Source organism: Biomphalaria glabrata, chromosome 6, assembly GCF_947242115.1.
Source record: "Biomphalaria glabrata chromosome 6, xgBioGlab47.1, whole genome shotgun sequence".
Taxonomy (NCBI): Eukaryota; Metazoa; Mollusca; class Gastropoda; family Planorbidae; genus Biomphalaria; species Biomphalaria glabrata.
The window spans coordinates 811,892-874,851 of NC_074716.1; the positions used below are offsets into that span (position 1 = coordinate 811,892).

Genomic DNA, 62,960 nt, shown 5'->3' on the forward strand with positions numbered 1-62,960 from the left:
ACTCTTTCTCTTTGCAGTCATAACATCCATATTCTCATATTTTATAACATTTTCAGTTCCAAATGCAGTTTACAGCCAAGTGATCTAGAAATGTGATCTAAATTATGAGAACTATGACTAAGAGACATCTGAGAAATAAAAAGCACCTATAATCAGAATTGTAGCAAGCTTGTACCATATTTCTCTTTTTAAGGCAAGTGGTTCTTTCCAATGTTACATTTAACTACTTTAATTTAATTCATTTCTTTTCATGTATGTTAAATAAGAACCAGTTTCTTACTACAGACCTATCAAAGCAAGTATATTTTTTTTCTACGTATTTGTATATTTTAATTGCATTTTTCTTTTTTTTTTTTTTTTTTATTGCATGCTAATTGAAAATGTTTTAAATATTTTCCTAACAATTTAAGAATATTTGTTTTCTGTTATCTCTTAGCCTTATGGTAATTAGTTTCAAATGTATACATAACAACTTTAATAAATTTTCTTCACTTTAACATTTAAAGAGCTAGATCCAATTGGGGATTATCTCATTATGAAGCTTAGTCAAAATCCCAGTATCTCCACTAAGACTTTTGAATAGCAATTTTTTATTAGATGCCATTTATTTGTTTAAATGCTCAGCTACTTGATATCTGGTTGAATTCAAATGATAATAATTGCATCTTAATGTGTAATTATACAATTATTTATTTACCTTGTAGTTGTTTTTTTAATCAGTTCAAGACGTTGAGTATTGATTACTAATCAACTACTAGCCTGGAAGATAAAAGCCAAAGCTGTAAACAGACAGGTCAGGTAAATATATGAATGAAGAAATTAAATCTAGAAGTAAACATCATGGGAAGTCTTAATTATAGGGCAAGTATTTTTCCTTCATATCTTATTTAACATAGTCAAACCATGCAATACTTATAGGCTTAACTATTGTTTTCATAGAAACAATGTTATTTTAAATATCATGAGATAGTGTATTTAAGAGATATTGTAGTTCAAGTTTCCATATTTAATCAGCTTAACAAGTGCACATTCTCTGCTGCCAACAGTACCAATTTGTCATCCAAGCAACAAATATTCCTTGGTAATCTGCTATCAGATGACAGTTATCTCTTTGGCATTTTTATGAAGCTTTCAAAGCCAAAGTAAGACTTAATTTTTTCTTTTCTTTAACTGCTAATTCTAAAATAATTTATCATTGCATGTTAAAAATAACTTGTTATACATTTTTCTGTGTTTTTGGTCAAGCTTCAGATTTGCTTAGCATATTCCTGTACTACATATCAACAAATGTTTAATGGTTTGTCTGGTTCATCTCTTAACACTATGAAGATGGCTACACTGTGAGTACAAAGTTTTAATTTCATTCAAATCACATTTTACAAAAAAGATAATGGAAATTAAATTAAATATATTATTTTACTATTATTATATAACAATGTTATTTTAATATCATGAGATAGTGTATTTTAAGAGAGATTCTAATTCAGTATATGATGTTTCCATATTTCAGAATCTTAACAAGAAAACATTCTGTTGCCAACAGTACCAATTTGTCATCCTATCCAAGCAACTACTATTCCTTGGTAATCTGCTATCAGATGATTACAGTTTTCTCTTTGGCATTTGTATGAATTAAAGCTTTCAAAGCCAAAGTAAGACATTTTTTTTCTTCAACAGTTAATTCTGAAACAATTTATTCAAATTTTTTAAACATTATTCTGAACTATTTTCTGTGTTTTGGTCAAGCCTTAGATTTGGTTAGCATAACCCTGAACTGCATATCAACAAATGTCTAATGGTCTGTCTGGTTCATTTCTCAAGACTATGAAGATGGCTACACAGTGAGTACAAAGTTTTATTTTCATTCACCAAACAAATTTTACAAAAGAAGAAAATATTAAAAGCTATAGGTATTTATTTTGTTAGATAACTATCTTTGTTATTTGATGCATTACTTAGCCTTGGACAATGCATCATCATAACTAATATAATATTAAAAGGCATTTATTAATTTACCAAATTTAGGTCAATCAAATAAGATTATGTAATCACAAACTGTTTTCAAGGTATCAGCTATCAGCAGTGCACCCCTATGATACACAAGTCTTCATTGCCAAGTCACTCTGCCAAACAGTGTGTACACCTTTCTTGCATTGGTAGTGACCCACTTTACTGTCATGAGTCTGGATATGTCAGGCCAAGGAGATCAAGTTTGTGTCCAAGGTTACTTAGTTAATTCTCTAAGAACAATAGGTGAGTTGAATTCTAGTGTACCAGTCAAATATCTTAAAGCAAAGTAAAAAAAAAAATAATTTTAAAAGCATATAAAAATCTGTTATAAAAACATAAAATGTTAGTTTTAGAGTACTAGTTTTAGAGTACTCGTTTCAGACCAAGTGATCATGGGTCAGATAGTGTCAAGCTCAACTGTTTCTATGGCCATTGGTTAACCATGGGTTGTTTGGCCAGCAAATTTTCAAACATTGCTCTAGTTTTAGGTTTATAATCTACATGTTTTCTTCTAAAGTTAACAAATTAGGACCAAAATGTGAACTTTTAATAAGGTGGTGTAGTTGTAACCACACAAGAGCTGCTTCACATTTACTGTTTGAATGGTGCATACATTTTTATAATAACTTACCTTCTGATTTGTAAGGTTGATATTTTATTAATATATATATATATATATATTATATAAAGCAGAATGTTTGGCGTATGTATGTATGTATGTTCCAGTATAGAAATAAAAACTTGATAAAACTTGGCAGAAATGTTCCTTGGGTACCAACTTAGACCATAGTGTATGTATTGTGGCCCTAAAACAAACTTAAGACCATCAAAAAAAAAAAGACCAGCTCTATTACAGCTATAGTATTTTATGGATCTAGGCAATGTTTACAATGTTGACATGAGAAAAGATCGAAAGGATTTAGATCTAGATCTAATTTTTAGAACTAAACTTTGCACTTATTTTTTTTTTTTTTGACACATGAAAATACAAAATATAGTTTATTTATTTCATTATTTAATAAAATGAACCTTCAAATTTGTGTTACAAAATCATTTTTACATTAGTTCGTTATAGTCTATGCCTAGGTCTAAAACTCTTATTGAACTCTAAGATGATAAAACTTTTTTTTGCAAAGATAGTTTTATGCTTTAACACATGAACATACTAATTATAGTCCATTCATTTCATATTTTAATCAAAGTAACATTTAAATTTTTTGAATACATTCGTTCGCTGTTCGCTAAAGCTGCGTAGCCTTGTTGAGATAGGCCTATATTCATTCATGAAAAAAGTTCACGCATGCGCAGCACAGAATGAACTCTATAAAAGCCAATTTTTAACTCTAGATTAGTCTAGATCTAGATCTTTGTCTACCTCAAGATCTACTTTATACTTTAACACATGAACATACAAAATTAAGTCTATTCATTTCAAATTTTAATCAAATATATGTAGGCCTACAAGCAAATGTTTTAATTTGAAAAAATGGATTTAAGTAGATTAGCTATTTTGATTTGATGGCTTCATTCATACTATTTTTACATTTACACATTCGCTTTATTTATTACATTATTATTTCGTTTAAATGTTTTAAAAACACTATATCGACAGTAATAAGCAAATAAAGACCCGCAGGTCGCTGGTAAAATATATCTAGTATATATATATATTAATACACTTGGGCAAGGGCTATTACTGTTTCCTTTTTTTTTTTAGATTGACATTTTTCTTTCAATTTGTAAATTTGCTTCAACATTCAAGTTTTTTTTTTTTAAAGACAGACTCTACATGCTACTGATCTGGAGGTTAGTGGCTCAATCATTGTGCACTGATTCTTCACTGATGCCTTGATTCTCCACTGTCAACTTTATTGTCATAAAGTTTATCTAGTGATCTACATATCAAGGTAATAAATATTTTTTTACACTATAACCCAAGAGCTTTTGCTTTAAGATGCATTGTTTTTACAATAGGAGCCTAATTCTGATGTATTTTTTTAGGACCCTAGCAATAGTTTCTTAAACTTTCAGACAATAAGAGCTAGTTTAGAACCAAAACACAAAACTTAAGCCAGATCTGTATAGTCTTTTGTTTTTCTAAAAATATTTTAAATAAAAGTCTAGATAGGGTAGCTTATAAGGCCTACTTTTGAAATTAGATATTTTTTAAATGTGTACTTTACTTTTGATATTTGAAGTATTTTAAAACTAGCTATGTTTTTCTATTTATGTAATTTATTTATTTTGTTTGTATTATTTACTTATTTATTTATTTATTTAATTATTATTTAAAAAAAAAATTAGTTACCTCCTTTTGTTTAATTGGATAGCATTTCAAAACCTAAAAGATGGAGCTGTTGGGTTAAAAACACAAATTAATGAACTCACATTAGACTGCATTACTTCCTAAAAATTTAAAATAAGCAATTTGCTTCATTCTTCGTGGTACATTTATGTATATAGCCAAATGAAAAGTTGAATGTGATTTTCTTATTTAAAAAAATGTTCCCCTTTCAGACCTTGCGATCTATAGGAAGGATGATGTAAAGGTCATGTTTTGTGGCCCACAGTTAACCAGGGTGTCATGTGGCCAGCTCAACAACCAACCGCCTTAACTTTCCCCAACTAATGTCAGGTACCCATTAGAGTTGGGTAGAATCTTGACGTACCCAAAGGTCCCAAAATTTAAAATATCAGGATTCAAACCTGGGACTTCAACTTTATAAGCTAAGTGTGTTACCGCTCAGCCACTATACCTCCTATCAAAGAGAGATACATAAAAAAATTGACATTAAAATACCATGAAGTCTCATAAACCTTTTTTCCATCACACAGTGAGATAGTATGACTATTATTTGAAAACAAAATGACCATCACTAAAAAACACATTCTTTTTAAACATTAGGTCTGAGACAGAAAAAGCTCTTCTTGAATGAAAAGAAATTTTATCAATATTGCATTTAAAGGTTATGCATTTAAATGTGATGTATTTGTTAAACAGTGCATTTTTCTTATCTCACTTATAGACTAAATGGTCAATTAAACACGAGGTCAAGGAAAAAGGATGAACATTTCAAGGCTACAGAAGGAACATTAAACGTCTCTCTCACTGTGAAAAGATTCTACCGATCTACAAATGATCAACATGTTTTATCTTAAGTTCGTCTGCCATTTCTTCAAATGGAGCCATTAAGAATAAGGTAAGAAATATTCTTATACTTCACAGCATTTATTTTTTTGTAAAGTGATGATCCTGCATTAGTTGTATGTTGTTTGTGTATGTTACTTTAAATATCCTGCATTAGTTTTATGTTGTATGTGCATGATAATTTAAATATCCTGCATTAGTTGTATGTTGTATGTGCATGATACTTTAAATATCCTGCATTAGTTGTATATGTATGCATGGTTCCTGTATTTGTTTTGTATATTATGATGTCAGTAATTACTTCATAAACACTTCACACACAACTTGTAAGTTCACCTGTCTAGTTAAAGAAATCTGTATTGTATTTGTTTTAGTAGTGTCTAGTTATGAAAGTAAACTGAATTTTCATTTGTTAAACTTAGTGATATACCATTTTAATTTCAGTTAAAATATGTGGATGTTCCTATTAAATTTTTCAGAAAAACTGCATTGCTCTGAAATAATTCCAACTGTATAAATGTAAATATATTTCAACAAATAATGGAATTGGATTCTTTGTCATTTGGATTAATTCAATAGTAATGTTTTCTAAATATGGAATTCAAACACAAAAATGAAAAGTTGTGAATCACCATCAACTTTCACTTTGCCACTTGGAGATTGGGATGATTCAAGTTACTGGAGATTGTGATGATTAAAGTTACTATTGTAGCAACTATGTGTTAATGTGCATGGTCTTAACACCCCAGTACTTAATTGGACAAAAAAAAAAGGATCTCCAATTCACAGTGATATGTACTATTGCATAAACAAGTTGACTTGACTTCATGTAGATCTTTAACTAAATAAACTGTTTCAATTCTTCAGTGTGTGATAGTGTGAAAAAAAACATTTATGGTTTCTTGTGATTATGTGCAATATAATGACATATTAAGTTGACTTAATACTCTTAAAATGTTTCATTTCTAAGGTGTGGAAAAATGTGCATTATATTTTCATGTTGGGAGTTAATGTGAAAACAAAAATCTACTATTCCATGTGATACAATTGCATGCAAAAAATCATAACCCTAACCCATTCAATGAACAATCAGTATGAACGTTTCCACCAAAGGAAATGTTGCCGCTCATGATGCATCTATTTCTTTGGCTCCAGATATTCAACTGATGCACATTCGCAAAACAAATGTAAAAAAAAAAGATTTAATCCATTACATGTATATAATTGTGCAGGAACATTTGGAATTGTCATTTGTATCACACTCATCTCTCATTCATTGAGACTCTACACTTAATCTGGTGATCTAGATGTATTTGCAATTCACAGTGAAATCATTCTTTGAGTGCTTAAAAAAGAAATTCATACGGATGTATAACTGTTTTAGACGTCTTCATTTATATTCCAATTGAACGTTTGTAACAATAAATATAACAAAAAATGTGTGATAATTAGCAGGTCTTTGACCTCTGCACTTAATGTGGTGATCAAAATGTGTTTGCAATTCCCAGTGAAATCATTCTTTGAGTGCTTAAAAAAGAAATTCATACGGATGTATAACTGTGTTAGACGTCTTCATTTATATTCCGATTGAACGTTTGTAAAAATCAATAATTAAGTCACACTCAAGGAACATATGAACGTGTCCATCAAAGGAAATATCGCCGCTCGTGATGCAGTGCACACTAATCATTTGCACTTGCAGACCAACTAAATAGTTGCGGAGAAAACACATTTAATTGATGACTTTACTATGTTTAGCTTAGGACTTTTCAAAAGCGAAGACTGGACTCTTTAGCCATCTTCGTGTTCATAGGAATGATTAATGGAGGAATTTTAAAAGCGAAGACTGGACTCCTTAGCCATCTTTGTGTTCATAGCAATGATTAATGGAGGATTTTTAAAAGTGAAGACTGGGCTCTTTAGCCATCTTCATGTTTAAAGGATGTAGTTGAGGATTTTTTTTCAAAGAAGATCGGTCTCCATGACCATCTTCGTACTTATAGGAAAGGATATTGTATTCATTTTTGAAAAATTGAGGATTTTTAGCTGATGACTAGATGTAGTAATATTGTCATCAATTGAATTGTTGATCCAAGACGAAATTGTTGGTTATGTCTGTGCATTTGTAGACAACCCAACAGTGCACATCCTTTTTCTTGTTTTGCATTTTTTCACGTGCTACAATGCCTTGGACAAAGCATCATAACTTGGAATGTTAAAAGGCATTCAAAAAAACAACAAAGAAGAATGAGTTTGTAAAATAACCGGTTATTTCGGCTCAGTTGAATAATAGTTGGGACATAATTAGTTGAGTGCAAGCTCTGACGCTGATTCAACTCACTCAACATTAGTTGAGTGCGAAGTTTGTGAGGCTGATTCAGCCCTCAAACCGGATGCTTGTAGACCGCCTTCAATAGCTTGAACACGATGTCATCACAAATATTGTTACAGACAGTTCATCAAAATGAAGTTGTCGGTCGACAAGCTCAAAACAGGAGTCAGTGAAAAAAGCAAGCCTGAAACTTTTTATTGGGCTCCAACTATTCAACTGATGCACATTTGCAAAACAAGAGTTAAAAAAAAGGATGAAAATATAAGCCATCAGATATATGATGATTGTGCAGGAACAGTTGGGATTGTCGTTTGTATCACGCTCATCTCTTATCCATTGAGACACTGTGAAGTGATGTAACCAGTGAGGTTTTGTAACAACTTTATTGAATTGTAATGAGGATATCTACAAACATTTGTGTACAAATGTGTGCTAATTAACAGGTCTTTGACTTCTGCACTAATTCCCAGTGAAATCATTCTTTGAGTGCTTAGAAAAGGAAATTCATACGGATGTATAACTGTGTTAGACGTCTTCATTTATATTCCGATTGAACGTTTGTAAAAATCAATAATTAAGTCACACTCAAGGAACATATGAACGTGTCCATCAAAGGAAATATCGCCGCTCGTGATGCAGCGCACACTAATCAACATTTGCACTTGCAGACCAACTAAATAGTTGCGGAGAAAACACATTTAATTGATGACATTACTATGTTTAGCTTAGGACTTTTCAAAAGCGAAGACTGGACTCTTTAGCCATCTTCGTGTTCATAGGAATGATTAATGGAGGAATTTTAAAAGCGAAGACTGGACTCCTTAGCCATCTTCGTGTTCATAGGAATGATTAACGTAGGAATTTTAAAAGTGAAGACTGGGCTCTTTAGCCATCTTCATGTTAAAAGGATGTAGTTGAGGACTTTTTCAAAGAAGATCGGTCTCGGTGGCCATCTTTGTACTTATAGGAAAGGATATTGTATTATGTTTTAACCATGAGGATTTTTAGCTGAGGACTAGATGTATTAATAGTCATCAATTGAATTGTTGATCCAAGACAAAATAGTTGGTTATGTCTGTGTGCATTTGTAGACAACCCAGCAGTGCACATCCTTTTTCTTGTTTTGCTTTTTTCACGTGCTACAATGCCTTGGACAAAGCATCATCATAACTTGGAATGTTTAAAGGCATTATAAAAATATCATAGAAGAATGAGTTTGTGAAATAACCGGTTATTTCAGTTCAGTTGAATAATAGTTGGGACATAATTAGTTGAGTGCAAGCTTTGAGGCTGATTCAACTCACTCGACATTAGTTGAGTGCGAAGTTTGTGAGGCTGATTCAGCCCTCAAACCGGATGCTTGTAGACCACCTTCAATCCACTGAGACATTGTGAAGCGATGTAACCAGTGATGTTTCGAAACATTTCTATTTAATTGTGATGTGGATATCTACAAACCTTTGTGTACAAATGTGTGATAATTCGCAGATTTTTCATCTCTGCACTTAATGTGGTGATCAAAATGTATTTGCGATTCCCAGTGAAATCATTCTTTGAGTGCTTAAAAAAGAAATTCATAAGGATGTATAACTGTGTTAGACGTCTTCATTTATATTCCGATGGAAGGTTTGTAACAATAATTAAGTCACATTCAAGGAACATAAGAACCTGTCCATCAAAGGAAATATCGCCGCTCGTGATGCAACGCACACTAATCATTTGCACTTGCAATTAAGTAGTTGTGGAGAAACACATTTAATTGATAAATTTACTGTCATTAGCTTAGGACTTTTCCTTTGTGGGTGGTGAGTCCTTAATGTTTGGCTGCACACTTGGTAGGTTTTTCCTATCTGAGCTTGAGTGATTGCCATAAATGAGATAAGTGAAATAAATATGTTTTAGTTTTTTTGTTACTATAAATAACTGACATTTTTCTGGATGTAAAGACATGCTCCAATGTGATTCCCTTTTTTGTAATTCATCTAATTTTCTTTGTAAAATTTCTGTATCTTGAGTTGTTTTTATTGTTTTAGATATTATTCAATTGTCTGGAAACAATCTGACTTTTGTTCATGCAATTTGGTAAATTATTTATGTACATTAAAAATAGTACTAAACCTAAGACTGAACCACATTTCCATCGACATGAATATTGATCATATAATTGACTTTTTTTTTTTTTATAATTATAAAGTTCCATTTCATATTTTTTTTTTATAATTATAAAGTTCCATTTCAGATCTTTTAATTTTTCCAGTAATCCAACCACACAAAAACTTAATCTTCTATCAACCTTCTCATGTTGCAGTGTTAACTTTTTATGTTCCTTTGTCTTCTTCATTGCTTATCTGAATTAGCTCTTGCTACTTTAGAAGTAAAATAACTGTTTTCTCTTACTTTATTTACAAATTCAAATTCATTCTTTAATAACATATAGCCTCCAATTAACTTTTAAAAAAATATTGTTAAAGGACTCTTTGGATTGCATCCAATTATCAATTCAAATGGAGAGTAGCCAGGAGTAGTTCTATCATCAATTCAGTAGTTATCATTGCCTTTGTAAGTGACCTCTAGCGTTCTCACCCTGAAGCCGCATGCAACCATGTGCTCTCTTCTGTGTCTTATAAATAGAGAGACTTCTTTTGGTCTGACAGTTATGCTGGGAAGGGCATGTATTCCATATGGGTGATGAACGTATGCCAAAAGCAGTCTTTTTTGGTGAGGTGAAAGATGAACATGGTAACAGTGAATATTTCCAATAATCAGGGGACAAACATTTTTCATCACCATAGCTGTGATTCTTTCTTTTATCCATGGGCAGTCAATAAATGCTATTGGACATGATATCTTGTTGTTTTGCCAGCATAATTTTCTTACTGTTACCCATCATATTTTCTTAGTTTTACCTGTCATATTTTCTTAGTTTTACCTGTCATATTTCCTTAGTTTTACATGTCATATTATCTTAGTTATACCTGTTATATTTTCTTAGTTATACCTGTCATAGTATCTTGTTTTAACATGTTTATCATTAGTGACTGTGGTATATTTCACTAGTACACCATTAACATATGCTGGAAAAAATTCCAGTTTTACTTCAATATTATATACTGTAGGTTGGAACTTCATTTGTATTAACATTATTGCTTTGTTACCTATTCTGATTTCCAATTCCTTATCTATTTCTTGGTACATTATATTTTTGGAGAATTAGATTCTTGTCTTTAATGTTGATAATAAATTTCTCTTTGGTGATCTAGATTCCAATAATATTGCTTTTAACAGGATGCATTTCTTTCTTTGTTCTCTCTATTAATGAGTTAATAACACTCAAAGTCTTGCCTCTTAGTTTACATATGAATATATTAGAACAAGTATCTTCTTTGTAATTGCAAGTTTTACAGATAGTCTGAAAATAACTTCAGTATTTCATCAGTTTCTTTAAGGTCCCTCATTTTTTGCCTATAAATATTCTCTTTATGCTCACGCTTGGTAGTTTCTGTTTTGTCTCCCTTGTTTTGAATTGCAGCTTTTATTTTTCAGTTGTTTTTTTTTTAAATTTCTGATTCTTTGTCTGGTTTTGCTTCCTTTTAATTTCTTTCAGCATCTAGTTGCATTTCTCTCTTCTCTTTGTGCTCTCGCCAACTCTTTAAAATATCAACTTGATTTTCTTTCCTTTCCATTTATGTCAAAACATCTTTCTTTTCTTCATCTTTAAGACCAAACAATTCAGCAACTTTCTTTACTTCAGTATATCCATCCATGTATCTATTAATACTTATCAAATGTACCAATGCATTCTGTACTTTTTTTATAGATAATAATGATATCTAATATCTTTTATAGTTTACAATCACTGACAATATTATCAAGCCAATACTATTGTGATTAACATAACACACTAAATTGTCAACAATCTAATAATCAATGTCATAATCAATTATTATGTCTTTACAATATATTATTTTGTCATATAGAAAGAGAAAACAAAATTAATAAAATATTATAATGTAAAAAAAAAATGTAACAAAGTTTATACCAAAATGTTACAATTATATAAATGATGATATGATGACTCAGTGCACTGAAAACTTTGATTCAATTGAGGAGGATTCGAGCAACACATTGACCTCACTCTCTTACCCTAAAGCACATCCTGTTCCAAAAGCATGATTTGGTCTATATATAAAAACAAACAAGCACAGCAGGAAAAAGACAGAAAATTTTCAAGAAATACTACATATACTTACAAATATAAATAAAAATGACTTAAAGACCCCAAGAAATTGTGCACAATATTAATACAATGTAAACATTAAAATAAACAATAGTCTAAACACAAAAATCTACAGTGTTAAATCTGCGACCTCTAAAACCTTATGTTCTGATCATATATATATTTTTTTTACACATTGAAAAAAGACAAAATTTAACAAGGACACAATATCAGTGATACCAAATTTTGACAAGAACAATACTGTCAACAGCTTTCTAAATATAGAACATAAAAATTAAAAATGAAAATCAAAATTATCAGTAATATATTTCAATACTGATTATCTTCCTGTAATGTCATTGAATACTAGCACTGATATAGCTCATCACTTTGAAGAGTGCTTCTTAATCTTTTCACTGTCCAACTTCAATAGAATGTATATATAAATATATATACTTTTACTGCACAAAATTACTGACTATTACTTGAGATGTATAATATATATCAGCACAAAATTACTGCCTGTGTCCAAATTTACAATTACTGTCCAACTTCAATACAATATATATACTTGTACTGCACAAAATTACTATTATTTGATGAGATATATAATATACACAAATGTACTGTCTGCCTGTGTCAAAATTTACAATTGCAGTTCAACTTCAATGCAATATATATACTTGTACTGCACATAATTACTGACTATTACTTGATGAGATATTTAATATACATTGGCATAAAAATATTGTCTGGCTGTGTCAAAATTTACAATCACTGTCCAACTTCAATATACTATTTACTAGTTAATTGTTGGTGCACCTGAAGTGTCTGGTCAATTTTTGGGGCACCTTTTTCATTCTTCAACTGTCTAGGAGTGTTTACATACTATTTACTAATGAGATATATAATATACACAAATGTACTGTCTGCCTGGGTTAAATTTTACAATTACAGTTCAACTTCAATGCAATATATATACTTGTACTGCACAAAATTACTAACTATTACTTGATGAGATATATAATATACATTGGCATAAAAATATTGTCTGCCTGTGTCAAAATTTACAATCACTGTCCAACTTCAATATACTATTTACTAATTAATTGTTGGTGCACCTGAAGTGTCTGGTTGATTTTTTGGGGCACTTTTTCATCCTTCAACTGTCTACAAGTGTTTACATACTATTTACTTATGAGATATATAATATACACAAATGTACTGTCTGCCTGTGTCAAAATTTACAATTGCAGTTCAACTTTAATGCAATATATATACTTGTACTGCACATAATTACTGACTATTACTTGATGAGATATATAATATACATTGGCATAAAAATATTGTCTGCCTGTGTCAAAATTTACAATAAGTGTCCAACTTCAATATACTATTTACTAATTAATTGTTGGTGCACCTGAAGTGTCTGGTTTATTTTTTGGGGCACTTTTTCATCCTTCAACTGTCTACAAGTGTTTACATACTATTTACTAATAAGATATATAATATACACAAATGTACTGTCTGCCTGTGTCAAAATTTACAATTGCAGTTCAACTTCAATGCAATATATATACTTGTACTGCACATAATTACTGACTATTACTTGATGAGATATTTAATATACATTGGCATAAAAATATTGTCTGCCTGTGTCAAAATTTACAATCACTGTCCAACTTCAATATACTATTTACTAATTAATTGTTGGTGCACCTGAAGTGTCTGGTTTATTTTTTGGGGCACTTTTTCATCCTTCAACTGTCTAGGAGTGTTTACATACTATTTACTAATGAGATATATAATATACACAAATGTAGTGTCTGCCTGGGTTAAATTTTACAATTACAGTTCAACTTCAATGCAATATATATACTTGTACTGCACAAAATTATTGACTATTACTTGATGAGATATATAATATACATTGGCATAAAAATATTGTCTGCTTGTGTCAAAATTTACAATCACTGTCCAACTTCAATATACTATTTACTAATTAATTGTTGGTGCACCTGAAGTGTCTGGTTGATTTTTTGGGGCACTTTTTCATCCTTCAACTGTCTACAAGTGTTTACATACTATTTACAATCACTGTCCAACTTCAATATACTATTTACTAATTAATTGTTGGTGCACCTGAAGTGTCTGGTTGATTTTTTGGGGCACTTTTTCATCCTTCAACTGTCTACAAGTGTTTACATACTATTTACTTATGAGATATATAATATACACAAATGTACTGTCTGCCTGTGTCAAAATTTACAATTGCAGTTCAACTTTAATGCAATATATATACTTGTACTGCACATAATTACTGACTATTACTTGATGAGATATATAATATACATTGGCATAAAAATATTGTCTGCCTGTGTCAAAATTTACAATAAGTGTCCAACTTCAATATACTATTTACTAATTAATTGTTGGTGCACCTGAAGTGTCTGGTTTATTTTTTGGGGCACTTTTTCATCCTTCAACTGTCTAGGAGTGTTTACATACTATTTACTAATGAGATATATAATATACACAAATGTAGTGTCTGCCTGGGTTAAATTTTAAAATTACAGTTCAACTTCAATGCAATATATATACTTGTACTGCACAAAATTATTGACTATTACTTGATGAGATATATAATATACATTGGCATAAAAATATTGTCTGCTTGTGTCAAAATTTACAATAAGTGTGCAACTTCAATATACTATTTACTAATTAATTGTTGGTGCACCTGAAGTGTCTGGTTGATTTTTTGGGGCACTTTTTCATCCTTCAACTGTCTACAAGTGTTTACATACTATTTACAATCACTGTCCAACTTCAATATACTATTTACTAATTAATTGTTGGTGCAACTGAAGTGTCTGGTCAATTTTCGGGGCACCTTTATCATTTTTCAACTGTCTAGGAGTGTTTACATACTATTTACTAATGAGATATATAATATACACAAATGTAGTGTCTGCCTGGGTTAAATTTTACAATTACAGTTAAACTTCAATGCAATATATATACTTGTACTGCACAAAATTACTGACTATTACTTGATGAGATATATAATATACATTGGCATAAAAATATTGTCTGCCTGTGTCAAAATTTACAATAAGTGTGCAACTTCAATATACTATTTACTAATTAATTGTTGGTGCACCTGAAGTGTCTGGTTTATTTTTTGGGGCACTTTTTCATCCTTCAACTGTCTAGGAGTGTTTACATACTATTTACTAATGAGATATATAATATACACAAATGTACTGTCTGCCTGGGTTAAATTTTACAATTACAGTTCAACTTCAATGCAATATATATACTTGTACTGCACAAAATTACTGACTATTACTTGATGAGATATATAATATACATTGGCATAAAAATATTGTCTGCCTGTGTCAAAATTCACAATCACTGTCCAACTTCAATATACTATTTACTAATTAATTGTTGGTGCACCTGAAGTGTCTGGTTTATTTTTTGGGGCACTTTTTCATCCTTCAACTGTCTAGGAGTGTTTACATACTATTTACTAATGAGATATAATATACACAAATGTACTGTCTGCCTGGGTTAAATTCTACAATTACAGTTCAACTTCAATGCAATATATATACTTGTACTGCACAAAATTACTGACTATTACTTGATGAGATATATAATATACATTGGCATAAAAATATTGTCTGCCTGTGTCAAAATTTACAATCACTGTCCAACTTCAATATACTATTTACTAATTAATTGTTGGTGCACCTGAAGTGTCTGGTTTATTTTTTGGGGCACTTTTTCATCCTTCAACTGTCTACAAGTGTTTACATACTATTTACTAATGAGATATATAATATACACAAATGTACTGTCTGCCTGTGTCAAAATTTACAATTACAGTTCAACTTCAATGCAATATATATACTTGTACTGCACAAAATTACTGACTATTACTTGATGAGATATATAATATACATTGGCATAAAAATATTGTCTGCCTGTGTCAAAATTTACAATCACTGTCCAACTTCAATATACTATTTACTAATTAATTGTTGGTGCAACTGAAGTGTCTGGTCAATTTTTACGACACCTTTTTCATCCTTCAACTGTCTACCAGTGTTTGATTTTTGATAGGGTAAAGCAATTGTGAATATGTAATATTTAAAATAGATTTTTATTAATTTATGTAAATGTTTACTATTTTCACCATCTGAGGTGTGAATGAATCTTGTTTTTAATGACCCAACCGTATAAAACTTAGCTCTTGAGCTATGAAGGGGGAATAACCCTTGATAGATTATGGGCATGATATAGCCTTAATTGTGCTGATGTGCCAAAAAAACAAAATATCAATACCTTCCAACTGTTGGGCACCTATATGGTCATCAATTGTTGGAATACTTCATCCCTCATACCAACTGTTGGGCACCTCAAGTGTGTCCTGTCAGTTATTGGGGCACCACAAGTGTCCTAACGACTGTTTGGGCACCTCAAATATCCTTTTAACTCTAGAGGCACCTTAGGTATTGTATCTATTGTTGAAGCACTTCAAATGTCCTATCATTTGTTGGGGCATCTCATTTATCCTAACAACTGTTTGGCACTTCAATATTCTTATTTTTGGGCACTCCAAGTGTTCTATCAATTGTTTGGGCATTCCAAATGTCCTATCAATTGTTAGGCACCTCATCGATCATACCAACTGTTGTCCACCTCAAGTCTGTCCAATCAGCTGTTGGGGCACCACAAGTTTTTCAACACCTTTTTTGGCACCTCAAATGTCCTTATAACTGTTGGGGCACCTCAATATCCTATCAATTGGTAGGGCACCTCAAGCATACTATCAATTGGTAGAGCACCTCTAGTGTCCTATCAATTTGTAGGGCACCTCTTGTCCTATTGTTTGGTAGGGCACCTTTTTAGGCACCTCAAATGTCCTTATAACTGTTGGGGCACCTCAATATCCTATCAGTTGGTAAGGCACCTCTTCTTTCCTACCAACTGTTAGGTCACCACAAGTCTCCTATTAACTGTTGGGGTACCTAAAGTATCCTATCATGGGGCATCTCATTCATCCTAACAACTCAATGGTCTTATTGTTGGGGCACTCTGTCCTATCAATTGTTGGGCACCTCATCCATCATACCAACTGTTGTTCACCTCATGTGTGTCCTATCAGTTGTTGGGGCACCACAAGTGTCCTAACTACTGCTTGTCTTTTTAACTTATGTGGCACCTCAAGTGTCCTATTAACTGTTGGGGCACATCAAGTATTCATTCAACTCTCTCTCTCTCTCTTTATATTATACTATATTATATTATGTTAGTTTTGATTACCGTTATAAATAAATAAATAAATATATATGATTATGGTTATTATATATTATACATAATCTGCAGTGTTTTTACAAATGTGTAGTCCTGTTTATTACTCCCAGAAACACTTTTTTTTTTCAGTGTCATTAGCAACATATGAATTTATATATTTGAAATGTTTAATCACACTTCTTTTTACTGAAGTTTAATTTTTTGTTAACAGATATCAAGCTACAAAATTAAATTCCAATTTTTTAGGTTCTCGCCTATATCTGCAATTTATATCTATATATTAAGTTTTGTTACCTTGAACTCTTTCAAGTTTTTTTTACACAACTTTATATTTCAGATTCTTTTTGTTCTTCCTTAGGTTCAAATGTATCAGTTGTTTTTGTTGACAGATATCAAGGTACAGAAATAAGAATCTAATTTAGAGTTTTTTAAAGCTTGATTAGTCATAATATTTGCACTATTATTTCCAATATGTGCCAGAGTGTCTGCTAAATGTAACTAGTATGATTAAAAACATGGTCATTGCAAAGTCTAACATATGGAAAAGTAGGATGCTTGGGGCTTGATTCAGTGAAAGAATGTTGGACAAGCAGAAGTGTTATGGAGTGTGTGTGTTTTTATGGTGACTGTGGTAAGAGGTAAGCGATTGGATGTGAATGATGCAAAAGTGGCATTGTCGTCACTTGGTCTTAGGGGAGACGACTCCAGAATGTAAGACTGAAAGGTTGTGTTATTGTAGTGAGTTAGATTGTAAGAAATTTTATTACTTAAGTCTACTACATTTATTTCATGTGATCACAAGTATTATAAATGTTATATTTAGTTTTGTTCACAAGGAAGTTGTTCAAGTTCTTATTAGCTAAGATATATTATGCCTTCAACAGTTTAGTTGCCTACCAGCAGTTTGGTGCTACAAGTCAACAACAGTCAGACTAAATTAAATAAAGCCATGTCTATTTCTACATGATTTTGTTGCTACTAACCTGGTGTTACTAACAACTAACTTGAAAAGGGAGAGGGGAATTATCATCTTATTCATGTACTATTTACATTAGATTTTTACCAAATCCCTTACTATTTTAACTGTGAATAGACCTTGATTTTAATGATTTAACTGTATAGAATTTAGCCCCTGTTATGTAGAGAGAGAGTAGTCCTTAAGGGACTGCAGGCACGACATGGCCTAAATTGTGCAGATGTGCATAAAATCAAAGAAATAAAACATTAACAAAATGTGTATTATAATTGTCACTTTTCCTCTACTTAGAATTTTTTTCTCTCCTAGATTTTCATAATTTTTTGTTGAAGTCATTTCAGTTCTCAATTATTTTGTGCACCAAGTTACAAGAAAAAATTTAAGCAAGAGAGGTCACTACACTAAGACTTTGTCTTCTCATAAGAAAGGATGGCTGCCTGGTCATGTGATATGTGCACTGGACTGTGTATGGTCATCTTGATGCTCATATCTTGCCTGATGACATTTATTCTGCTGAACATTTGGTCAAGGAAGTAGATTCTCTTCAGCTCTCAAGAAACATTCAAAACATGTCAGTTATTCGACAAGAATATCAAGTGCAATGTACATGTAAGTAATGTTGAAACATCTGATCTCATTTATGCATTCTTGAGGACAATCTGCAGCCACTAAACCAGTTACATCAGATCTGGATAAAGTGGTCGCTTCCTCTTCATTAAGGCTAGAACAGAAAGATTTTATAACTCTTTTACTCCATTTTCTGTCAGTGTGTTTCATGGTCATTAGTCACATGACAAAGAGGTTTAGTTTATTAACCAGTGGTTGTGTATGTCTGTCTTTGTATGTTTTGTGTGTGAATGTTGTTCCTGTTTGTATCTATATTGTCGTTGCTATAGTGGTAATCCTCCGGGTAATCATAATCAAACTTAATTTTCATTTGTTTGGATCTTATCTGGTGGGAATTTTAAACTTAGTAATTTGCTCTTAGCTTACTTTTTGATTTTTAAGTACATTCTAAAAGAAATACAATAGATAAGGATAGAAAAAGAAAAGCAAACAATAAAGAGATTTGCTGAAACAATATAAAGTGAAATAAAAATATATATAAAAAAAAAAAGAATAAACCTGGAGATTTTGAAGGAAAGACTGCTGTTGCCAACTCAACAAAACCAATGAGTTTGTACTGCAAGCAAAAGAACTTAGTTGTGATTTCATTTTGCTAGAAATGCACAAACTTAATAGCATAATTTTCACTCTAAATATTAAAGCTTTCTGTATTCTGTACACCAGATACACTACATAGCTAGTTATTTATTGTTTTCTGGCATAATTGAAAATCTCCAATAAGTTCCTTAGACTTAAATGTCTTAATTAACCTTAAAATTTTTAAAACTTTATTTGTTTGTTATTCTTTGCTGCTGTATTAGATGTCTTGGGTGTATTTTTTTTTTCTTAAAAGTTTATTAATAAAATACTAAGTTAAAACATAAAGTGAAACCTGCATCATCATAATAGTTTTGTTTAACATGAAAAGAAAAGCAACAAAAGAATTTTTTTTTTCCTTATCAAGGCAAAAGTTTTTCTTATTAATTTTTTTATTTTTATTTAGACCAACATGATGAAAAGGTAGACAACATGAAGATGTAGACCAACATGATGAAGATGTAGACCAATATGAAGAGGTAGACCAGCATGATGAAGATGTAGACCAACATGAAGATGAAATGTAAACCAAAAAATGGGTCAAGAGATGTATGGAATACAATGGTAAGCAATGCTGTGTATATCTCTTTATATTTTCTTTATACTAAACCCCTGAGTAAAGCTTTGCCAAGTTTTGTGTTTCACTGACTATAAAAATGTTTTTATCAAATTTTGTTCTCTTGTATTGACAGTGAACATCTTGAGAAGTAAAACAATTCCTAGAGGCAAAGACACAGACACCGGATCTATTAGAGATTTTCCTTTTCTACCATCATTTAGAGACTTCCTTGTGCTCTAAGGGAACCTGTCATTATCTTTTGATTGCTAATTGGCATTGATGTTTTTACATTCCTACTGCGTCTGAAAGAAATTAACATTTCCCTAATGCTACTTGAAAACCAGACCTTCTCAAGACAATTTTAGTGACCAAGCTGCAATATGGGACTCAGTAGGAAACAATGAAGAATGCTCCTAACCTCAGGTTGAGTAACCATGCTCACCTACTAGAGTGGCGACAAATACTTCTACACCCACAGTTATACATCCTGAACCCTGTAACCCAACCTCACAACATGGTTACATTACCGGAAGTGGTCGCAAGGTCAGAAAACCTAACAGATACAATGGATAGAACAATGAACAGGTACAAGTACTCAAGTGATGTACTTTGTGAGAACTATTTAGGTGGAATCACCATAATTGACTTGTATAAATCTTGTTCTATATTTAGGTATATCTTGACAATCAGTCCAGTCATTTGTTCATTTTTTTTTAAATATTCCTTTTTTTTCCCTCAATCTTCTTGTTGTTTCAGTTACATGTTTTTGTATTTTGAAGGAGGAAGGTGCTTTGGTATATTATCGTTATTATTATTGTACCAGTATTAAGCAAACTTTTATATCTTTAATTATTCATGAATTCTAAAGCAGAACGTCACTTCCACCGGAAAATGTTGTAACAACTATACGTGTCTTCAGTTAACATTCAATACTCTGTACAGTCACAACGCCAAAGCCTTGCTAGATTATGCTTTTAATTCAATTTGTTATCTCCCCTGCTTTAGTGTGCTATCATATAATTTTTTGTGTCACATCCCTGCACAATTTGTTCTATGCTTTTTTACAGTATAAATAGCGACTTGACATTATTTAGCTCTATTATAATATTGTTATATTATTATATTATTATATTATTAAATTTAAAATAAAACTGTTAACATATTCTATGCTGTTATAATATAAATGTTTTGCTGTTACCATGAATACAGTTTTGAGTTTTTGTCTGATTTCTTAGAGGAGAAATTTTTCATAAATAATAATAATAAGGCTTATCTTCAAGTCCGAAGATTAGTGAGAAGTATGCAGTATTCCCCAGCTAGGATATATATATATATATATATATACATATTTTGCTATAAATAAAGAGTATAATAATATTTACTACTTGGTATTGTCAGTCTTCACTAAAGCAATGAGTTTATCCCCTTAGTGTGTTTAAAATTTTCAAATACTAATTCACTTTGTATTATCTGTTGGTGATCATAAGGTATCCACTTTGTCATCTCCATAGTCTCTGGTGTTAACACTCAGTGTCCTGTTGGAGGTTACGGCTAAGATGTTATCTCTCTTTCTGATGGAACACATGTAAAACCAACAAAACAAACATTAGACCTAGACTTTATTAACAGGTAAATTTTTATAATTGTGAACTGGCGCTCCCAAAGCTACTTTTATGTATTTTAAATTTTACTTCTGTAGGCTAGTGCTAAGCTGTATACTTGTATTTCTACCTATTATATGGGTTAGGGTGGAGTACTTAAAATAGAGCCTATGCTGTTTCCTGTACTGTTGACCAGTGGTCTGTATGTCAGTTTTAATTATTCTGTACCTGGGACTGCCTGTAAGTTTCAGAATTTTTCTTTTATTTTTAAAAATTTTACTATGTGTAAATCTGTTTTATATTTGAACAACTGTCAAAATAACTAGCAGTTTTTTTTTCTAAAGTTTGTTTTAAAACTATGGCCAAGCCTCTGCCCAGTGCTGTCATGATGGCCACTTCTAATGTTTATGTACTAGATTGTAACTGCTGCCTTAGTCATTGAAATTAAAGTCTCATTTTTGAATTTCTTCTTTATGTTTCTAGATTTCTTTTAGTTCGCTAGTTTAGTTTAGTTTAGTTGTCTGGTTGCTTAGATGACTCAAACCCCTTGGTCACAGAGGTGCACAGATACAACCCACCCAATAGTTTTACAATCTGGCAACTGTAACTTCTTGTTATCCCAGGCTAGACATGACCTTAGGCCCCGACAGGCTAACATATTCTCTCATTCCAGACAGCATTGTCCCTAACAATACATAATTACCTTGCTTTAGTTGTAGAATGAAAGATGAGCAAACAGTTAAAAGTTTCTATAGAATTCACTTGGAGGTGTGGTGGCTAAGTGGTAAAGTGCTTGGCTGCCAAACATAGGTCTAGGGTTTGAAGACCATTTTTTTTTATAATAGTCCTAATATAAAGAAAAACAATTAGGCACCTTTCAGTCCACCCAGCTCAAATGGGTTCCTGACATTTAATGGAGAAAAGTAAAGGCGGTTGGTCATTGTGGTGGCCACCTGATACCCTCATTGACCATAAGACACAGAAACAGATGATTTTTTGTATCATCTGTCTTACAGATCGCAAAGTCTGAAAAGAGAAATTTATTTTAACTTGACTATTTTCACATTTTGCCCTACATCAAAAAGCTTCTATTTTTTGTCTATCATTCAGTTTGTCTTTGGAATGGTTTATTTTTGATAATGATTGAATATTGAAGTCAATTAGATTAGTTGACTATGACTTTGTAGAGGGTAATCACTGACTAGATGTTAATAGCATTTCCTGTCATATCTTTTTTGGTAATTTCATTGCTGATTAATTTCTTCTTGTTCATTGAAGTAATTACTGTACATTTCAAGGTGTATTGAGACCAGCACAATGACCTATTTTCCCTTTACCATTAACTTTCAAATACATTAATAGTTATCTCTTAATATGAATTCAGTAATTTAGCACAGACCAGTTACAATTTAAAAAAAAAAAATGAATGCCACTTTGATTGCAAGGTATACATATACATCAAAATGAGTCAATCAAATCAATGTATACGATATCACAATAAAACTGAAAGTGCTGCACAAATAAATATTTAGTTAAAAACTAAGGTACATTGGTAGTCCTGATATTACTTTTAGTAGTAGAAATAACTTAATTCATTTAGATCAGGGGTGGGCAAATTACAGACCACGGGCCACATGCGGCCTGCCAAAGTGTTTTTTGCGGCCCGCGGAAACCTACAGAATTCAGGTGAGCCCACAGATTAAACATATAAAAATGCAAATATATTAAAAATAAATAATTTTAAATATCTTATCAATTATGATACATAAATGGCCTAAATTGTGCCGATGTGCCTAAAATCAAATCAATCAATTATGATGAAGAAGCTAAATAAACATTCTCTAAAGTTTTAAGCAAATGAAGATTATGCTTATTGGTAATATTTCGAAACAAGACACACACTCAGGCCAGTATTTATGTAGAACTGTGTTGAAAGTGTTGGGTTGGCTTGGAACAAGATGTCAAGTGTAACAACTGATGGAGCCCATGCTTTGACTGAGAAAAACAGTGAATATCAGACATATTATTGACCTAATCATCTCAGTGATCAAACTTATCAGAGCCACAGACAGTTTCAAGAAGTACCACATGGGCAAGGTATTGAAAAGAATATGGGGTCTCAAGGAAAAATTTTTTTTTCCTTAATGACACTGACAGTGGCTTTTTACTAATGTTTCTAATGAAGAGTTGCAATGGGCTACTTGCACATCCATGAAATTTATGAGCATCTTTTCAAGCTTTTCCATTTCTCCAGTCAAGCAAGTGAAAACAGGTTTTATCATTTTGTAAATGTTAAACATACTATACCACTGACTCAAGTCCGTTTCAGCAGACAACATGAAGTTTATTTTACCATAATAATAATAATAGTACACTGCACTCCTTGTTAGTGCTACAAGTCAAGAAATAATAACAATCCTATCCACATAACAGCGGTATCAAAAGTATCCAATATATGTTAGTTACAAATCACGTCCGCGGGTAACAATAAGAACAATTGCTACTAGTGACACTGGAGCTCCAACTATAGATATCCATTGCAATACGAATAATACTTAATATTCAATAAGCACATGATGAAATCAACTCTCAAATATAATTAATCAACAATCATTAGTCCATCGACTTTCATGCTATATACATATATATACACCAGTCCAGGAAGCAACGTCCAACCTTCCTGGACCGGGAGCAAAACCTTACTGACTTGACTAGACTGAACTCAAAGTCAACTTTATTCATTCTACTTCTTGTTTTCTACATCAGGAATTCCACGTGTCTTTTAAACTCTTAACATGACGTGAACTTTAGATCATGCAATGTCAACTAAGACTGTGACACATTTTCCTTTGCTGAAAGGTGAAACTATTTCTAGTAAAAAGAAAAGAACAAGACTTATGGAATTTGAAAACAAATGTTAAGACGTCAAGAACTTAAACCATTTTTGAATATCCTCACTTCACCATTTAGTACAGAAGCTGATTCAGCTCCCGAGGAAATACTTCCTAGCAAATTATGACCCAAAAGAGAAGCAGTTTGAAGGGTGCATAAGCTGTATTTCCACACTTAAAAAGACTTGATGCTAAACTTTGACATTTTTGGATGCACAAGAATATTTTCTTTTGTTTGAACATATGCAACCAGAAGAACAAGTGGATGCTGACTGGCTGTAATTTAACAGCAGTCACAAAGATAAGAACTAGTAAAGCTAGTTCCAGAGTTCCGGAACATTATGCACAATTAAATACTTCACATTAAGTATAACTGGATTGTTGTGAAGAATGAATGTGATGTAAAAAGACAGTAACAAAATTTTTTTAAATATTAGTTAAATTAGTTTTAAAAATTGCTAAATCTTGTTATAATTCCTCAATTTGAATGTCTAATGCAGTATACAAGTAAATTAATAGACAGCTAGCATATTTTTCTAAGTTGTAAATACAAATTATACATATGTGGCCCCCTATTCCTAAAAAAAAAAGTTAATGCGGCCCTCAACAGAAAAAGGTTGCCCATCCCTAATTTAGATGGTTGATTTTAAAAGGGAGACAATTAAATTAGAAGTTATACTACTTAGACATTAAAAAAAAAAAAAGAAAGATACAAAGGGATAAAGTACCAGTTGTTATTCTTAAAATTTAAAAAAATGTATTTAACACATTAGCATATTCTGTTCCAAAAATATAAACTTGATCAGAATATTTATTGCTAGAGTTGTATACTCTAAACATCTTACAACAGATATATTGACATGCTGATCTATTGGTTCCCATGGGATAAAACACTGTCAGGCAGTCATCTAATGAACAATGTAGTTAACACCCAGGACTATACATAAATACTTCATGTCAACTTAATAACATTGACACTACCAACGAGGTTCAATGTACAATGAATTTACACTGAATTCTATAAATGATTATAAAAACTAAAATGCAAGTAAATAAATGCTTTCACTATGATATACATATTCTACATATATACAAACAAAACAAACTTGATATGAATAAACCAAAATTTTTATCACTTTAAAAAAAATTGTTCAGTGCAGAGAGTACATTAAATATGAGATGTTTTTAATATATAGCTATAAAAACCTTAATTATGTAATACAATAAATATGCCATTGTACAATATTTCATTTACAAAACATAGTTGAAAAAAGTCTAGTAATATAGCAGTGTTCAGTGGTAACATTTTCATAAAGAACTCTTAAAAGAAAACTACAGTTGATAATCTTATCTTATAAAATACAGATGTTACTTCAAAATAGAAGATAATGCATATATTTAAAAGTAAATTAAGTTATTAGTAACAAGTAAAATACAAGCCAGTGGTTTCAAATACAAATATATCCAGTTATCATTTATTAATAGGTCTAATCACCTGTACAGGTACCATTTATTCAAAAAACATTCCACATAAAGATGATGTAATCTCAAAAATGAAATGTTTTCTTTTTAAATTTCTTTAGCATTTAAATTTTTTAATGGAATCCTGTGGTTAATTAACTGTACTTATTTCAATGACAAATATCTTAAAATCCAAAGTAAATGAATAATAGGTACCTGGTAAATTAAAATTAATAAACATTGCAAGTTGTCTTAAAAAACACCCAAATTGACCTTTGATCCCTCTTTCATGAACACTCTCAGCATCAAGAAAACTAAACCATTCATGAACAGTATTGCTTGAGCATAAAAGTGTGTTATTTAGTGACTAGAAAAAGTTGTATACAATTAATCTCAATCTTTTATCACTAAACGGATAGAAATCTTTCTGCTAGACAAGTAAGCAATGGATTTCAGATATCCCTTACAGCTTCTGTGGTTGAATGATTCTCAGAATAAAAGCTGCTTAGAATAATATCAGTTGAGCTTGACCATCACTAAACAGAATTGACAGGTAAGGGGACACACAATTCGTTCACTGAAATTTATAATGCAGAAATTTTCAATAGTAATTATGAAATTTTTAGAAAAGATAGGGCTTAAAATCATGGAGGAGTTCTTTTAGCAATAAAAAACACTCTTATAGCAGAAGAAATTACCTTACCTAACTCAAAAATATAGAATCTACATTTTGTAAAATTAATACCACCTCAACATCCCTAATAATAGGCAGCATTTACAGACCACCAAATTCTAGTTTAGAATACATGCAGGAACTATGTAATCAGATTACTACACTTAAAGAGACAGATAAAAATGCAGTTTTTTGGATTATGGGTGATTTCAACATACCTGATATAAATTGGAAAACACTAACCATAGATAAACACCAAAACCCTAAGGACATAAATGAGCTTTTCATAGAAACTTTACACAACCTAAGTTTATATCAAATCATTAAAAAGCCAACTAGATTAAACAACACATTAGATCTCTTCTTAACCAACAGACCTGGATTAGTCGTTTATTATGATATTATCCCTGGTCTATCAGACCATGAGATCATAAAAATACACAGTCAGATAAAAGCAGTAGCCAATACAAAACCCCAAAGAAAAATTTTACTCTGGAATAAATGTAACCTAACACAACTACACCAAGCTGCATTAAACTTTCAACAAACATTCTTATTAGAAAAAGACATTAACCAACCAGTCGATGACCTCTGGAATTTCATTAAAAACCATCTTAAAAGCATTATAGAAAATCATATACCAACTAAATACACATCAAACAAAATAAATAAATGCTGGTTTAATAATAGACTAATAATAGACTAAAGAAGCTTTGTAAACAGAAGGAAAACCTATATAGAAAATTTAAAGAAACCAAGGCAGAAAGAGTTTACAAAAAGTATATAAAAATTAAACACCTAACCCAAAAAGTAAGCAGACAGCTGCAGAGTGAATACATAAACAATGTAATATCTAAAGAAAACAACAAAAACCTATGGTCATACATTAAGTCTAAGAAAATGGAAACAACAGGCATAGCGCCTTAAAAGATGAACATAACATAATACATAATGATAATGAAACTAAAGCAAACAACCTAAACCAATACTTTGCATCAGCATTCTCAGCCCCAGGAGACAAAGACATATTACTTAATTTGAACCAAGTAGACAACATAGAAGATTTAGTAGTACAAGAAAATGGAATTCAAAAACTATTAGCCAACACCAAACCAAATAATACCTGAAGGTATTCCAGCTAGATTACTCAAAGAACTAAGCAATGAACTAGCCCCAGTGTTCAAAATACTCTTTCAGGCATGGCTTAACCAGGGCAGAGTACCAAAGGACTAGAAAGAAGCTAATGTCACCCCCCTATTTAAAAAAGGAGAAAAATCTGACCCAGGAAACTACAGACCAGTATCACTTACCAGCATCACATGTAAAATCCTAGAACACATAATATGTAGCAACATCATAAACCACTTAGACAAACATAATGTCCTCACCCCATACCAACATGGCTTTAGGAAATATAGATCATGTGAAACACAACTAATAGGACTAATTGATGATTTTTCAAAAGGTTTAGATAATAGTGAACAAATAGATGCTATCTTACTAGATTTTTCCAAGGCTTTTGACAAAGTTCACCACTATAGTTTGCTTAAACAATTAAAATATTTCGGCATTAATGGTCCACTGCATCAGTGGATTAAAGATTTTCTGATAGGGAGAGAACAAACTGTAATAATAAATGGCTCTAAATCAACACCGATAACAGTAAACTCAGGTGTACCTCAAGGAACAGTCTTGGGTCCACCACTATTTTTAATTTACATAAATGATTTACCAAATTGCATTACTTCAGGAACAAAAGTCAGATTATTTGCAGACGATTGCATAATATATAGAACAATAAAAACAACACAAGACACAGATATTTTACAAAGAGAATTAGATGAATTACAGAAAAGGGAATCAAATTGGAGCATGTCTTTCCACCCAGAACAATTGCTATAGCTTAGCCAAATAACCTCAACGAAAGGAGTATAAAATAACAAAATAGAATGTTTAATAACCAAATAGGAAACTAGATCTAGAATTACACTAATCACATCACAAGCGTCGTTTTCATCTCTAATCATCGGCCATCTTGACTTCCTCTCTTATTTCCTGTCTCTGTCCCGTGTCTCCTGGTGCGCAGTCTCACACCTAATGACAGCGTGCATTGTAGAGTCATAACACCAATTGTTGCAACTCTCGGCTAGGCACTCAACGAATAGGCATGCAACTCAACACAGTGTAACAGGAAATAAAGACAGGTGTTTATTCACTAGGACAAACACATAGCATCCTTCAGCTTCCTCAGAGTCTTTCTACTAATTTACCAGTCCTTCAGACAGCAACCCGAATGTGGACCAACGACAGCCTTCCCCGCTTCATTCCAGGTCCCTTCTACAACCTTCAGGCAGCACCAAAAGCTTGCTTCTTAGTTTCCAAACATTCAGACTCTTCACAATCCCTGATGCCCTGTTCTTCTCTCCATTCTAGTCTCTTCCTGTTTACGTTCACTAGTGCGCTAGTGCGCACCTCAAGCACTGGAGCAAGGCAGGGTTACAACACTACCCCCATGTTTACACAACATTTGAATAGTAACACAACGATTATATAGGAAACTAAAAGCAGTGATAAATCTAGGAATAAAAAATACTGATAACTGTGAAAATAATTTCACAACAGTTTTACAAGTTTTAATTAATCTTTTAGACATTTAAAACAATGTTTAATGATTATAAATCTGTCTACTAAAGCAAAAAAAATTACTTTAATTTTCAAATTAAATTATTGTGACCAAGAAAGCTATCACCCTAACTTCAATACTGCTTACCAAGACAGATTGCAACTTATAGTTCGTCCATCGTGGTTCGATGATGACCACTTTGTCATCCAGGGGGCTGAGGGCTTTGCACTGGGGTTTTATGCCTCCTCATGTGGCTGGTGAGACCTATGTGAGCCCGGAATGTTTGGCCTAACCCTAACCCTAACGCCGCACACTGAATATTTGAATATTATTTTACACTTGGTAACTACATGCTTCAACTTTACTCTGTGCAAAAGTGCAGTCCTACCTTGATTTCTATCAAGTGATCTCCAGCCTACATGTTTCAGTTCTTTACCAGCCATTAACATAAGACAATCAAAGCCATATGTAAATCATGTGAACTCTCTGAATTGTTCTTCTCTTCTACAGCAAGATGTCTTCACTCAATGCATAATTCCCCTAGAATGAAGAAGATAAGATAATCCATGCATTGTTAACAGAAAGATGTAACAGTGATGTCATCCTCTGAGCTGAGTCAGCTAGAGCTGCTCCCAATGTTTATCCCTGTCAAAAATGGATTGCTTTGGCAAGTCTTTCAAAACCTTTTACAACTTACACCTTCAAGTGTCTTTCAATGAACAAATCATGTTGATCCTCTGCCAACATAAAGAAGTATACATAGATATTAGCATTTCAAAGTCATGGGCCAAAAGCTCAGTCATTTTTCATTTCGCTTCTATATCAATATTTTGATTTTTTGTCGGCTAAAGGATTTGTGTACCTCATAGGAAAACAATGGGGTCCAGGGTTTGAACCTCCAGCCTCAATGAAGATTGGGATTTTGAATTTTTAGGGTGCCCCTCAGTAACCCAACTCTAATGGGTAACAGATTTTAGGTGGGGAAAATTAAGGTGGTTAGTCATTGTGCTGGACACATGACGACCTGCTCATTAACCACTAGCCATAGAAACATAACCTTGACATCATTAGCTCCATAGATCGCAAGGTCTGAAAGGTAAACTTTACTCTTTTTTTTTTTATTAATATCCACTGTGCATTCCATTACTTCTTACTTATGTACAATAGATTTCTCTTTTCCCTTCCTTGTGTTTCTTGAATCTAGTATCTTTTTATAGAGCATTCTGATACCTCCACAAAGCTAATGGATTATATTATTTGTCATAATGTCCAAAAATAGAAACTAATTATTTTATAATGAGAATGTGGGTATGTGTGTTGTCTATCCAGTATCCAAAACTACACATTTTTCAAGAAAAAATCAACAAATTAAACATATTGAAAAGGTAATAAAAATTAACAAGGCTTATGTGAAGGTCTTTCTAAATTTTATTAAGATTTGTGGTTAAACAGTAGAGTTCTTTTTATTTATTTAAATAGATCATTGAGTGTAATACTTCAAGACCTATATCTAGTTCTAATCTTCAGACAGGTGATCATGGATAAAATCTGAACATTTTCATTTCAATGTATGGATTCCATGGTGGAAAGGTGTTCTACAGCTTCTGCAAAGATCATGCAGTATCCACCCAAGACAAACAGTATCCTCCTTAGACAAACAGTATCCATTTCTAAATAAAAAAATACATACATATAATTTTCTTTACATATTAAAAGAAAAAGAGAAAGATTACCTGAGGTGACCAGACACCATCAATAAAGCAATATTTTGAGATATCAGTTACTGGTTCGGAAACTGCAGATGGATCAGTCACTGTACAAAACTTGGTCAGTAAAATTTGAAAAGTAGACAACTCCATGGTAAACAATAAAATCGCCACCTGAAAACACAAATAAACAATAAGAGGATGTAGACACACACAAAAATTATTACAATGTATGATTTTAATTCAATGTGAGCCAAAGGAATAGTTATAACCTTATATAGCCTTAAACACATCAAACATTTGAACTAGTGACCAATACTGCACCACATTTTAAGGATAAATGTATAAAATATACAGCTATTTTATTTGAATAAATGTGAATATTAAAGTCAATATAAACAAATATGAGACTGTGTGACAAAAGTGTAACTTAAATATTACATACTGTTTGTGTTTTTTTTTTCTCTGTGTTCTCATTATAAATTGTAGGGTTCAGATATATATATATTTATCGAAGATGAACTCCATTATTTTCAGATCAGGCAGCTTTCCATACAATCTTTATTCTAAAGGACTGTTCGGGGCCAGTATTTTGTTTGGGCCTCATGATAAAACAAGGCCACATGTTCTTTTCACTAGTTTCAACATCCAGAATAAGTGTTGCCTCATTATGTTGTGCCCTGTTCAAAGGTGAAAAATAATTCATTGACTGTGTCCTGATAGAATGTAACATGCATCCTTAATCCTGATGTTTGAGTGACAACTGTTATATTTTTGGTTTATACTACTCTTTTTTTCTTTTTCTATTCTCTTCTGGATATAGTGGAATTTAAGAAAAGAAAAAGTAAAGTACCCCTTTCAGACCTTGTGGTCTATAGGGCAGATGATGTAAAGGGCATCTGTTTCTGTGGCCTATGGTTAACGAGGGTGTCATGTGTCCAACCACCTCTACTTTTCCCTAACTAATGTCAGGTACCCACTAGAGCTGGGTGGATTCAAGAGGTGCCCAAAGATCCCAAAATTAAAAACCCCAGTCTTCAGCAGGATTCAAACCCTGCACCCTGGTTCAGTAGCCAAGTGCTTTACCACTTAGCCACTGCACCTCCCATGGAACTTAAGACTGCTTAGTTATTCTCCCATTTGGGCAGTGTCAGATTTTTCTTCTCCTCTATTTGAAAGTGTGCTGGGATCCATTGGAGAACAGTTTTCTTGCTATTATTGTTGAGATTTATAAGAGCTGTCCTGCCTTTTTTGATAGAGGAGGCATCAGATTTTTTTAAACATTAGAAAGAAATGTTTATTCATTAGAAAGTGTGCATGAGAGATCGCCAGTGGCAATTAAATTTTCTAATCTTTCTCAATTGAGCCATTTATTGAATAAGACAGCTCCTCTGTTACTGGTGGATTCTTAAGATGATTCATCTGTATAATTGACCCACTAGTTATTGGTTTATTAGATTTGTAGAAAAATATTCACCATTTTCTTGAGATCTTTCTGATTGTGATAAGATTTTTTGGTTATGTTTTCAATACTGTCTCTTACAGCAGAAAGAGAGCTTAGGTCCCAGGGGAGAGAGTCATTGCACTGTTTACCTGATTCATAAATTATATTTTATAAGTGGTGTTTCTTTGAGATTCTTGTATGAAATGAGGTCTTTTCAGTTAGTTTTGAGTGCCAGACTTGTGGGTTTAAGTTTTGAGTGGGTAGCTCTCTTAGGTTTTCATTTTAGTAAACTGATTAAGGATTATTATTTCTCTTATTTTGTCCAGAGAAACCAGGGAAAAATGATCTCTTCCATTGCTTTGAAGGTTGTTGTTTTCATTGTTTGGAGTTAGGTTTTTGTTTTACTTTTTTACTTTGACAATTTTCTGTAGAATTGACTGCTGAATCATATGATGTAGCACTGTGTTCTAGAGTGATGTAGCTGGTACATTTCTTTTTCAAAATGTAATTTGCTTATGGAAGCTCACAGCCTGCTAGGTGGTTGGTGTTAGCCTTCCCTGGTTGTCCAAGAAGTCTACATCTGAGTTGCCAGTTACACTGATGTGATTTGGTATCCACTGCATCTAGTGTGTTGTAGCTGGTACATTTCTATTTCAAAATGTTGTGACTTGGTATCCACTGCATCTAGCATGATGTAGCTGGTACATTTCTATTTCAAAATGTTGTGACTTGGTATCCACTGCATCTAGCATGATGTAGCTGGTACTTTTCTATTTCAAAATGTTGTGACATGGTATCCACTGCATCTAACGTGATGTAGCTGGTACATTTCTATTTCAAAATGTTGTGACTTGGTATCCATTGCATCTAGCATGATGTAGCTGGTACATTTCTATTTCAAAATGTTGTGATTTGCTCCCAATTAATATTTCCATTTTATATCTTTTTCAATTTTACTTTTTTTTTAGTTGACTTTAAAGACTGTCATTTTAATCATACTGCCATGTAAGATCTTTAAATTTGTTGAACCATGGATTGGGCAATCATAAATCTATAAAGGTTAGTATGAGTGAAAGCATAAATGAGTTTGAATATAACTATACCAAACAGATTAAAAAAGTAAAAGTTCTCCTTTCAGACCTTGTGGTCTATAGGGCAGATGATGTTAAGGTCATCTGTATCTGTGGCCTATGATTTACGAGGGTGTCATGTGATGTGGCTAGCACAACGACCAATCACCTTTACTTTTCCCCAACCAATGTCAGGTACCCATTAGAGCTGGGTGGACTCAGAGGCGCCCAAACATCCAGAAATTAGAAATCCCAGTTTTCACCAGGATTCATAGCTGGGACCCCCAGCATGGAAGCCAAGAGCTTTACCACTCAGCCACCACGCCTCCATCAAATTGATTAGGCTAAAAGTAGTCCTATAGTTCTTTGAGTGAAAAGAACACAAGAAAACAGTGTTTAATGAATAAAAAATGGAAGAAGAAACTTTTTTTTCCACTAAAGTAAATCAAAGTAATGTTCCCCTTTCAGACCTTACAATCTATGGGGCTGAGGATGTAAAGGTCATCTTTCTGTGGCCCATGGTTAATGAGGTTGTCAGCACAACAACCACCCGCCTTTACCTTCCCCATCACATCAGGTACCTTTAGCTTGGTAGACATAGTCATGTGATCATGGCACGGCACACATATTGTTGGTAAAAATCTGGTTTCTATGCACAGTCAACACAAGCTTTTAGGCACTTACCATGGATAAGTCGAGCAAAGAAAGATATAGTCAGGAAATTACAGAAATAAATAATATTGATCCTTACACTTTGAAAGCAAGCCATCATAATAAAGAAAATGATTTGCTGCCCTCCTTGTGTTATCCAGATCTCTTCACTTATAATCTTGTTCTACTGAAAGTGCCTACACAATCACAAAGGATGAATTCAAGGTATTCCGAATCAATTTTATTGTTAGACCTAGATTAGATCTAGATCTACTAATCTAGACTAGATTCTAGATCTATATTCTAGCTATTTAAGTTAGCATATCTAGACATATATATATACAACATTCATATAGATTGTGATAGATCTACTCTTTACTCAAGCCTTCAAGGTCTAGTATTCTAGATCTAGATCTATGGCTATATAGATCTATTATATATTATATACAAAATCTGGATGATGTCTCAGATTAGAGTGTGACTAGATCTAGAGTCTAGCCTACATAATATTTAGGCTTAGTAGGTCATTCTAGATCTCTAGATTAAAGGCACATTCCTCGTCCCATATGCTAGGACAAATTTGTACAAACACTCCTTCTTCCCTAGTGCTATTAGAGCATGGAATGGGTTGCCTGAGCTAGCCAGGAAAACCAGTGACGTGGCTGAATTTAAGTCATTGGTTAATATGCATGACTAAATGCATGACGTGTAGGACGTAATCATCTTCTTTTTTGAAGTAACGTCTGTATTATAAGATAAGAAGATCTCATCTAGACTCTATAGAATAGATCTAGATAACATCTAAAATCTACATATCTCTGTTGCTGCATATTTTAAGCATATGAGACTTAATCTTTATCTAATAGATATAGCTAGATCTAGTCTTCACTTCTAGGTCACTTGATAAGATAAATAAATTTAGCTTTTATAATATTTATATCTAATAGCGCTACTTTCATACTTATAGCATGCTCAGAGCATGCTCAGAGCGCTATGGTCCAATCTCATTGGTGGACCTTTACTATCCAGTTTAGATCTAAGTCTAGGGCTAAAGACTTTTTAAAGTTTATTCTAGGACTAGGCTCATCGGGTCTAGTAACTTGATAAATCTAATGGTCCTAGATCTGATACTAGTTCTGTGTTTCTTTTACAACTTTCAAATGCTCCTTAAAATTTGAAGCTAATTACACCTTAGCCCAAACCTTTTGGTTGTTGCGGCTGAAGCACTTGACTAGTCTCGATTGAATTTTTTGTGTAGACTTGGGTTTTTAATTTCTATATTTTTAGGACGCTTCGAAGTCCAACCAATGTCTTGATATGAACAGGTATTTTTTATTATTTTTTTTTCTTTTCATTAAACAAGAGCGCTCTACATCTATTACTAAAATGTTATCGCTATTTTTACTTTTGAAAAGGTCTACAGGCTTACAAGAGTTTAGCAGCTTACAACCAGTTCCTAGATGGTTGGGTTCAAGATATTATGGCTTTTAAACCACTAGCAAAGGTAAGTAATAAATATTGTTATATTATACTAAATATCTTGATATTCATTGTATTTGCATGTATATGAGACCAATGTCTTGATATGAACAGGTATTTTTAATTATTTTTTTTTCTTTTCATTAGGTTCTTCACTCTCAGTGGTTAGCAGAAAAGGTACTGCAGCCCTGGATAAGTCGAGATGGTATTATTCTATCAGCCCACTGTTCTTGTACAGTTGAACTTGGAGAGTCCTGCACTCATGTGGCAGCCACTTTATTTATGCTGGAAGCCAACACCAGACTAAAAGAGAGTAAGACAGTTAGTTACAGGTTGTCATCTTACTGGAAAAATCCATCAGAGCTTAAAAAAGTTTTGCCAACTAAGGTTTCTGAGATTGACATCACCTCATTAAAAAACAAAAAGTTAAATTTGATTCTCTTGTGAACAACATCACTTCTAAAAATAAAAATTTAAAGGCTATTAAATGCAAAGAAACTATAAAGCTTAGTATAAATATTTTTAATTCATTTATTGAAAGTAATGAGACAACACCTTGAGTTGTTATTCCAATCAGATATTTTACTATGTTGTGCTTATAGGATGGCTGCCTGGTCGTGCGGTTTGCGCGCTGGACTGTTGTTCGGATTTATCGACGGTCGAGGGTTAAACCCTACCCGCTCCCATCCCCCGTCGTCCTGCGGGAGGTTTGGACTAGGAAGTAAACTATCTTCAATTCTGAAGGAACATCCGAAACATGTAAAACATTTTACAAATATTTTTTTACAGGAAGAATAGGTTTGTGCCTGTGCTTTAATGCTGCTAGGTCTTTCAATGAAAATTTCAAAACAGTCATTTATTACTGTCACCTTCCTGCCATAAGTACTAATAATTTCTTTGGGCCTGAGACTCTCCTTATTGGGCCAGAAAATCAAATCGGACATGTTGACATACATAACATCCAAAACAGTATATGAATATCTTAGATGCAGTTGTGGGATGAATTTTGAACATATCAGCTAATACATACGCAGGTTTACCTAGAATATTTGAAATAATGTGTGTTAAAAAAAATATTTTTTGTACATTCATAATTATAGTAGTTAAATTAAATTATATATATAATTATATAATAATTATAATATAATTATATATATATATGTAAATGTGAGACAGTGCATTTTTTTTTATACCTGTATTATATCCAAGCTATCCAATGAGAAATATTTATATAATTTAATATATAGATATATTTATTCAAATCATATAATGCATTCATTTATTTGTGGAAATAAAAGAAATGAATTGAAGTATTGTTTGTATATTAATTATTATTATCTTATCTATTAGTATGAAAATTGTAGATCTATTCATTCAAGAGACCCTTAGTGGAACCTGGAGTACCAGGTTCCAATCTCGTTGAAGACTGGTATTTTGAATTTTGGGATACCTCTAAGTCCAACCAGATTTAAATGGTATTTGACATTAGTTGGGGAAAAGTAAGGTGGTTGGTCATTGTGCTGGACAAGACATCCTCGTTAACCTAGTCCACAGAAACAGGTGACCTTTACATCATCTGCCTTATAGATCGTAAGGTCTTTAAAGTTAACTTGTTTATTAAAAAAAACATTTTATTTCTAGATCAATACCTGTTCTATGTAACTGTTTGAATAACAATGGATGCCAAGAACTAGTTGTTTTTTTTATAAAGTATCTTAGTTATTAATTCAAATCAAGATATCTGCCTGGTCATGCATTTTGCGCAATGGACTGTTCAGACTTACAGATGGTTCTGGGTTTAAACCCTGCCCATTCCCATCCCCTGTGGAAATCATTTCTAAAAAGTTAAATCTAAATCTAATCTAGATTGAAAGATTCTAGTAATCTAGCTACAGCTTGAGAGTAGAGTACTATGTCACATGCTATGTGTGTGGATCTAGTATGTATGTTTAGAGTATACTATTATGTAGAATCTATTTATATCGACTCAAGCTCTATACTAGATCTAGACCAATTACAGACTATTTATAATACTATCATGATCTAGATGCATGTTTATAATCTAGACTTGTATTAATTATTAGATCTAGCTCTAGATTCTAGATACAGTTTTAAGTCTTAGATCTAGACCATGAAGAAACCTTCTAGATACGAATCTTGATTAGATTACTAACTTACAACTTGTATTTGACCTACATGTTACTTTATTGTTGTTTTTTTAAATTACTATTTAGATCAGTAGATCTACTAAATGTAGCCTGAGAAGATTAACCTATAAATCCTATATGTTAAGATATATAATCTAAATCTGTAGCATTTACTTTTGACTTTAGCCATAGGAGTAAGTGATACACTATTGTTGGAGCATAGTGATATGAAATCTAGTCTTTATACTAGAATATAGTATAACTAGCATTCCAGACTAACATAGGTGGACATAGGTTTCACCAGTCACATGAGGAAGCACTAAACCCCAGTGTAAAGCCCTCAGCCATGATGGACAAACTATTTATTGTATCATCTAGTTAATATAGATCTATCTACTTTATCTTATTATAATTAAATCCACTAAATTGTACTGTAAAATGTTTTACATTTTGGAAGTTCCTTCGTAGTCCAAACCTCCCCAGGACAACAGCCAAGTCTTTTCGAAGTAATCTCTTTTTGAAGTAATCTCTTCATCCCTAGAGCCTTGCCAAGTTCTAGGCCTAGGTCGTCTAGGAATGCTAAAAAATCTCATTCCTTTTTTGTTTATTGACGTATATGAGTTTTTTTTTAGCACACTTTTATGCAGCAGTAGCTAGGCATTTTGTTTAAATTAATGCACTAAAAAGGTCAAAGTAGAGATTGTGTTTTAGAAACTTAAACCCGATTGAATTAGATCTAGATTTACTATAGTCAGTATAGCCAGAGTAAGGCTACTAATGTAAACTTACAAACAAAATGACGGATCAGCTTAGTACGCAGAAACTGTCGCATCATATGTCTACCAACTCAAAAGGTGGAATGACCTAAAGATCTGAAATCCAAAATCCCAGCCTTTACTGGGATTCGAACCGGAGACCTTTTAAAACATTATCATTAATCATGGCTAGATTTAAAAGAAAAATTATTTTGTTAATTATTTACCTCCATTATGAGTCCATATTCATGAATTATTTATAATCTGGATTAATAGGGTTGGCTCAGTCCTTTTGCTATTAGTATTAGTAAGGGTCTTACCAGCATTCTGAGCATTGCACAGTCTGTCTCCTTACTCATTATCATACTGTCTGATCTTAGACAGTTTTCTCACATACTATCACTGAGTATCAGTTTATTTATAGTAGCTTCTTATATTAGGCACAGCTCATCAAATTCTCCTTTTAGAAACACGTCGCTTTTTTTGTTTATAATTAATTTGTTTTTATGTTTGGAGCTAAAAACGATGTTTCGGGACAGTGCATGTCCAATTTAAGATAAGTTCCTGTATTTTTGTTCCGCTTTTCCAAAGCAGATGGCAGTTTTTTAGATTCTCGGTAACCAAGTATGTAAAGCTATTGTTTAAACCTCCCCCGGCAATTCATACCCATATAAGGGATGAAGGCTATATTATGAGCCTGTTTGATCGTAGGCTGGTGGATCTATCAAAATAAGCTTCCAAACATCTTTAGAAAGACATTCCAATCACATTCATACTGTTAGCTGTTAAATAAAATTAAAAAAGGAGGTGTTTCAATGAATAATAATGAATTAAACACATTCTCCTATAGTGCACAAGGCAAAATCGTAATAAGAAATATTATTGGGATTAATAAATCTATGATTTTTTTCAATAAATAAATGTGACCTAGATCGAGATATCTAGAATATATAATTTATGAATGAAAGAAAAAGTGCGGGCTGCTAATTTGAAGCCAGAGACCATGCCCACTGCAGGTGATCACGCCAGGCGAGCGCTGGTGGTGAGGAGAGGTATACACTAAGCGTGTAGTGTCACAACCTATCATACAGGCAGTGGAGGGAAGGGGGAGAGAGTCATGAAAAGAATTATAAGCATCTATGGGAGGGAGGGGATGTAACAAAACGAACATCCAAATTATGAAAAGAAGAGGGTCCTTGGATGTGAATTAAAAGAAAGAGACAGATAATACATGTAGCCTAGTTGAAAATATCATGTGTGTTATATTATAATAATTAATTTATAGATCTATAATTATATAGATTTATTTCTGTTTCTACACATAGATTATATAGGTAGGCATATATATATATATATATATATATATATATATATATATAGAGAGAGAGAGAGAGAGGCAATATACTATAAATACATATTGCAGAAGTGAATCTACTTCTTTTAATACAATCTAAATAATTTTTAATTAACACAGATATAATTTATTAGCAATAACATAGTGGTGTTTCTTAACGGTGCTCGATGTGCGCTAAAGGAGAAAGCACAAAAACTGCGTTTATTATAGGAGCATGAAGTGACCTGATTTATTTTAAAATAAAATCTTGACTATGAGTGGTAATTAAAAGAAACACAGCTATTTTTATAGTCCTTTAGTTGCAGAATAAGAATCTGCTTTCAGTTTTTTTGTAAGTTAAACCGTCACCAAATAAAAAAATAAAATAAAAATTTGACCTAGTTCCCGAATACGGTGTGCCTAATATAAGAATCTACTATATATATGTATGTCTGTTACTCTGTTACACTCTGTAGTCAGTGTAGTCTAGTGTAATCTGATTGAAGTTTGAAGGCATCACTGTAAGTTAGACGTACGTAAGTCTAGTCTAGAATTCAATTAAAAAACGTATTCTTAGAATATTATAGGTAGTCCACAACATCAGTGGCCACAACCGTGGCCCAGTAATTTGGGTAAAACTTCCCATCGAAGGCCCCTAGTTATTAGACTGTCATGGTGGATCTTAGTTTACTAACTAGACCTAGACTAATCAGTGATCTTTTTGAAAAGAAACGATTAAAGAATTATTTGGAAAGGGATCAATCATGTAAAGAATATCGTTGAGAGGTGTAATTGTTTATAATTTAATTTTTCGCGTCAACGACAGCTGATTTTATTTATTTATTTTTATTTGTACGTATTAAATACTAAAATAAGATTTATAAATTAAATTATATGCGCTGTCTAGGTATAATTAGGATTAAGGTCTCATTAAATAACAATTTTATTAGAAGAAGAAAAGAAAAACTTTATGCTACTTATAAAAAGGACTTGAATAAAACGAAAAATTAAATTATGGCGTTATGTCGACTAGATCTAAATCATATATCATATAGTTTGTCCATCGTTGTTCCATGATGACCACTTTTGTCATCCAGGGGGCTGGGTGCGTTGCACTGGGGTTTTGTGCTTCCTCGTGTGGCTGTTGAAACCTATGTTAGCCCGGAATATTCAGCTGCACACTGGGCAGGTTATTCCAGATGGACTTAATTTTTTTTTTAGTGGAGTAAAGTAGTGCCATTAGAGAATGAAATGGGTTGCCTGAATAAGCAAGAAAACCAACGAATTAGCAGAGTTTAAGTCACTTATTAACACGTATGACTAGAATGGCACATTAAACACGTTGGACGTTGTTCTGTAGTCACAGATTAATAATAAATTACTGTAGACGTTACTATTTAATAATGATAATAACGAGACTGTCTTTATCAAGGTAGACATATATAACTAACTTTTATTTCCGTCCGATTCTTTGCTTTCGCATAAAACATAAACAACAAACAATGACGTAATATCTTCTAATATTAACACATCCTTCCTTTTGAAGCTATAATCACATCCTTCCTTTTAAAGTTCTTAATACTTATATTTACAAGGAATTTTGACAACTCGACCACTTCTGGTTGTCTTGACCGGCACAGCAAGTTCTCTAGATGTTGGTTTATAATTATCTGTTTCTTTTGTTCTAACAGTTTGCTGTTCATTGTCTTCGTCGGTGTCATAGTACCCAGAGATGTCTTCTTCGTAGCTCTGGTTTAAAAACCGTTGATTTTGTCTGTATGTTTTCCCATCATTTGTCTTTATGATGTAAGATCTGGGTGATGGATGTTTCTTAATGACGACTGCTTTCTGCCATGTTTGTCCTAGACGAACTCTCACCTTCTCCCCGACAGAGTAGTCTTTATGTAACCTTGCTTTTGCATCGTACCTCACTTTGCTTTTCCTCTGTCGTTCGTTGAGTAATGTCTCTGCATTTTCAGCTACCGATGGTTTCAATAGTTTGGGATCAGTTGGAATGATGTCCCTGAGTCTTCTACTCATCAGCAGTTGTGATGGCGAATAAAGCAGTCCGCTTATCGGAGTATTTCTATACTCGAGCATAGCGAGATATGGATCTTTCCCACTTTTGTATGCTTTGTTAAATATCTGCTTTACGATACCAACATACACCTCACTTTGTCCATTTGATTGAGGGTACCTGGGACTTGATGTTGTTCAAAATGAAGATTGACACAGGAGCACAAGCTAATGTGATATCAGAGTCAACGTGGAACAATTTAGAAACTGATACTCAGTTAAAGAATTCAAATACTACCCTACGAGCATTGGGGGATGAAGCATTAGAACTGAAGGGAGTTGCATCGGTCACATTTAAAGTCGGCGATGTAGAAGTTAAAGATGATCTGTACGTGATCAAGAAAAGTATAAATCCTATACTAGGTCTGAAGACATCTATTGCTTTAAAACTAATTGAGGCAAAGAGAAATGTCGAAGTACACGATGTCAAGCAACAAAATGAAGTTCCACGAGTGTTGATGAAAAAATATAAGCAAGTATTCGAAGGACTCGGTTCATACAAAATGAAGTATCACATTAAACTGACGTCAGATGCAAAACCAGTTATTAAATGTGCGCGCAGAGTTGCACCATCACTCTATGAAGAATTAAAAAGAAAACTCACACAAATGCAACAAGATGGAGTGATTACAGAAGTTGATGAACCAACAGATAATTCTTTGAGGTTGTGTTTAGATCCCCGAGAACTGAACAAATATATAATGAGAGAACATTTCACTATACCAACATTTGATCAAATCAATAGTTCACTGGGAGCAGCAAAAGTGTTTAGTATACTTGATCAAAAGGATGCATATTGGCAAGTTGAGTTGGATGAACCAAGCTCTTATTTATGTACATTCAATACTCCGTTTGGAAGATACAGATTCTTGAGAATGCCTTTTGGTATATCCTCAGCTAGTGAAGTATTACAGAAACGTGCTTATCAAGTATTCAGAGACATACCAGGTGTACATATCATGTCAGATGACATGCTGATTGTAGCAAAAGATGAAAAAGAACATGATCAAATTTTTGAAAATGTTCTGGAGAGAGCTAGAAAGAACAATGTAAAGTTCAACAAGAAAAAGATACAATAGAAACTTTCTGGTGTTAATTATCTCGGAAGACAAATTGGAGCAGATGGTATTCGTCCAGATCCAGCTAAAATCAAAGCAATAATGGAGATGCCAGCACCAACAGATCGAACAGGAATTCAAAGACTGCTAGAATGCAGAGCAAGAAAATGCTTTTCAACTAATAAAGAAAACACTTAGTGAAGCTCCAGTTCTGCAATTGTTTAACCCTGAAAAGCCAGTTACTATTCAGTGTGACGCTTCTTCTAAAGGGTTGGGAGCATGTTTAATGCAAGAAGATAAACCAGTTGCGTATAATTCAAGATCATTGACAGAAACAGAGTGTAGATATGCACAAATAGAAAAGGAAATGTTAGCTATAGTGTTTGCAGCTGAACATTTTCACCATTATATTTTTGGAAGAACTGTGACTGTACAATCAGATCACAAACCTTTGCAAACTATTGTGACTAAGCCTTTACATAAGATTTCACCAATACTTCAGTTGATGATGTTAAGACTGTTGAGATATCAATTAACAGTAACTTGCACTCCAGGTTCAAAAATGCAAATAGCTGATACGTTATCGCGTGCGTACTTCAATGATCAAGACAGTTCTCGTTATTATCATTAAAAAGTAACGTCTACAGTAATTTATTATTAATCTGTGACTAAAGAACAACGTACAGAACAGACGTAGATCTTCTTCTTCGTTCTCATTGTTATGTTGGAGTGTTCAGATGAGTAGACCAATACATGAGATGAACTGCGCAGTGGTTTCCAAATCAGGGAGCTCTCCATATAGTTTCCTTTTTATTGGGGTGATTTGGGGCCAATGACTTATACTGGCCTCTTGGTAAAGAGAGCAGTTTTGGAGGACGTGGTCTGCATTCTCTGGTGATACTCCACATGGGCAGATTTCACTGGTTCCAATTTTGAGCTTCCGGACGTAGATCTAATTATCTTCTTTTTTGAAGTCACCTCTCTTTTATAGAATAATATAAGACAAACGATAATTTATTTATTTTGTCATTTTTGTCATCATTCGTTTTATAAAAAATAAACGGGAGTTAAAATTATTTATAGTTTTTTGAAAGTCAATTGCAACAATAACAATAGCTATGCACATTTCATAAGATCTCATAGATCTAATTTTACGTATTTAAATGTAATATCAATATATTGACACCTTTTCAGACCTTTCGATTTATGAGATATAAATGATCTAAAAGTAATCTGCTTCTATGGCTGATAGCTAATTAACGAGGATGTCATGTGGCCAGCACAACAACCAACTTTACCCATCTACTTCGGATTTTACTTATCTTATATAATGCATACCTTACTTCAAAAAAAGAGATGATTACGTCCTACGTCCTACGCGTCATGCATTTAGTCATGATTGTTAACCAATGACTTAAATTCTACTAAGTCACTGGTTTTCCTGGCTGGCTCAGGCAACCCATTCCATGCTCTAATAGAACTAGGGAAGAATGATAATCTGAAACCTAAGAATAGATGTTATTAAGTCCTTTTTATAAAGGGATAAATCATATATATTTTAAAAAAAACGAGATTCAATCGCTTATTTTTGCCCGTGAAGCGTGCTACGAAACATCCCAAGTATATGCACATTACTGCTTATTGTCGAATGGCTACAATGGGCAGCGCATATGAACGTAACACATTCTCAAGGATGACAAAAATTCAAGAGAAATTAAGGGGGATACAAGAGGTTGATCACAGAAAGCCCTAGGGAAGATGATCCAGTTAGTAACTAGAGCCAGCTAAAAACGTTAGCACGTGACGTGTCAGCCTAACCCAATAGAGACTGGTGTGAGGAGAACAAGGAAGAAATTCAAGAACTGCTAAAGAAAAAAGCACAACTGCTATTGTTCTGTTCTTGCAAACAATAATGACAATGCAGCCAGATCTCTCTATAAAGCTTCTTGTAACACTCCGCAGTCAAAGGTCCGGGCATAGAAGTAAATGGTGGCTTAAAGTTGAACTATCCGGGTTTATGCTAACACTGGTGACACACGCTCTTTCCACGAGTCGCATCTATGTGCCTATAGCTCTCATCTTACCAGACTGTAACCATACTACGTCGCCGCTAAAATCTTCCGATGATTCCACTCTTTTAACTAGCAAGACGGATACACAAAATTGCTGGACAGAACACTATGGCTTGCTATTTGGTGACAAATGGTTTGTTTCGGAGGGATCCGTGGTAAATATTCCAAAAAAAAAAAAGCTATAGGAGAGGAGCTCGATGATTCACCATTTGAGAAACTTGAAACTGCAATTCTCCTATACAAAAGGAGTGACAAGTCTAATTGCTCCAACTATAGAGGCATCACACTTCAATCAGTAGCATGAAAGCTCTTTGCATGAGTTTTGCATGAGTTTTGCTTGACCGACTAACCCATTTTTTTACGATTAAACTTTCCTCGTCTGCATCTGTGGAGTTACGTTATATATATTTACATGTAAGTGTGTCATAGACTTAGTACACAGTAATGCTACGCGATGGCTGAAGTGGCCAGAGCAAAGGTTTGATAATTACGAGGCAAGAAGAGATCTCAGCACGTCACTACACACTAGAGTTATGCCCAGCAACCCTCACCTTGACAAGAACCAATGTGACTTTAGAGCCGGTATTTTTGGATATTTGTTTTGCGACAGTTACAAGAAAATGCAGAGAGCGGAACTTAAATATATATGCTGCCTTTGTGGATCTCACCAAGGCTTTCGACACGGTTACTTGCGATGGCTTATAATCTTTTGCTGTAATAGCAAATTGTGATTTTCACGATAAACTGAACAATAACCAGAGGCGTAGCTAGGGTGGGGCCACATGTCGGTGGCCCCTAAATGAGTGGGTTTGTTTTTTTTTACACTAAATATTAAATATTACTCAAAATGCAGGGGCCACCAAAGAAGTAACTCCAGGGCCCCCAAAGAACGGCAGATTCCTAGCTACGCCACTGACACTAACAATGAATTCACTGTTGCTAACAAAAGAATAAGAAAAGAAACTGAGGCAAAATTGAGCCTTGAGATTTGTAAAATGTTTGTTTGTTAAATGTTTGTTTCTAAAATGTTTGTTTCTAAAATGTTTGTTTCTAAAAATGTTTCTAAAATGTTTGTTTGTGAAATGCTTGTTTGTAAAATGCTTGTCTGTAAAATGTCTGTAAAATGTTTGTTTGTAAAATGTTTGTTTGTAATATGTTTGTTTGTAAAATGTTTGTTTGTAAAATGACTGTAAAATGTTTATTTGTAAAATGTTTGTTTCTAAATTGTATGTAAAATGTTTGTTTGTAAAATGTTTGTTTGTAAAATGTTTGTTTGTAAATTGTTTTACTTGTTTTGGATGTTGAAGATGATTTACTTCCTAGTCCAAACATCCCTCAGGGCGACGGGGGATGGCAGCGGGCAGGGTTTGAAGCGAGGAACATCGAGACGACCGAACGCACATACCGCACCTCCAGGCAACCCTCCTTGTAACCATTTACAACAAACGAATATTCACACTTGAGTAGAGTTACCCTACTAAAAATATTACTAAATTCAGACAATTCAGGAGAACATCTATGACACAAGGTAAGAATACAGAGAAACACAAAACTCAGAAACAAAGACATAGACACATTTCTTATTTCATATGCTAGGACAAATTCGTACAAGTGCTCCTTCTTTTCTGTGCTTTTAGTGCATGTATTGGGTTGTCTAAATCAGCTAGGAAAACCAACAACTTAAAGGAATTTTTAGTCTTTGAATAACATACTTGGCTATTTAGACGTAATTATATTTCTTAATGAAGTAACGTCAGTAATTTATAAGATAAGTAAAAAGAATTGAGTTATAATTTTAACAATAGCTCAATGCGTGACAGTTGATCTTCGTATCAAATCTCCTTTAATACACTAGTCAGTTGCCATTTTTACAAAGCGTATATTAACTTACTTTGTCTGTCCATCTGTCTGTCTGGTAAAAAGTTTGTACCCCTTGTTTCTCCAGCATCCATTCTCGGAACAAGTTGAAACTTTGCACGATTATTCTTTGGCAAAGACAAGACACGAATCAGCTAAAAAAAAACAACAACATAATCCGATTAGTCTATTAATTACTTGTAAATAATTATTTTGTTTGAAACTAACAAGAGAAATTAATTCCATCAGTAGTCACAGATACGGCTAAATATGCAGAATTTCGTCCCCTTAGATTATTGACCATGTTATTTCTACCCCGCCCGTTCTCGAATCAAGTTGAAAATTGAAACCATTATTTATTGTAGCTAATAGAAAATAAATCAAAATCAAAATTAAACAATTAGTCATTTGAATATAGGTAATTAATTATTTTGTTTGATATCGCATAAGGAAAATAATTTTTACATTAACGAGAGATATGCTTGCAAGGTGGAATTCTTTCCCTTAGATAAGGTTTGTATTTCATAATTGGATTTAAAAAAAAAAAGACTTTCTCCCTTATCTTATCTTATATAACACAGACGTTACTTCAAAAAAAGAAGATGATTACGTCCTACGCGTCATGCATTTAGTCATGCATATTAACCAATGGCTTAAATTCTGCCAAGTCACTGGTTTTCCTGGCTAGCTTAGGCAACCCATTCCATGATCTAATAGCACTAGGGAAGAAGGAGTGTTTGTACAAATTTGTCCTAGCATATGGGACGAGGAATGTGCCTTTATCTTTGTGTCTTTCAGAGTATTTTATTAAATTTTGTTTTTTGTATTTGAAGATTATGGTTCAGTGTATGATTGCTACTTTACTTTTGAGCCTTCTGTCCACTCTAATAGACTCATTTAGTGCTATCAAGGGACGAGCTTCGAAAATTCAACTCTACAGTGCTACAGTGTGTAAAAAAAAATCATATAGGCCTAACCTTTAAATAAAACAACCGTATCAATGCTTCCTTAGTTTTTATACAACGGATAGACCAAAAATAGCCGAATATAGTTGTATCGCCTTTTTATGGAAATGTCCAATGACAGACGTATACAAAGAGAAGAAGACTTTAACAAAAAACAAAAGCACTGCGCGTGTGTGAGTGATTCTCTTATCTTAGTATCGTGTTTCGTGTTTAAACAATACGTTTTTCCTTTCAGATCTTGCAATCTATGGGGCGGATGATGTTAATGTCATCTGTCTCTAACATGAGCAGGGTGTCATGTGGCCAGCACAAGATCTATGGGGCGGATGTCATCTGTCTGTAACTTGAGCATGGTGTCATGTGGCCAGCACAAGATCTATGGGGCGGATGTCATCTGTCTCTAACTTGAGCAGGGTGTCATGTGGCCAGCACAAGATCTATGGGGCGGATGTCATCTGTCTCTAACTTGAGCAGGGTGTCATGTGGCCAGCACAAGATCTATGGGGCGGATGTCATCTGTCTCTAACTTGAGCAGGGTGTCATGTGGCCAGCACAAGATCTATGGGGCGGATGTCATCTGTCTCTAACTTAGCACAAGATCTATGGGGCGGATGATGTTAATGTCACATCTGTCTCTAACATGAGCATGGTGTCATGTGGCCAGCACAAGATCTATGGGGCGGATGATGTTAATGTCATCTGTCTCTAACATGGTGTCATGTGGCCAGCACAAGATCTATGGGGCAGATGATGTTAATGTCATCTGTCTCTAACATGAGCATGGTGTCATGTGGCCAGCACAAGATCTATGGGGCGGATGATGTTAATGTCATCTGTCTCTAACATGAGCATGGTGTCATATGGCCAGCACAAGATCTATGGGGCGGATGTCATCTGTCTCTAACATGAGCAGGGTGTCATGTGGCCAGCACAAGATCTATGGGGCGGATGATGTTAATGTCATCTGTCTCTAACATGAGCAGGGTGTCATGTGGCCAGCACAAGATCTATGGGGCGGATGATGTTAATGTCATCTGTCTCTAACATGAGCAGGGTGTCATGTGGCCAGCACAAGATCTATGGGGCAGATGATGTTAATGTCATCTGTCTCTAACATGAGCAGGGTGTCATGTGGCCAGCACAAGATCTATGGGGCGGATGATGTTAATGTCATCTGTCTCTAACTTGAGCATGGTGTCATGTGGCCAGCACAAGATCTATGGGGCGGATGATGTTAATGTCATCTGTCTCTAACTTGAGCAGGGTGTCATGTGGCCAGCACAAGATCTATGGGGCGGATGATGTTAATGTCATCTGTCTCTAACTTGAGCAGGGTGTCATGTGGCCAGCACAAGATCTATGGGGCGGATGTCATCTGTCTCTAACATGAGCAGGGTGTCATGTGGCCACCACAAGATCTATGGGGCGGATGTCATTTGTCTCTAACTTGAGCAGGGTGTCATGTAGCCAGCACAAGATCTATGGGGCGGATGATGTTAATGTCATATGTCTCTAACTTGAGCATGGTGTCATGTGGCCAGCACAAGATCTATGGGGCGGATGATGTTAATGTCATCTGTCTCTAACATGAGCAGGGTGTCATGTGGCCAGCACAAGATCTATGGGGCGGATGATGTTAATGTCATCTGTCTCTAACATGAGCAGGGTGTCATGTGGCCAGCACAAGATCTATGGGGCGGATGATGTTAATGTCATCTGTCTCTAACATAAGCATGGTGTCATGTGGCCAGCACAAGATCTATGGGGCGGATGATGTTAATGTCATTTGTCTCTAACATGAGCATGGTGTCATGTGGCCAGCACAAGATCTATGGGGCAGATGATGTAAATGTCATCTGTCTCTAACATGAGCATGGTGTCATGTGGCCAGCACAACGATAAACTGCCTTTACTTTCTCCAAAAACAGTCAGGTACCCATTATAGTTGAATGGACAAACATCCTGAAACTGAAAATTTATGTCTTCGCCGAGATTGGAACTCAGAACCACACGTTTGGAAGCCAGGCGCTTAATCACTCAGCCACCGCGCCCCTTCAAACAATTTTGCTATTAATGTTTGTTTCTTAATATATGAATAAATGTGTCCTCAAAAAAAAATTGTTTTGAAATAAATATATTCCTAGCCATCAGTATAAATTATCAGATAATATCTGCTTGAAATACTTGTATTAGAAGCTGTCGTCATTGAGAAGTACAAAGAAGTAGAACTCATAGAGCCTGTTTTTGAGTGTGTAATTCTTTCATGCGTGAATGTTGTTTGTATTTGCATCTATATAGTTATCATTACAGTAGTTACGATGAGGTGTTCAATTGTAGTCAAACTGAATTTCCATTTGATTGGATTAATAAACATTATCTTATCTTTAACTTTATCTATCCCTAAGTCTAATGGACCGTCGTCGACGTCTTTCTCCATTCCTCTCTGTCTTTTGCCTTAGTTAGAACGTCTTTCAATGGCAGGTCTGTCCATTCTCTTATGTTGTATCGTATCTTATCTTATCTTAAATAAAGTTTACATTTAAAAACATAATTTAGAAAATTTTCTTACATATTTCTCTATGCCCTTGACTGGCAAGCTTCAAGCACTCAGAGATCTGTCCACCTAGTATAGTCTCAAAATGACACCTACATACCACTTCTCTGTTGTCTCCTGCGAAATGGACGATGACACCCACCCCTACAGCTACAGCAGCAGACAGCATCAGAAAGACGAACCCATCCAAGGCATTCTTATCTTATATAATACAGACGTTACTTCAAAAAAGAAGATGATTACGTCCTACGCATTATGCATTTAGTCATGCATATTAACATGACATCCACTCCTGCTGTCACGCATGGCCGTTAAGTTGGTATGACTGTTGGATAAATCCGTTAGTTCAAATTTTTGTGACAGCATAGCGTTCGGTCTACCAACAAAAAGTTAGTAAACCAATTTGCTGTGGAAAAAAAAAAGAAACTCTACATTATTCCAAGGTATAGGTTTGACATCTGTCTACTAATTCATGCACAAATAAACTAAATCTAGATCTACATATCGAGGCATGGCGACCGGATGTTAAAGCGCTTGGCTACCTAAAAGTGGGTAAGATTATATCTTGGCAAAAGCAAACATAAACAAATCTATCTATCTATCTATCTATCTATCTATCTATCTATCTATCTATCTATCTATCTATCTATCTATCTATCTATCTATCTGTCTGTCTGTCTGTCTGTCTGTCTGTCTGTCTGTCTGTCTGTCCGTCCGTCCGTCCGTCTATCTATCTATCTATCTATCTATCTATCTATCTATATGTCTGTCTGTCTCTCTATTCGCGAAATACACATCTACTAATGTAATCTAGTTGTATATATTTATTTTGTCCTTGTTATATTTTTTGTCGGTACAAATATCCTAGACGTTACTGCTTACAAAGAGGAAATAAAAAGGCGCCATTCTTGGAAAAACAAACTCAGAAATGGTTGCATTTGAATTGTGTTTTACGGGATACACATTTGAGACCAAACGAAAATCCAATGCCGAGGACAGGTGTAGACTGCGAAAAGAAAATCTAAATCGAACACCGGTGGACAACGGTTAAGCCTACGCTAGATGTGGCAAAATATGTAGGTCACAGCTGGGGCTGCTTAGCCACGGGAAATACTGCATTCCCCACTAATCTTCGGACTCGAAGAGAAGCCTTATAATTATATCTGAGTAAAAGCGACATTATTAAAATGTAAAAAAAAATATTAAAAAATTAAAATATCAATTTCAGTTACGTTGTTTCATCTTCTAAATAGAACGTTTCTATCTAAGCGACAAGATTGATTCGCAGCATTGGCGTATCTAGGGCTTGGGAGCCCTGGCAGCGCCTTCATTTTGACATTCGACATCATGATATGAGATAATGGGAAGCGTGGTCGAGAGGCCAAGTACTCTTGAACTTGGCTTGGCTTGGCTACCTAGAAGGGGGCTCGAGGTTCGACACCCGACTCGGGCAGAGTTGCGTTTACTGAGCGCCTAAAGGCAGCACGGAAAACCAATTCCTAGATACCCCCTCCCCTCACTGGTCCACAAATGAGATTGGACCAAAAGCGCTCTGAGCATGCTATAAGCATGAAAGTAGCGCTATATAAAAGCTATAATAATAATATTTAATCTAAAAACAAATTTCGGGCTCTCATTTGGAGGATCCCTCCAGTGGTGGGCCCTGGGGTGTTTAAAATGTGGACCTCCCCTTCCCCCACCCTAGCTACGCCACTGATTCACTAGGTTCTTTTGAATAAAACAATTTAATGCCTCTTCACCAACGCGATTCTATGGTCTACCTCCTTTTTACGGCAGAACGGACCAATTTCTTCCGACTAACAAACTATCATACTATTGATGTTTTTTTTTGAGTGAACAAAAAGGCCGGTAGAGGTCTCGCTAAACAGGAGGATGGTCTCTACCATTTATACATCCTTCTTTTACTGTTTCTTAATTTCATTTTCTTTAACATGTTTAATTACACATTTACCACACTAAAATTGACCCAGTCCTTTTTTAGATCCCTCCAGAAGATGCACAGTATGCGTCGTTGGCAGCGTAGGTGGAAGCTATTTAATCTGTGTTCTTGGCGCATGTAAGTTGCCCAGCTCTCACTGCCATAAAGAAGTGTGCTCAGAACGCAGGCATTGTAGACAAGGATTTTTGTTGCCGTGGTCAATTGGGTATTTTCCCACACACGCTTGGAGAGTTTTGCCATTGCTGCAGAAGCCTTCCTTATTCTTTTTGTCAGCTCAGTGTCTAAGTCTAGGTTGCTGGCTATTGTTGTTCCCAAGTATGTTAATTCCTGCACCACCGCAAGTGTATGATTTCCAATGTGTATCACTGGTATTTCTGCAACACCTTGTGCCAGGATTTCAGTCTTGGAGAGGCTGATTGTGAGGCCAAACTCTTGACAAGCAGCTGCCAGTGCATTCACAAGCCTCTGCAATCCTTCTTGTGAATGAGACATGAGTGCAGTATCGTCGGCGAACAGCAGTTCTCTAATCAAGATAAGCCGTCTCTTATATATATATATATATATATATATATATATATATATATATATATATATATATATATATATATAAGTACTATGAGAATAGAGTAAGAAAGTATAAAGAGAATAGACAAAGAAAGTATAAGATAAGATAAGATAACTGTTATTGATCAAATCAAATGGAAATTCGGTTTGACTACAATTGACAACCTCAGCGTAACTACTATACAACAATATAGATGCACAATATAGATGCACAATATAGATGCATCATATAGATGCACATACGAACGACATTCACACACGAAAAACACATACACATAACCAGCGCTTTATAAATAGACTTCTATGTACTTCTCGATGACGACAGAATGTTAATTTTCAATGTTGGTAATCCAGGGTCTATTATTACTGAATGTTTTAATTTTCTTCTTTGGTACAATCATGCTTTCACAGAACTGGATGTACGAATTAACAGTTGTGGTAAGTTCATCTGACTGGGCAGTTGTATACAAACATGCCCCAATCTGTTTTGCTCCAGACAACTTTGTAGCTGTAAAACAGCGTCGTCAGACCATGACTGGATGGACCGTACTTCGGGTTTTGTTGTTTTTAAATTCGGTTTGTACGTTGGTGTAAGATGGATTGTGTGGTCCGACTCTCCGAGGGGAAATAACGATCGAGATGTGTAGGCCATTTCTATGTTGCTATAACACATGTCCAAGGTTTTATCGTGCCGTGTGGGACAATTAACATATTGAGTATATGTTGGCAAGTGTTGATCCAACGAAAGATGATTGAAATCTCCCATAACTAGTCGGGAGGAACCATAGGAAGGGGTTCACCTCCTCCGGCCCGAGCCTCAAGGCGGCGACGATGGACGCCATCGAAGCTCTGACTGCTCCCTATCCGGACAATTTTAGTAGCAGAGTGCCTGGTGGGTGGACCAAGCCACCGTTCAGATCCTTGCGTTCAATCAAAAATATAGACATAGAAAAAGAAAAAAAAAATGCAAAAAAAAAACAAAACACTTCTTAAAAAAGGAAACGAAGACACCACACTCCTCGCGGAATCGAAAGTAATCTAAACGGAAGTTTAACCCTTAAAGTGCTGATTGGAGTCTACTGTCTACAAGCAGAGCCTGCCTTACATAATTGGAGGTAAAACGAATAGGGCGGCCCAATGCGAAGTGAATAATGTGGCCTCAATTGAAATAGAAAACCAAAAAAAAATAATGCCTAAAATATGCAATGAATAATAAACTTTCCTGTATCACCTGTATTCATATCAAAATCAACAAATAAGTTAAATTCACATAGCTCCTACGGCGCTATTGTCCTTTATGGACGATCCATGAGACTAGAAATAACGTTTCCATTATGTCAACAGAGGGAAGACATAACGGTCTTCTAACATATGTCATCTAACAAGTACATCTAAATAGTTGTGACTTAACCTTGACTCATAGTAGAGACTTACAATTAGAGCTAGGGGAGAGGACGTAGTAGAGACTTACAATTAGAGCTAGGGGAGAGGACGTAGAGCCTTAGAGTTCTGATTGAGATTTCATTCACATTTCGCGATTTCTCTAAAAAAAATTCTTTGAGTGTGACTAAGGATGGTCCAGCTACAAGATTGGGGGGGGGGGGGGGTATAGGTCGAGTGTAACCTGATCAAGAAAAGAAAACTGGCTCCTCTTTTACACTAAATTTGTTTAACAATGTGTGGTTGGGGGTGGGTAGTGATTCCACTTACCGCTTCCCCCTCTCTTTTCATTAATCCACTAGTATTTACATTCTTCTATGGCAGTTTTTCTCTTCTACCGTACCGGTGGCTATTTTTACCTTTTCTTCTTCCGTACCTTTCAACACGCGCCGACACGTACTATCGTAGTTTTCACGGCAGAACTAGGTGTGATGTAATCACCTTTCCCTGTTCGGAGCTTCGCCAGCGCCGGCTCCGTATTACATCAGTTACTGTTAGGATCAATGGCAGGCTCGTAAAGGGGAAGGGCAAGGTACGGTGTGTCAATATTAGAAGATATTACGTCATTGTTTGTTGTTTATGTTTTATGCGAAAGCAAAGAATCGGACGGAAATAAAAAGTTAGTTATATATGTCTACCTTGATAAAGACAGTCTCGTTATTATCATTATTGATTAGTAACGTCTACAGTAATTTATTATTAATCTGTGACTACAGAACATGGTGTCAGATTTGGTTTCAGATCTTGTGTCAGATCTGGTGTTAGATTAGGTGTCAAATCTAGTGTCACATTGCTTTAAAGTGCTGGTAACAGGTAGATTTAGATCTAGTGGTTTCTAAATTGCTAAAAGTACATTTTATTTGTGGTGTCGTTAGTTCATGTTGTTAGATCTAGATCTAGACATAGAATCTAGAATCTGTACGAATAATGGAATTATTCGATCCTCCTAAACCGTTGTCACTAGACGGTAATCTATCTGAAAGATGGAAAAAATGGAGACAAAGTTTTGAACTGTTTATGGTCGCCACTGAAAAAAATACGAAGCCCGAGCCAGTGAAGAAAGCTTTATTGTTACACCTGATCGGTGAACACGCTCGAGACATCTACAATACTTTTCAAGTATGTGAAGATGAGACTGTAGACAAACTCATTGAAAGGTTTCAGAATTATTTTTTGCCTAAGTCCAACACTGTGTAAGACAGATTTAAATTCTTTTCAAGAGAGCAGAAAGACGGAGAAACGTTTGAACAGTATTATACTGAGTTAAAGAATTTGGCAAAAGAATGCAAGTTTGACAACCTTCGAGATGAACTCATCAGAGATCAATTGGTATGTGGCATACAGTCGGATCGAGTGAGAGAGAGACTTCTGAGAGATGTAGACTTAACTTTAGAGAAAGCAGCAAGCATAATTCGTGCTGACGAGCATACCCAGAACCAAATAATAGATATGAAAGGACTACATGTGGATGCTGCTAATAAATTAAAGAAGACTGAAGATAGAAAGCCAGTCAAAACCTCACAGGGAAAAATGGCAAAGAATCATGTAACAAGTTTCATTAGAGATTGCAGATCTTGAGGTGGATCTCATGGAAAATACAATTGCCCAGCATTTGGACAGACATGCCGAAAATGTAAAAAGAGAAATCATTTCGCTGTAAAATGTCGTTCGAAACACTTCAAAGCTGTGAAGGAAAAATTGCTACCTCATGCTGTACCAGACAGACCATGGAAAAAGGTTGCGACAGATTTGTTTGAATGGCGAAACAATGACTATTTGCTTGTTGTGGACTATTTCTCCAAATATCCTGAAATAAAACGACTAGAGAACAAAACAGCAGAATGTGTTATCAGGGCAATGAAAGGTATTTTTGCTAGACATGGCATACCAGAAGAAATAGTGAGCGACAATATGCCATTCAATAGCTATCAATATAGAGAGTTTGCTTCTGAATGGGGTTTCAAGATAACAACATCAAGTCCCAGATACCCTCAATCAAATGGACAAAGTGAGGTGTATGTTGGTATCGTAAAGCAGATATTCAACAAAGCATACAAAAGTGGGAAAGATCCATATCTCGCTATGCTCGAGTATAGAAATACTCCGATAAGCGGACTGCTTTATTCGCCATCACAACTGCTGATGAGTAGAAGACTCAGGGACATCATTCCAACTGATCCCAAACTATTGAAACCATCGGTAGCTGAAAATGCAGAGACATTACTCAACGAACGACAGAGGAAAAGCAAAGTGAGGTACGATGCAAAAGCAAGGTTACATAAAGACTACTCTGTCGGGGAGAAGGTGAGAGTTCGTCTAGGACAAACATGGCAGAAAGCAGTCGTCATTAAGAAACATCCATCACCCAGATCTTACATCATAAAGACAAATGATGGGAAAACATACAGACGGTTTTAAACAAGAGCTACGAAGAAGACATCTCTGGGTACTATGACACCGACGAAGACAATGAACAGCAAACTGTTAGAACAACAGAAACAGACAATTATAAACCAACATCTAGAGAACTTGCTGTGCCGGTCAAGACAACCAGAAGTGGTCGAGTTGTCAAAATTCCTTGTAAATATAAGTATTAAGAACTTTAAAAGGAAGGATGTGATGATAGCTTCAAAAGGAAGGATGTGTTAATATTAGAAGATATTACGTCATTGTTTGTTGTTTATGTTTTATGCGAAAGCAAAGAATCGGACGGAAATAAAAAGTTAGTTATATATGTCTACCTTGATAAAGACAGTCTCGTTATTATCATTATTAATTAGTAACGTCTACAGTAATTTATTATTAATCTGTGACTACAGAACATACGGTGAGTTATCTTGGTCAATACTGATCTCGTCGTTCACTTTCTTTGTTAGATCACCGACATACAGTTCAACTGAGGTCTAAGTCTAAAATGTGACGTAACATAAACGATGTCCCGATCAAATCTCTCTAGTTTGGATCCTATATCGTCGGCCAGCTTCAAAAGCAGTTATGTATGACAAATGCACTCTGCTTGTCACACTCATAAATAAAATAAATTATAGCTTTTGTATAGCGCTACTTTCATGCTTATAGCATGCTCAGCTATGGTCCAATCTCATTTGTGGACCAGTGGGAGGAGGGGGCAACTGGGAGAAATTTTCCGTGCTGGCTTTTAGGCGCTCAGTAAACACAACTCTGCTCGCGTCGGGTGTCGAACCTCGCACGCTTCTCACAGTGTCTCCCCCCTCGTTCCCCTATTTGGTCCAGAGAAGTAGTAACACTCATACTATTTCATCTTGATGCTCTTTTATCCCATTGAAGAGATTTAATAAAATCATTGATTTTTTATCGGCCCAGTCTCTATTTGGAGCCATCAAAAGGTTACTAACTCCGATGCCATTGTAACATTTGCCGAATCTTCCCTTCCATGCCACAATCCAATCATGACTTTCTCAACTTTGTTGTAGATATTGCTTATTTTTATATTGTTCACTGTTTTACATTCAATAGTTTTATTATTATGTTAGAAATGAACGAGTAGTCATTCTCTGGCGCTGCCAGGGTCGAGTTTCGCTAAAGAGAAACAAAATTCATCGTAGTCCCTTTAACAGTTTCCACTGAGGAATTTTCTGGTGATGTGGCAGGTCTGCAGCAGTACCGCCCCCCTCCTCCCACTGGTCCACAAATGAGAATGGACCGTAGCTGAGCATGCTATAAGCATGAAAGTAGCGCTATACAAAAGCTATAGTTTATTTTATTTATGAGTGTGACAAGCAGAGTGCATTTGTCATACATAACTGCTTTTGAAGCTGGCCGACAATATAGGATCCAAACTAGAGAGATTTGATCGGGACATCGTTTATGTTACGTCACATTTTAGACTTAGACCTCAGTTAAACTGTATGTCCGTGATCTAACAAAGAAAGTGAACGACGAGATCAGTATTGACCAAGGTAACTCACCGTACCTTGCCCTTCCCCTTTACGAGCCTGCCGGTGATCCTAACAGTAACTGATGTAATACGGAGCCGGCGCTGGCGAAGCTCCGAACAGGGAAAGGTGATTACATCACACCTAGTTCTGCCGTGAAAACTACGATCGTACGTGTCGTGTTGAAAGGTACGGAAGAAGAAAGGGTAAAAATAGCCACTGGTACGGTAGAAGAGAAAAACTGTCTCCATAGAAGAATGTAAATACTAGTGGATTAATGAAAAGAGAGGGGGAAGCGGTAGGTGGAATCGCTACCCACCACCAACCACGCATTGTTAAACAAAATTAGTGTAATAGAGGAGCAGTTTTCTTTTCTTGATCAGGTTACACTCGACCTATATCCCCATCCCCCAGTCTTGTAGCTGGACCATCCTTAGTCACACTCAAAGAAATTTTTTTAGAAAAACAAAATCGCGAAACGTGAATTAAATCTCAAGCAGAACTCTAAGGCTCTACGTCCGCTCCCCTAGCTCTAATTGTAAGTCTCTACTATGAGTCAAGGTTAAGTCACAACTATTTAGATGTACTTGTTAGATGACATATGTTAGAAGACCGTTATGTCTTCCCTCTGTTGACATAATGGAAACGTTATTTCTAGTCTCATGTCATGATATTGTCCATGAAGGACAATAGCGCGTAGGAGCTATGTGAATTTAACTTATTTGTTGATTTTGATATGAATACAGGTGATACAGGAAAGTTTATTATTCATTGCATATTTTAGGCATTATTTTTTTTTTGGTTTTCTATTTCAATTGTGGCCACATTATTCACTTCGCATTGGGCCGCCCTATTCGTTTTACCTCCAATTATGTAAGGCATGCTCTGCTTGTAGACAGTAGACTCCACTCAGCACTTTAAGGGTTAAACTTCCGTTTAGATTACTTTCGATTCCGCGAGGAGTGTGGTGTCTTCGTTTCCTTTTTTAAGGAGTGTTTTGTTTTGTTTTTTGCATTTTTTTTTCTTTTTCTACTATGTCTATAAAGACATTTTTGATTGAACGCAAGGATCTGGAGGGTGGCTTGGTCCACCCACCAGGCACTCTGCTACTAAAATTGTCCGGATAGGGAGCAGTCAGAGCTTCGATGGCGTCCATCGTCGCCGCCTTGAGGCTCGGGCCGGAGGAGGTGAACCCCTTCCTATGGTTCCTCCCGACTATTTATGGGAGATTTCAATCATCTTTCGTTGGATCAACACTTGCCAACATATACTCAATATGTTAATTGTCCCACACGGCACGATAAAACCTTGGACATGTGTTATAGCAACATAGAAGTGGCCTACACATCTCGATCGTTATTTCCCCTCGGAGAGTCGGACCACACAATCCATCTTACACCAACGTACAAACCGGTTTTAAAAACAACAAAACCCCGAAGTACGGTCCATCCAGTCAGCTACAAAGTTGTCTGGAGCAAACAGATTGGGACATGTTTGTAAACAACAAATATAAGAGACGGCTTATCTTGATTAGAGAACTGCTGTTCACCGACGATACTGCACTCATGTCTCATTCACAAGAAGGATTGCAGAGGCTTGTGAATGCACTGGCAGCTGCTTGTCAAGAGTTTGGCCTCACAATCAGCCTCTCCAAGACTGAAATCCTGGCACAAGGTGTTGCAGAAATACCAGTGATACACATTGGAAATCATACACTTGCGGTGGTGCAGGAATTAACATAGGCCTACTTGGGAACAACAATAGCAAGCAACCTAGATATAGACACTGAGCTGACAAAAAGAATAAGGAAGGCTTCTGCAGCAATGGCAAAACTCTCCAAGCATGTGTGGGAAAATACCCAATTGACCACGGCAACAAAAATCCTTGTCTACAATGCCTGCGTTCTGAGCACACTTCTTTATGGCAGTGAGAGCTGGGCAACTTACATGCGTCAAGAACACAGATTAAATAGCTTCCACTTACGCTGCCTGCGACGCATACTGTGCATCTTCTGGAGGGATCTAGAAAAGGACTGGGTCAATTTTAGTGTGGTAAATGTGTAATTAAACATGTTAAAGAAAATGAAATTAAGAAACAGTAAAAGAAGGATGTATAAATGGTAGAGACCATCCTCCTGTTTAGCGAGACCTCTACCGGCCTTTTTTGTTCACTCAAAAAAAAAAAACCATCAATAGTATGATAGTTTGTTAGTCGGAAGAAATTGGTCCGTTCTGCCGTAAAAAGGAGGTAGACCATAGAATCGCGTTGGTGAAGAGGCATTAAATTGTTTTATTCCAAAGAACCTAGTGAATCAGTGGCGTAGCTAGGGTGGGAAGGGGAGGTCCACATTTTAAACACCCCAGGGCCCACCACTGGAGGGATCCTCCAAATGAGAGCCCGAAATTTGTTTTTAGATTAAATATTATTATTATAGCTTTTATATAGCGCTACTTTCAAGCTTATAGCATGAAACCCTAACGCTTTTGGTCCAATCTCATTTGGACCAGTGAGGGGAGGGGGTATCTAGGAGTTGGTTTTCCGTGCTGCCTTTAGGCGCTCAGTAAACGCAAATCTGCCCGAGTCGGGTGTCGAACCTCGAGCCCCCTTCTAGATAGCCAAGCCAAGCCAAGTTCAAGCGTACTTGGCCTCTCGACCACGCTTCCCATTATCTCATATCATGATGTCAAATGTCAAAATGAAGGAGCTGCCAGGGCTCCCAAACCCTAGATACGCCAATGTTGTGAATCAATCTTGTCGCTTAGGTAGAAAAGTTCTGTTTAGAAGATGAAACGTAGCCTAAATTGATATTTTAATTTTTTTTTTTTTTTTTTTACATTTTAATAATAGCGCTTTTACTCAGATATAATTATAAGGCTTCTCTTCGAGGCCGAAGATTAGTGGGGAATGCAGTATTTCCCGTGACTAAGCAGCCCCAGCTGTGACCTACATATTTTGCCACATCTAGCGTAGGCTTATACGTTGTCCACCGGTGTTCGATTTAGATTTTCTTTTCGCCGTCTACATCTGTCCTCGGCATTGGATTTTCGTTTGGTCTCAAATGTGTATCCCGTAAAATACAATTCAAATGCAACCATTTTTGAGTTTGTTTTTCCAAGAATGGCGCCTTTTTATTTCCTCTTTGTAAGCAGTAACGTCTAGGATATTTGTACCGACACAAAATATAACAAGGCCAAAATAAATATATACAACTAGATTACTTTAGTAGATGTGTATTTTCGGAAATAGACAGACAGACAGACAGACAGAAAGATAGATAGATAGATAGATAGATAGATAGATAGATAGATAGATAGATAGATAGATAGATAGATAGATAGATAGATAGATAGATAGATAGATAGATAGATAGATAGATAGATTTGTTTATGTTTGCTTTTGCCAAGATATAATCTTACCCACTTTTAGGTAGCCAAGCGCTTTAACATCCGGTCGCCATGCCTCGATCTGTAGATCTAGATTTAGTTTATTTGTGCATGAATTAGTAGACAGATGTCAAACCTATACCTTGGAATAATGTAGAGTTTCTTTTTTTTTTCCACAGCAAATTGGTATTCTTTTTATTGGTAGACCGAACGCTATGCTGTCACAAAAATTTGAACTAACGGATTTATCCAACAGTCATACCAACTTAACGGCCATGCGTGACAGAAGGAGTGGATGTCATGTTAATATGCATGACTAAATGCATAACGCATAGGACGTAATCATCTTCTTATTAATAGAAAGCTTTTTGACGTATCTGGTGTACAAAATAAAGATAGCGTGAACAAGTTGTTTTTTGAAACGTTACATGTTAGCCATTGTACCCATTTTAGCAATTCACAATCAAAGTTTTAAGCCTGTCTGTTTGTAACTTTCGTTGGAGTTGGCAATTTGGAAGTTCAATTTGGGCGTCCCTGACCTAGTTTAGCAACTTGAGAGCGTCCTTGAGTGCAATGTGAAAATCTCAAATAAAATGTGATTTCGTTTCTTATTTCGTTGAGAGATGTGTCTTGGCTACCAGAGAGGGCTCGAGTTCGAAGCCTCATATAGACTAAGAAATGTATATCCGAGCTGAGTTGTGTTTGTCTTGGCTACCAGAGAGGGCTCGAGTTCGAAACCTCATATAGACTAAGAAATGTATATCTGAGCTGAGTTGTGTTTGCTGAGCGCATAAAGGCTGCACAGAAAGATTCTCTCATGTCAAGATCCCCTCCAAAGAGATTGAGCCAGATAGCAATGCTACGAGTACTATACAGAAACTATACAAATACTTATAACCCACTCCGTGGTCTTAATCAGATAATTTTTTTTGTTGGTGATTTTCCCTAATGTAATTAGCTTTAAGCTTAATGAATACTTTGTTCGAAAATCCTAAAGGTCGATCCACATATGTTTGTTTTTTTCAGGCCGATATGCTGTATGAAGGCATCAAACATCTAGTATACGATTCATATTCTTCTGAGTAAAGTATACGTTCTTCAGGTATAGAAAATAATTAATAGTACTAGATTTATTTTTAAAACATAAAATAAGAGGAAAATTTGACCACGAATAAATATTAATATAGCCAGATTTATATTGCGTAAAGATTACATTTTTTAGCAGTGTTTCTCAAACTTTTACCGAGGGTCCTCCATAATTAAGTTACCCTTTCAGACCTTGCGATCTATAAAGCAGATGATGTTTCTTTGGCCAACGGTTAACGAGCAGGAAATCATATAGCCAGCACAACGTCCAACCGTATTTACTTTCTCTAACTAAAGTCAGCCACGGCGCCCCGGCTCCTCCGTAGAGGACAAAAAAAAAAGTTCGAGATGTCTAGATCACTTTGAGAGTCGCTCAATGTCAAACACAGCATTTGTTCATTTTTTATTAATTTCTTCTTAAATTATTT

The 62,960-nt window shown here is 34.7% G+C and overlaps 1 protein-coding gene and 3 long non-coding RNA genes across 9 annotated transcripts in view; 3 read left to right on the forward strand and 1 right to left on the reverse strand.

The window, feature by feature from the left end:
• The first annotated feature begins 724 nt into the window (after positions 1-724).
• On the forward strand, positions 725-21,837 carry LOC129926731 (uncharacterized). 5 transcript variants are annotated; one of them, XR_008778445.1, is made up of 11 exons: positions 728-1,142; positions 1,246-1,340; positions 1,511-1,652; positions 1,747-1,841; positions 2,067-2,253; positions 3,789-3,917; positions 5,037-5,210; positions 17,390-17,428; positions 17,916-18,616; positions 19,617-19,774; positions 19,903-21,837. It is a non-coding gene; the product is annotated as an uncharacterized LOC129926731 (long non-coding RNA). The 5 variants fall into 5 exon arrangements; XR_008778447.1 differs by having other exon boundaries at positions 729-1,340; positions 19,617-19,650; positions 19,690-19,774; XR_008778448.1 differs by having other exon boundaries at positions 732-798; positions 1,047-1,340.
• Positions 21,838-23,693: 1,856 nt separating this feature from the next.
• LOC129926738 (uncharacterized) lies at positions 23,694-40,308 on the reverse strand. Its single transcript, XR_008778458.1, has 5 exons — positions 38,498-40,308; positions 33,990-35,671; positions 30,752-30,898; positions 29,407-29,558; positions 23,694-26,299 (listed from the first exon to the last, which is right to left on the reverse strand). It is a non-coding gene; the product is annotated as an uncharacterized LOC129926738 (long non-coding RNA).
• LOC129926726 (uncharacterized) lies at positions 30,892-36,635 on the forward strand. 2 transcript variants are annotated; one of them, XR_008778426.1, is made up of 5 exons: positions 30,892-31,414; positions 33,137-33,227; positions 34,051-34,114; positions 35,313-35,393; positions 35,516-35,604. XR_008778426.1 is itself a non-coding variant. In XM_056032486.1 (2 exons), the coding sequence occupies exons 1-2, from the start codon at positions 35,370-35,372 to the stop codon at positions 35,813-35,815; spliced, it is 324 nt and encodes a 107-aa protein (XP_055888461.1). In that variant the 5' UTR covers positions 35,319-35,369; the 3' UTR covers positions 35,816-36,635. The 2 variants fall into 2 exon arrangements, 1 of the variants encoding a protein (XP_055888461.1); XM_056032486.1 differs by lacking the exons at positions 30,892-31,414; positions 33,137-33,227; positions 34,051-34,114 and having other exon boundaries at positions 35,319-35,393; positions 35,516-36,635.
• A 21,909-nt stretch (positions 40,309-62,217) lies between the features above and the next one.
• The window catches only part of LOC129926742 (uncharacterized), a 12,060-nt gene continuing 11,317 nt past the window's right edge, over positions 62,218-62,960 (forward strand). The window contains exon 1 of the long non-coding RNA XR_008778463.1: positions 62,218-62,548. This is a non-coding gene — a long non-coding RNA (uncharacterized LOC129926742). The remainder of the gene's footprint in view (positions 62,549-62,960) is intronic.

Bases quoted from the DNA above. Each gene is read 5' to 3' on its own strand.
- LOC129926726 (XM_056032486.1), top strand. From the start codon at position 35,370: ATGGCTTTTAAACCACTAGCAAAG. The intron at 35,394-35,515 runs GTAAGTAATAAA...TCTTTTCATTAG, and splicing joins CTTTTAAACCACTAGCAAAG to GTTCTTCACTCTCAGTGGTT.